This window comes from Sturnira hondurensis, unplaced genomic scaffold (assembly GCF_014824575.4).
Source record: "Sturnira hondurensis isolate 20B ecotype Veracruz unplaced genomic scaffold, ASM1482457v3 Scaffold0005329, whole genome shotgun sequence".
NCBI classification, from domain to species: domain Eukaryota; kingdom Metazoa; phylum Chordata; class Mammalia; order Chiroptera; family Phyllostomidae; genus Sturnira; species Sturnira hondurensis.
In genome coordinates, this window is record NW_028077960.1 from 2,171,366 (window position 1) to 2,238,445 (window position 67,080).

The 67,080-nt window shown below is 53.6% G+C and overlaps 5 protein-coding genes across 10 annotated transcripts in view; 2 read left to right on the forward strand and 3 right to left on the reverse strand.

The window, feature by feature from the left end:
* Positions 1–145, reverse strand: part of MPI (mannose phosphate isomerase) — an 8,675-nt gene extending 8,530 nt beyond the window's left edge. Inside the window, exon 1 of one of the 2 annotated variants that reach the window (XM_037047017.1) lies at positions 92–145. In XM_037047017.1, the coding sequence (XP_036902912.1) occupies positions 92–107 (16 nt within the window). In that variant the 5' untranslated portion in view covers positions 108–145. Of the gene's footprint in view, positions 1–84 lie in introns of both variants that reach the window. The other variant, XM_037047018.1, reaches the window with a different exon arrangement.
* A 4,224-nt stretch (positions 146–4,369) lies between these two features.
* SCAMP2 (secretory carrier membrane protein 2) lies at positions 4,370–25,085 on the forward strand. Of its 2 annotated transcripts, XM_037047021.1 has the most exons (9): positions 4,371–4,549; positions 15,000–15,068; positions 15,495–15,593; positions 17,454–17,571; positions 18,082–18,210; positions 18,881–19,040; positions 20,389–20,490; positions 24,406–24,523; positions 24,735–25,085. In XM_037047021.1, the coding sequence occupies exons 1-9, from the start codon at positions 4,493–4,495 to the stop codon at positions 24,867–24,869; spliced, it is 987 nt and encodes a 328-aa protein (XP_036902916.1). In that variant the 5' UTR covers positions 4,371–4,492; the 3' UTR covers positions 24,870–25,085. The 2 variants fall into 2 exon arrangements, with proteins under 2 accessions (XP_036902917.1, XP_036902916.1); XM_037047022.1 differs by lacking the exon at positions 20,389–20,490 and having other exon boundaries at positions 4,370–4,549.
* Positions 25,086–27,022: 1,937 nt separating this feature from the next.
* Positions 27,023–33,856, forward strand: ULK3 (unc-51 like kinase 3). 3 transcript variants are annotated; one of them, XM_037047024.1, is made up of 16 exons: positions 27,023–27,240; positions 27,828–27,968; positions 28,053–28,173; positions 28,707–28,813; positions 29,562–29,705; positions 29,935–30,000; positions 30,424–30,579; positions 30,759–30,864; positions 31,059–31,099; positions 31,317–31,419; positions 31,559–31,623; positions 31,706–31,784; positions 31,859–31,899; positions 32,266–32,313; positions 32,540–32,606; positions 32,738–33,856. In XM_037047024.1, exons 1-16 carry the CDS (start codon positions 27,139–27,141, stop codon positions 32,752–32,754), a joined length of 1,404 nt encoding a protein of 467 aa, XP_036902919.1. In that variant the 5' UTR covers positions 27,023–27,138; the 3' UTR covers positions 32,755–33,856. The 3 variants fall into 3 exon arrangements, with proteins under 3 accessions (XP_036902919.1, XP_036902918.1, XP_036902920.1); XM_037047023.1 differs by having other exon boundaries at positions 27,024–27,240; positions 28,707–28,811; positions 29,918–30,000; XM_037047025.1 differs by having other exon boundaries at positions 27,159–27,240; positions 27,775–27,968; positions 28,707–28,811; positions 29,918–30,000.
* Positions 33,857–39,436: 5,580 nt separating this feature from the next.
* Positions 39,437–43,948, reverse strand: CPLX3 (complexin 3). Its single transcript, XM_037047026.1, has 3 exons — positions 43,575–43,948; positions 42,355–42,442; positions 39,437–40,680 (listed from the first exon to the last, which is right to left on the reverse strand). Exons 1-3 carry the CDS (start codon positions 43,856–43,858, stop codon positions 40,459–40,461), a joined length of 594 nt encoding a protein of 197 aa, XP_036902921.1. The 5' UTR covers positions 43,859–43,948; the 3' UTR covers positions 39,437–40,458.
* A 17,088-nt stretch (positions 43,949–61,036) lies between these two features.
* The window catches only part of CSK (C-terminal Src kinase), a 17,028-nt gene continuing 10,984 nt past the window's right edge, over positions 61,037–67,080 (reverse strand). The window contains exons 2-13 of one of the 2 annotated variants that reach the window (XM_037047029.1): positions 65,763–65,842; positions 65,403–65,516; positions 65,177–65,289; positions 64,660–64,879; positions 63,716–63,809; positions 63,463–63,528; positions 63,281–63,380; positions 63,098–63,188; positions 62,570–62,643; positions 62,288–62,483; positions 62,095–62,181; positions 61,037–61,883 (exon numbers count right to left, since the gene is read on the reverse strand). In XM_037047029.1, coding sequence (XP_036902924.1) covers positions 61,701–61,883; positions 62,095–62,181; positions 62,288–62,483; positions 62,570–62,643; positions 63,098–63,188; positions 63,281–63,380; positions 63,463–63,528; positions 63,716–63,809; positions 64,660–64,879; positions 65,177–65,289; positions 65,403–65,516; positions 65,763–65,777 — 1,353 coding nt within the window. In that variant the 5' untranslated portion in view covers positions 65,778–65,842 and the 3' untranslated portion in view covers positions 61,037–61,700. Of the gene's footprint in view, positions 61,884–62,094; positions 62,182–62,287; positions 62,484–62,569; positions 62,644–63,097; positions 63,189–63,280; positions 63,381–63,462; positions 63,529–63,715; positions 63,810–64,659; positions 64,880–65,176; positions 65,290–65,402; positions 65,529–65,762; positions 65,843–67,080 lie in introns of both variants that reach the window. The other variant, XM_037047028.1, reaches the window with a different exon arrangement.

The following is a 67,080-nucleotide window of genomic DNA, read 5'->3' on the forward strand; positions in this document are numbered from 1 at the left end:
AGGGTGGGTTCTACCTAGCATATCAAGTCGGAAAGTTTCCCCAGGGCGTGACCCACCCCCTCCATGGACTGCATGCTGATGTACAGCCCACCTCGCTGAGCGGCCATCCCTGCAGCACCGGACGTGGCTTCTCGCACGTTACTCTTCCCGGTAGCACCCGCGGTCCCTCTGCGCCCAGAGCTCTATGGGATACGTAGTTCCTTAGGCGCCGCCTGGGAGGCCTGGGAACCCCGGGAGCCCCCCTGAGGGCTCCCCGCCCACCCCCCGCCCCACCCCCCGCCGCACTCTTGATTCCCTCTGCCATCCTCTAGTAACCAGGAAAATCCCCTACCAGCTCAGAGGATTCCAGCCTGCAATCTTAGATCACAGCATTCATTCATTTCCTCACCAGACATATTTATTGAAAATCTTTTTTAAAGATTTTATTTTTAAAGAGAAGGGAAGGGGGAGAGAGAGAAACATCAATGTGAGGTTGCCTCTCACACGCCCCCTACTGAAGTTCTGGCCTGTAACCCAAGCTTACGCCCTGACAGGAAATCCAACTGGACCGCCTTTGGTTCTCAGGCCAGCACTAAATCCACTGAGCCACACCAACCAGGGCTAAGGCTTACACTATGTTGGAAAAGTAGTGCTACAAAAAGGGGGTGGCTCAGTGGCTCTTCCCTCCCACTGTGACCACCACTGAAGCCAGGTAGCGTTACTTCCTTGTAGTATCTCCGCACAGGGAGGGAAGAACACAGATTGATGGCACAGAGCCTCCACCTCATGCCACCCTCCTTACCAACAGAAAAGTACATCTGTAAAGGAAACTAGGATGTTTAGAGAACTAGAACTTTTCACCCTTACCTCTTGCTTGTCTATCTCTAGTAGAACTGACCATACTTTATTATCCAGTGATGATTTGCTTTCCTCTCTCCCTTCTCTACTGGACTTTGTGTCTCGTTCAGCATCATGTTTCTGCCATTGCCCAGCTGAAGGCTCAAGCTGTAACAGCAACTAACTTCTATTGTTTCTTTTGTTACTAAATCCTGTGCTAAGCCCTTTTCAAGACTTCTCTCACTTAATTTTCAAGACAACCCTATGGGATAGGTACTGTCAGCCTCTTTTTAGAGATGAGAAAAATGGGTGTCGGAGAGAGGAAGTAACTAGTGCAAGAGCATAGAGTTCCAGTCTGCTATACCTCCTCCCTTGTTGAATATGTGACTGAGTAAATAAATGTCTCTTTCACAGGGAAGTGGACAAATCTTGGGAGTCTTCAGAGACAGATGGGTGGGTCAGCTCTATACTGGTAATAAGTTCCACTCTTTCTTCAGCAGTCCACCCTTATACCAGGTTCGGCAGGCAAGGAGGCAGGGCAGCCCCATGTTGGGTAGACTGTTTTCTCACACTGTAGACAGCAACGATCTCTGTATGCTGCCTGTGATATTGTGATATAATAACCAGCTCCTGGCCAGAACTCCTATAATCTTTGTAATTTCCTAAGTAATAAAGGTGCTAGGGGCATCTTTTGTTCTAATACTTGTCTTTGATCATGGTTTCTAATGCAGAGCTCCTAAATCCCCTGGAATTTCCTAGGTAATCAGAGCACTTTCTGTCCTAATGAGGCAACTCTGGGTGGGCTCCTGGAGAGCCTCAAGCTGTGACTGGTCACCAAAAAGACCAAGCCTTGATTGAAGCTTGTAACTTTCAGCCCCACCTTCCATTTTCCAGGGAGGAATGAGGGGAGAGATTGGGTTAACTATCAATCATGATCATATGTACATAATGAAGTCTCTCTTTGGAGAGCAACCAGGTTGGTGAATATATCCATGGGCCAAAAAGGTGTTGCACCCCAATTCCACAGCAAAGAAGCTCCTTCACTCAGGATGCAGACCTCGCCCTATGTATCTCTTTAATTAGCTGTTCATCTGTACCCTTTATCACATCCTTTATTATATAAGAAACCAGTAAACCCTGGCTGGTGTGACTCAGTGGATTGAGTGCCCACTTGTGAACCAAACAGTTATCGGTTCCATTCCCAGTCGGGGCACATGTCTGGGTTGTGGGCCAGGTCCCCAGTAGGGGGCGCATGAGAGACAACCACACATTGATGTTTCCATCTCTTTCTCCTTCCCTTCCCCTCTCTTTAAAAAATATTTTGAAACCAGTTAATGTGTTTCCCTGAGTTCTGAAAGCTATTCTAGCAAATTATTGAACCTGATGAGGGGATTGTAGGAACTGTGATTTATAGTGCAGGTGATAGTCTGACACTTGTGATTGCCATCTGAAGTGGAAGCACTCTTGTGGGAGTGAGACATTAACTTGTGGGAACTGATGCTAACTCCAGGTAGATCAGAACTCAATTGAATGACACCCAGCTGGTGTCAGAGAATTGGTTAGTTTGGCAAAAAAACAAACCAAACCTGTGTCTGGTGACAGAAGTGTTCTGTGTGAGTAATAAAGGAGAATTTAAAAAGTCTTTCCTTACACTGCCCTTGGAGGGGTGGCTGTGAGGGGTTAGAGGTAGGTCGTTTCTAAGGGGACTGGACACAAATGTGGACCCCTTCCCATTCTTCCACTTGAAGACATTTCTTGGAGAAAGTTGAGCTGGACCCTAAAGGGTAGTTGGGATTTAGACAGGAGAGAGGAAGGTAAGAGAAGTGGATGGTGGAAATAATATTTACTAAATGTCTATAATGTACTGGCAATATGTTAGTGCCAGAAATACAATAGTGAGCAGAACAAACCCTACTCTTGCTCCTGTGGAACTTACAATCTAGTAGGAGAGAGACATAGTAAATAACCAGCTATACACATGTGTACTTACAACCTGAAATAGGTATTACAAAGTAAAAGTGTAGGGTAATAACAAGTTATGTGTTGGTTAGGGAGCTGATCTAGCCTATAGAGTGAAGACAAGCCACTCCTAAGGGGCATCTGAGCTTGAATTTGAAGGATACTAGGAGTTAACTAGGTGATGATGAAAACACCAGGATTAAGAGTATACCAGGAAAAGGGAATATTAGGTGTGAAGACTCCGAGGCAGGAGGGAGCAAAGGAAGTTTGAGGAACTGAAAAGCCATGAGGAGGGCTGGAATCCATGGAGGCAGGCACAAGAAGGGGTGAAAGGATAGATAGGGGGGCGGTACATACTGCAGAATCAAGAGGCCAAATAAGGGACCTGGGCCTTTCTATTAAATAATTGAAGGTTTTAAAAAATATATTTTATTTACTTTTAGAGAGTGGGGAAAAGAGGGAGAAAGAGAGGGAAACACCAATATGTGGTTGCCTCTCATGCGCCCCCTACTGGGAACCTGGTCTGCAACCCAGGCAAGTGCCTTGACTGGAAACTGAACCTGAGACCTTTTAGTTAGCAGGCTCAATTCACTGAGCCACACCAGCCAGGACAAATAATTGAAGGAATTTAAACAGAGTTCTATAATAATTTTGTCCCCTTTAAATAGATCTCTGGTTGCAAAATGAACAAGAGACCAATTAGCAGCCCTAAACTAATCCAGGGTAAGGAAGGCAGTGGCTGGATTTGGTGGTAGCAGAGATGAACAAAGCCAGAGTGAGTGGTGAATGAATAAGGTAGTTTATGGAGAGTGCAGTCATTTCCTCCGTGGCTGATGGCTGTATTGCTGAACTCCTTCATTCATTTAACAAATGCTTGACACTCAGATTCAAATCCCAGCTTAGGCCCTAAACCTGTCTGGGCATCATGGGTCAAGGCCTAAAAGAAGCAAAGCTCAGCTAGTCTGGGCACAGCAGCCCAGTCAGTTCTTCAGTGAACTCCTCTGCTCCTCCCCTACCACTGGGACACACCTACGCAGAGGTAGGCTCACATTCCTGTCCTCTGCCTGTACCAGTCGTGCTTCCCTTCAGAAAAAAAAGAAGGGGCTAACTTTCCAGCCCGTCTGGAGAGTTTACTGGGAAAGTTTTCTTTGGGGAACTTCCAACACAAGTTTGGACGTTGTCAGACCTTGAGGCAGTGGGTCCAGATCTAACTCTGCCTCTGACCTGCTATCAGGGGTGTCCAACCTTCTGGCGTCTCTGCCACACTGGAAGAAGAGTTGTCTTGGGCCACACATAAAACACACTGCGACAAATAATCAACAACAATAAAATCTCCTCATGTTTTAAGTAAATTTATGCTTTTGTGCTGGGCTGCATTCATAGCCATCCTGGGCTTCATGCAGGCGGAAAGCCACAGGTTGAACACCCTTGTCCAGTCTATCCATTGACTGGGGGTCCGCCCGGACCCCCCAGAAGCACAGGTATAAGGAAGGAGCTAATGAAAGAGGAGAACGCAAGGAGACTCTTTAGCGTGGTGGTGAGGGGGGCGTGGCGGACCTCTGTGACGTATAGGATCACGCTTCTTGGGAAAGGCTCAGCGCCTGCGCCAGAACAGCGGCTCGCTCCCGGAAGTAGAGGGTCCACCCGGACAGCCGCTGGGTCTCTGTGCCCGGAGGCAGAAGCGCTCGAGGAGCTCGCCAGTCGGCCCCCGACCGTTATGTCGGCCTTCGAAACCAACCCCTTCGCGGACCCAATGGACGTAAACCCCTTCCAGGTAGAGCTTTCAACTCACAGCTCTCTCTAGTGCCAAAGGCCTCCACCCGGGCCTCTTTCGCTAGAGCCGGGAGACGTGGCGTAGGAGGGACGGGCTGACTGCCCAATGGGAAAGCTGGCTCTGAGAGCTGGCCTATCATAGTGCCGTGGGGGCGGGACTAGCAGCAGGTGGCCCGAAGGGGCTTGGCGCTGTAGCCTGGGAAGAGATGGTACCTTCTAACTCCGCAGACTAATTTTCTTTGACCGGGTATTGCTGGGGAAGGGAACTGGAGCCGACTGGGGATTCCCCCAGCGTCAGGGACAGACGTGACTTCACCAGAAAGAGAAGTGTAGCTACCACAATCTTGCAGTCTTGGCTTGAGGCACGTTAGAAAGGGGGTGACAGCAGCATAGTGGGATGAAGAAATGTGGAGATCTGAAGACAACCCAGTTCTCCCTCCCCCAACAACCAAACTAGCGTATAAGGTATAGGAGGGCCCCTGGGATTTGTCAGGAAAGGAAGGCTGAGGAGTGGGTGAGAAGCTGAAATATGGCTTTGATAAGAATCCCACACTTTGGCCATGGGGTTACTTTGGACTAGGTTGACTTGATAGGAGGGCCCAGGTTAGCGAGGGAGACGTGAAGGGGCTGAGGGTCTTGAAACAGAAGGAATGTTGGCCTGATGGACCTGTATGCCTTGGCAAAGTAGTTGAGACGTGCTGACCTATAAAGCTGGCTTCACCTTTTGAACAAATGATGAAGGAAGAAAGAGTTTTCCTACTTAAAGCCAAAACATTTCTGCCTTTGAGCTAAGGGCACAGGGGTATTATTTTTCTATGATGAATGACTGGGACTCCTGTTAATGCCCAAACTCCTCTGCCTCTTGTTTAATGTATGCTCAAAACCAGTTCTGCTCAAAACTAGCTTGTGCTGACTTGTGATTTATGAGTCCCAGGGTTTCTGCTGTCAGGATGTCACCAACTCATCCTGCTTGGACTTTGGCAGCTTCAAATTTCCTGCACATGGTGGGGATGTCCTTGGAGGGGTCCTTTCCTGCAACTCACAGCCTGTGCTTTTCCACCTTGAATCTCCTCAAGGGTCAAAGTCAAGATTAATGAAACTAGAACAGAATTACTCTATGTTGTCAGGAGAGTGAAAATTTTATGCTGCTTTCTTGGTCTCAAGATGCCTTAGCCAAGAGCTCTCAAGGCAAATTTTGGGCACTTGTTCTTTGTAACATCAGGGAATTCTTGTAGCTTAATGCTCCTTGACAGGACCTTTGCAGGGACTTTTTTTTAAAAATGTAATTCAGTCATCTCTGTTAGTTGAATAAGAAAGAACATTTGCATTTTCACTGCTATTGTCTTCTGGTAACCGTTTTTGCTGTATAATAGTGGAGTTGAGTTTTAGTAAGGATCTGGTAGCCTTTTGGTTGTGTGTGCCGGGTAATCATTTGCTTTGCTTTTTCCTGTCAGAATTAGGAATAAAATGTCTGCTATCTGACAGAAGTGGTTAGCTGTCCAAAGATGCAGAGAACTTGTCCCAAATGCCAGCTGTAGTCAGCCTGAGTTCAGCCCTGTATTAACAGTAGCTTGGAAGTCTTAAACTACATCTCCGGCCCCAGAAATGATTGTGCAAACTGTGGTAGGAATAGCTTCTGCATTCAAGCAAGACAGCTTGTGCATCAGGCAGTCCCAGGATGTGACAGGACAGGAAGCAGCTGTGGGCCTGTGAAGGGCAACATCTGGTGGGGAATCGCGTGTAGGAAGAAGAGAGCTGGCTGGCTGCAATTCTTTTTATTCTAGGCTGGGTTTTTCTTCTTGGCACACAGTTTGTGGAGAGAAGGAGCTTTGGAAGTGAGGCCTCTGAGCTCCTGGAGAGCTGCCCTCCCTCTCCTTGTGATGGTAGTGTCAGGTTCCGACTGCCAGGGTTGGAACATTGGGAGGGTGCAGCCTTAGGGTGACTGGGTATGAGCCCAGCTTCATTTACCCAGGGTGTTGGCGCAGAGCTCAGGAGAGAGGTGATAGGCTCAGAATCTGTCACACTAAGCCAGCCTGCAGAACAGTCCTTTTTTCCATCACTCAGTGGTGGGTTATGAAAATAAACTTAGTGTTCAGAGTCCATGATGGACTACTGTAGTTAGGAATATCCTCAGAAATCTATCCTAACCCCTTCAGTTTAGAATGAGAAAACCAAGAATCCCGAGAGGATGTAACATGCCAGAGTCACTGGCTAATTTGCAGCAGGAAGGGGCCCAAACCTCCAGGCTCATTCCCAGAACAGCTCTGTTTAACAGATTTTTGAAGCTCTGCCTTGGGGTTATTTAGTTATTTAGGCCAGCTAAGGAAACAATGTTACGTCATCACTACTGCCACCATTCTTAAAATGAGAGTACTGGTGGGGGTGAAAGTAACAAATTAGTATTAGCTAAGCTATTTGCTCCCTAGTGTGTGGGGTTGGAATAATACAGATGGCACTGTTTTTAAGTCTACTTTAAATGGTATTGTTTTTTAAGACATTACTTTAGAGCTGTGTGTTCTGAGTAATACCAGTCTTAAAGGCGCTCAGGGTTCTGTGGTCAAATAAGTTTGGGAATCACTACTTATTCCGTTTTTCTTGAAGATGGATAAGGCTTGTTAACTTATTATAGGCTCTGAGAAATCCTACAGTAAAGACATTTACTCAACTTTATTTGACCTAACATTTCTCAAAGTTATTAAACCATGGAATCCTTTTTCTACCGACCTCAGTAATATCCCATGAAACTCCCAGTACGCCTTTAAATTGACTTCCTTACCCACTCCCCACACCCACCCACACCCCACAGTTTGGGTGTGGGCTTTTGTGACCTTCCTTGCATATAGTTATAATTGGGATTATTAGAAAACTTCCTGTTGGCGGGGGGTGGGGGGTGTGGGGGGTGGGGGTGGGCTGGGATGGGAGTAAAAGAGAAAACTGTACTTGAACAACAATTAAAATAAATAAATTTTTTAAAAAAGAAAGAAAACTTCCTGCAAAGTAAGAGCTGTGTGAGGAAAGTTGTCACGAGTGCAGCAGAAGTTTTATCAAACTTGTAGGAGGAAGCAGGAAACTGTTTCGATTTCACAAGGCTGGCACTCCCTCAATTCATCATGTTAGTGCATCTGCCCTGTATTTTCTGGGGATGTGGGTCCTGGTTCGGGCTGATTCCAGGGTTTGCTCCTAAAAGTTTCTCAGTCTTGTTTGGTAATGAAGAGGTAGAGTGCTAAAACGGCAGGCATTGCATTGTTCATTTGATTCTTCAGCAGTCCACTACCAGGCAGATCACTCAGGCAAACATCAGTGTTGCTGTCCTCCTCAACATTTCTGTCCGTTCAGCCCTGCGGCCAGCATTGAGTCCAAGGAGAGGAATGGACCAGCTGGTGGTGCTGAACAGAGAAAGCCTTTCAGGGGTGTCCAGCCTTTTAGGTGTCTCTGGGCCACACTGGAAGAAGAGTTGGCCCAAGAGTTGTCTTGGGCCAATACACACACATTAACAAAAACTGATGAGCAAAAGAAAAGGTTTTAAGTACATTTACGGTTTTGTGTTGGGCCGCATTCATAGCCATCTTGAGCCACATGCAGCCCACAGGGTTGGATACTTCTACTTAGGTCTTCATGAGTTCTTCAAATCACACCATATCACTTTCACATGTTGCCTGTTTGCAATTAAAAGGTAATCTGCAAACACATTGCTTCCCTATGTTCATACCAGTGCTGTGGCTGCTTTCCAAAGATTTAAAACATTTCTCTCTTATGGGAAGAGAAAGCAGTGGTAGATCTTGCTTTGGGTGTGAACAAAATTACATGAGGTTCCCTGCACAGACACTGATGGCTTTGCCACTTCCCCGGAGAGGCCAGGCTCCAGCTTGACTCTAACCTTGGGAATTCTCAGAACCACCAGGTGGACCCGGTAGAACTTTCCTGTGGAACAAGGGCATTGTCTCAAGAAATTTGTCTCGTGTATTTAGGGGTGCTCTGGAGTTCTGTCCTTCAGTAATTTCTTCCACTTACATGGTTTCAGAATAGCATTCACAAAACAGTGGTCACAGATCTAGAACACTTGCCTTCACCTTTCTTCTGAGTATCAAGCCAGTATTCAGCTCTCACCATAGTCAACCATTCCACCCAGATGTATTCTACATGGATCTCCAGGCTCACCCAGTGTCTTCTCAGATCTCTTCCCTGCCCCCGCACACCCACTCCTGAAAACACTGTTCCTCCTGTTCCATGATCACTTATTGGGCTCACTGGTGGCCCTCTTCCCCAGTTCCCCAAGCTGGCAACTCAACTCCTTCCTTTCCTCCCCCTGCCACACCCCCGCTTGCCTTGTAGCATTGCCATACCCCCACGAATCCAGAATGGTTGAGCCTGTGGCATCTACCTGAGAAGGGTCATTGGAGTCTATCCTCTCTTCTTTATCCCCAGCCGTCATACCTTAGTTCGGTCCTCACCATCACCCACTGAACTGTTGGGTCCCAGCCAGTCTTCACAGCATCCTTCCCCTGGCATTGCATTTTCCCCTCTGCTGGCCGAGACGATCGCAGCAATTGATCCCTGCTCACAATCTCTAGTTGTCTTCCGTTGTCCATAGGGTAAAGTGTAAACTACACTCCGGCCCTACCCCTTCTTCAGGTTGGTTTCCTGGTACTCCTGGCTACTCTTTGTACAGCGTCCGCTCCACAGCCCCCAGAACCTTTTCCTGTTCCCTGAACACATGCAAGCTGTTTATTGAAGTTGTGGAGTCTTTGCATGGCTAGTTGTGTCTTCCCCTTTAGTGCCTGCTGAATTTCTTTCATCTCTCAAGATTCAGCTGAGATGCCACTTCAGTAAAGCCTTTCTTGACCCTCCCAGATAGCTTAATCCCTCCTTCCTTTGTGATCCCCTTGCATCTGCCCTCACCTGTTAAACACTGTCCATATGCTGTCTCTGTTTGCCTTGACTTTTTAAAAAATATTTTATTTATTTTCAGAGAGAGGGGAAGGGAAGGAGAGAGGCAAAGAAATATCAGTGTATGCTTGTCTCCCACCGGGAACTGGCCTGCAACCCAGGCATGTGCCCTGACTGGGAATCAAACTTCGATCCTTTGCTTCACAGGCCCGCGCTCAATCCACTGAGCTACACCAGCCAGGGCTGTTTGCTTTATCTTTTGTTTCATGCTCTGTACTGTTTGCTTCCTGAGGGCAGGAACCAGTGCTTTTCTTGGTGCCCTTGCCCTGTGCTTCATGTGGAGTGGTTTGCCCAGGAGTCAGCAGACTGAGATGAAAGGCAGTGGTGAGCGACTCAGTATGAGAAACGACTGTGTTGAGAGGGGTGCTGTGTCACGTCGTGGGGGCCTCGAGGCCAGCCTGATGCCTCAGACTTGCTGTCTGGGTGATCTGTGTGTCACCACTGTGGCGTTTGCTCCAGCCTCCCTCCTTGTCATTCGGACTCATTTGGTGGGTATTGAAGCTCTTTTTAAAAATACGTGTTTTAAAGTAAAAATAATAATCACGTTATAGGAAATTTGGAAAACAAAATAAATCATCCACATTTCTACCAAGCTTTTGAAACTATTGTAATTTTGATACTTTTCCCGGTCTCTTTTCATGAGTACTTGGAATGAAACGTATTCATGTAACAAAGCCTTTTCTGTATTGCTGCCCTATGTTCATGCCGGCACTTTTAGTGGCTATTGAGGCCGTTGAGGAAATGTGCACCGTTGAGGGAATGGGTGCTTACAGTCACTGGGTATTTAAATTGTTTTCTGCTTTTTTTCTCCTCTTGTAAATACTGGTGCAATAAATGTCTGCAGGTACAGATTTTTATGTGTTTTTTGTCATATTTTCTTAGGATGGATTCTTAGGTTCTGAGTCAGAGAAGACCAAGGTTAACTGTGGGAACCTTGGGACCCAGCCAGCCTGTTTGGGGATGATGGTTCTCTCTTGTTCTGTGATACACAGCCTCCAAAGCAGATAGGACTTCACCGAGCTGTTCAAGTGTTGGTGACTCCTTGTCTCCCAGAGAGAATGGCCGAGTTTTTTTAGCACCTGAGGTATTTATTTAATGTTTATTTGGAGCCAGAAGTAAACCCTACCCTGGGAGTTTGGGTGGATGTAGGATGGGAAAGCAAGGGAAAGTGCTAGAGAGCTAGTGCACAGCAGGACCTGTGAGCCTCGCAGAGACATTGCCAAACTAGTGAAAGCCCGGTGTTTCAAGACTCCTTCCCGACAGAGCTCACGCCTAACTCTGCCTCTTTTCTCATGGGTCCCTCACACCCCAGTGACATGAAAGTGTTCCCTTGCCCCAGAGCTCCAGTGGGATTTACTCACTGGGCCTTTCTTACCTCCCCCCCCCATTGGAACCCTGCCTTCCTCAAAGCCCTGCCTGGACCTCCCTGCTTCTCCCTTCTTATTAGCAGCCCCCTGGGTTCTTGTGTGCATGTCTCAGCCACTATATTGTGGGCTCTAGAAGGCTAAGAGCTGTTGTCTTGTTTGCCTTGGTGTGTCCCTCACACTGTTTGTGACTGTTAAGTGAATGAAAAAAACTGAGTTCAGGAGCATTTTATTTATTATGAATTCAGGAAAAGGCATTAGCCAGTCTGCGGCCTTTGGCACTGAGGGGATTTTAGGTTACTTCTTTGTAGATGAAACTTAGCTCTCATGATCTTTTTAAATAACGCTTGACCCCCTTGTGAATCAGCTGATGTTCGGTGAGTGGGAAGGAAGATTGCTGCTGTTGACTTCTTATCTGTGACTCAGAGTGGAAGCTGAGAGTCCTCGTTCAGGTGGTCAGTGTGGGCCTCAGTTGTGACGCCCTCTGCTTGTGTCCTACCAAGGGTGTTCCCCAAGAAGGAAGGAATCAAGGCCCAGGAATAAAGAAATGAGCAGAAGCAGTTGTCCCAGTCACTCATGGTGCCCTCATCAGTGTCCTTCCAGAGTAGGGTTCACTTACTCAACCACACATTAATAGAGCACTTCCATTTGCCAGGCGCTGTACCAGGCTTTGCAGTGCACTGCTGAGCAAGGTGGACCTGGGCCTTTCCCTCTCAGGTTTACCACTCACGTCTTTGGAGACACACAGACTTAGATTCAGGGTTGGGTTCATTCACCACTCCTGAGAACTCAGATGAGCTGCTTCCCCTCTGAGTGGAGGCTTTGTCCGGCTGCACATTGCAAATACTCCTCCCTCACAGGGTGGTTGTGAGGTGCAGTGAGGAGGAGGGGTATAGGTTTTCTTAGCCAGGACCCTTCAACAGGTCACCGAAAACTGATTGAAGTGACCATTTTCTCCATTCTCTCAAGGCTGGAATATAAGCAGGATGGTTCAGTTCCATCTGCACAGGAGAGAAGTCAAATCATTGCACACAGTGGATACCTTAGGGTAATGGGGCTTTATTTTCTCAAAGAACCAGGTTGAAAAGGCTGGTGGAACCTTCTTTTCAGGTGTCTTGATACAGTGGCCAGGTCTGGGGTGACCACAGTCCCACAGTAGCATCCTGGTGTGGTAAGCCTGGCATGTAGTAGACAGTAAGTGTCAGCTCCCTTTCTCAGTCCCTCTCCCCCCACGTCTGTCCCCAGGCTTCAGCTTCTCTTGGGGCCGCTCACATCTTTCAGAAAGAGCCCAGGTCTCCTCAGATGAGAAGTATCCCTGTCCTCCAGAGCGGGGCAGGCTCTTCTTCCCAAGCCAGATGCTTCTGCGGCCTGAGGCCCTGAGGCTGCCGCTGTGTTGCTGATGCCTCCTTCTCTAAGCCCTAGCATTTGGGCAGTGCCTCCTAGAGACAGCAGAAGCCCTAGAGCGTGCAGCATTTATTCTTAGACATTACCTGAGCTTCTGCTCCCCACAGGCCCATCACCAAGCACTAGGAAGCCAAAGTATGAACTGCACACCTGGCTGAAGGGTTTACAGCCTGCTAGTGGAGACAGGTTTGGTTTAGGGTGCGCCTGGGGTCTATAAGTTTTTAGAAAAAGGAAGAGGGATCAGTGTGTATAGTTCAGTCAGCCCCCAGCCCCGCAGAAGAGCCGTCTTCTGGTAAACATGTGCCTCTGACGGTCGTGTATGCCAGTACCTGAAACTGCAACCGGAGCCACCCCTCTGTCCTCTGCCCTGTAGTGAGTCAGACTTGAGTAACCAGTTCCTTGGATGGTGGATCTGATTTCAGTGACTTCAGCTCCCTCACTCTGCCCTGGCCTGGTGTCTGCTGACTGTGAAAGGGGAACAGATGCTGAGACCGAATAGTTCTTGCAGGAAGCAGGCCCATTAATTCTGAGAGACATCTGGTGGTCATTCAGCCAAAAAAATAACCTCAAGGCCAGTTTCTCCAGCTTCTTGTGACCTCCTGAACCTCACCTTGCCACTTTGTCCAAGTTGTAGGAGCCACCAGGCAGCGATGGTGTCCAGCAAAAAGGACAGAGCCACCTTGAGTCTTTGCAGAGGATTCCAGTGGAAGTGTGAGAATGAGGCCCAACCAGAGACAAGAGCTGTGTGCCCAGCTCTGGGTTAGTTCCTGGGGCAGCTCGGACAGAGTGTTGCCCTCGAGGAACCAGTGGCTCAGGTGGGAAGAGGAGAGTTGTTATGTGTGAACAGGTTAGCAAACACCTTGGGTGTGACCCTGAGCTCTATAAATGTTTAGAATATGGAGCCAGCTCCCATCTTGAGACCTAGGACAAGTACTACACCATGGTGACTGTCCGTTTCCATGTAGAAAATTGAGGGGGGTCTATTTAATGTTACAACTGTGTTTAAAAATCCAGCCTATGGAGGCTTCCTGGTAGAGGTGAGGCTGGGCCAGAAGGACAGGAGCATCTGGGTAAATAGTGAGGGACAGTGAGGCGTGGAGACAGGGAAGCCTAGGTGAGGCCTTTAACAGGGGCCTTGGCAGAATCCAGTGGCAGTCTTCTTACCCTTCACAGCTGTTTCTCCCAGAACATAAGCATTGCTGTTGAGCTGGACCTGAGCCTCTACCTGTGTGCGTGGGGATGGGGGAGTGTATAAGGAGCTCTGCTTGGTAGGGGGAAGGTGAAGACAGACTGGCCTCAGGCCAACATGGAGGCTGCTTGGGCGAAGAAGGAGGCAGGGAGCCCTGTGCAGGGTCTAGGCCAGAAGGGTTGGCTTTGGCAGAGATCAGATGGGAAAAGAGAAATTAAAAACTTAGGACAAGCTGTGTTCTGAGGACATTTTTAATTTATTTTTTAAAAGAATTTAGAAACAAAGCCCTGATCCGTGTGGCTCAGTTAGTTGGACATTGTCCTGCAGAGTGAAAGGTTGCCGGGCACATGCCTGGGTTGTAGGTTCAGTCCCAGGTCGGAGCCTGTACGAGAAGCAACTGATTGATGTTCCTCTCACGATGATGTTTGTCCCTCCCTTAAACCCTTCCTTCTCTCTCTAAAAGTAAATAAATATTTTTTAAAAAAAGAATCTAGGGCCCTGGCTGGTATAGCTCAGTGGATTGAGCACTGGCCTGTGAACCACACAATTGCCGTTTGATTCCCAGTCAGGGCACATGCCTGGGTTGCAGGCCAGTTCCCAGCAGGGGACACACCAGAAGCAACCATACATTGATATTTCTCTCCCTCTCTCCTTCCCTTCCCCTCTAAAAATAAATAAATAAAATCTTTTAAAAAAAAAGAATCTAGGGAAAATACAACCAAAAACATTTTCCTGCCTTTTTATCTGAGTCCCTTATATTTTTTTTATTCCTAGTAAGAGCGCTTGATTTAATCAAATTAGGCACCCAGTAGTATGTTTTTGTTCTACAACCTTTCGTAGAGGTTGTAGAACAAAAGCTGTCTGTTAAAAAAATAAGAGAAGTAAAATAATAAATAATAAAATAAAAGGGTAAAGAGCCCTGGCCAGTGTGGCTCAGTTGGTTGCAATGTTGTTTGGAAACCAAAAGGTCACAGGTTTCAACTCCTAGTCAGGGCACATGCCTCAGTTGTGGGTTTGATCCATGGTTGGGGTGCATATGAGAGGTAATCAGTGTTTCTCTTCCTTCCCCTCTCCCTAAAAATCAATAAGCATGTCCTTGGTTGAGGATTTAAAAAAAAGAAAAGAAAAGAAAAACAGTACAGAAAGGCTACAAAGTGAAAAGTCTCCACCCATTCACCACCACCCTGGTGAAAAAACCCCACTCCCTGGAGTTAAATACTGTGAACTGTTACAAATCTATAAAGGATACTGACTGACAAGAACACACGTGGGTGGTGGTAGTATCGGTTTCCAGGCTTCAAAGTATAAAACTTGCTTTGTGTCTTCTCTGGGAAGTCATCTGGGCTGAACTCCTCCTTCCCCAGAAAAGTAAAGGATTGTAGCTCTGTGTGGCAGGGGCTGGGCACAGGCGCCTTCGGAAGAGGCTCTTCAGGAAAAGCCGTCAGCAGCTTCACTTCAGCCAGGCATCCCAAGACTGCTGGCTGGCCGTCCCTTATCAAGGTTCTTTCTTTTCCTCAGCATCTAATGGCTCGTTTTCACCTTCTCAGGATCCCTCTGTGACCCAGCTGACCAATGCATCACAAGGTGGCCTGGCGGAATTCAACCCCTTCTCAGAGGTTGGTGAGCATCTCTTCTTTCTGCCCAGATCCGCTGGCTGGTGCTGGGTCTCTGGAGCAAGGAGCCTTAGCAAAACACAGTTCTCTGAGAAGCTACAGTCCTCAAAAGGATAGTCTCAAAGTGAACTTGGGGGTTGGGGGTAAGATGACGTAGCCACCAAATCTCCCCTTGGGGTCCATGGTCTGGGCTCCTCCCTGAAGAGGGCAGGGCAGTGTCAGGAGCTGTGGGTCCAAAAAGGCCAGGAATGCCTGGTTAGGCCTCACAGAGCCTAGGGTCTGAGGCTTTTGGCCAAGAAGCTACAGAGGGAGGCCCAAAGGGAGTACTCGTCACAGCTAGGGGCACATCACTCACCCTGCTGGGGGTTTGCTCCCACATGGCTGACCGGTGAGTCCCACTCTCCTCACCCCTTTGACTCTCCCACTCAGGCAAATGCTGCAACAACAGTTCCTGTCACCCAGCCCCCTGGGCCCTCGCAGCCGGCAGTTCTCCAGCCCTCAGTGGAGCCAGCCCAGCCAACACCCCAGGTACTGTCGATGAAGATCCCCTTTGCCTCTCCTTGCCACAAAGGGCAGCACCTCACCCCACTGAGTCCTGAGATGGAAGGGTGGGCAGAGGGCCTTTTTCCCTGGCTTCCCTTCAAGGGCCCTCAGAATAATCTCTTTGGAGCTCGTCACTTGCACATGGAGGGTCTGCTCAGCTATACCCTCACTCCCACTGCCAGCACCAAAGAATAAGCCCCACCCACCAGGCTGAGCATCTTCAGACAAGTGCATTGCTTGTCATGCCATTCCAGATCTTCCTGGGGCCTTTGGTGGTTGTTTCTCTGTTACTCCCAGAATCTATGTTTTTATTTCTAACCTCATGTACTCCTGCCTTTGTCCCTTTACCAAATACTGTGAATTTGTCTTCGTGGTACCCAACTCTCCACCCCCTTGCCTCACTGCTCTCCCCCACGCTCCACACTGCCCCTGGTGAGCGTGACCCACAGTGGAGTTGTGTGTTGCAGCTCCTGCTTAGACAGGCCAGCAAGTTCCTGCCTACCAGATTCCTGGCAGGGAGCGAGCTCTCAGAGAGGCAGATGCTACTAGGAGGAGATAGTATTCTCAGAGACAGCTACATACGAACACTTCCAAAGGTAGGCAAAGTATAGGTGAGCATGAGTGAGGGCAAGGTGCCTGGGCCCTGCCCAAGCTGGGCTTTAGACTCTAGGGGTCTCAGGCTACTCCCCTCATCTGGACAGATTTCCTCTGGAAGTGCTGCCCCTGCATGGGACCCTGGAACCTTGGGACTCTGGGTCCCACACATGGCTCTAGAGTCCTGTGAGGCAGAGAGAACGTGCTTGTTCAGCTGGGTGATGTCATCCTCAGTCCTGCAGAATTGAAGTCAGAGGCTTGGAGGAATAGGCTGAGACCTTCAGCAAGGTCAATTCTGGTCCTGCTTCTGCCCCTAGTGCCTGAAATTTACCCCCTGAAGGCAGCCTTAGCTCTTTGGAGAACTCATTTTTGGAGAGAGAGAGAACACACATATGTATGTACACATATGCCTGACTTACTGTCCTGTGAGATGAGCAGTCTGGCATTTGCTCCCTGTAAAGGACTGTAGCCTTCGGGAGGAACTGGGCCCCAACAGCTGGAGTCCCAGCAGGGACAGGGCGTGGACTGGGACTCTGGGCCCAGCTCTGCTCAGCCTCACATAGAGTCCCCTGGGTGCTTCACCCAAAGGCCCTCCTCTGTCTGGAGAGGGGACATAGCTTAGACTCTGCTTGCCATGAAAGCCAGGCAGAGCAGGGCCAGCCCTAGGGGCTGTGCAAGGGTATAACCAGGTATAGCTCAGGTGGACCTCAGGTGAGGAGCAGGGGAGGTGCTTGAATGTACATCCCTCAGGCTCCAGGTACACACAGTGTGGCCTCAGGTGCCTCTCCTCCCCACTAACTCTAGCAGGTTTGCACTGTCTCCCTTCACACACACCCCTTCTAGGCTCTTTAATCGAGGCTTGGGTCTCTGGGTTTCTGGCTATTGGATAGTCTCTTGTGAGGCCTTTTGCCCTTTGGTGATACCCCAAAGGTCAGTATAACTGACTTGGCCTGGACTACAGTATTGGGGGTGGGGGGGTGGTTCTCCTATCTCAAGCTTCCGAATGAAGGGGAGAGGAGAGCCCTGGTAGTGGTGAAGGGGGCAGAGGTGTTATAAGGGCAGTAGGGGACAGGTCACCTTGGCCTCTCTGTGATGGTCTCAGGTACCTAAGACACTGGGGGTGGGTACTGCCTCTGGAACTCCCAGCTGGCTCTCCCTGTGTGGGGCACAGGCCCTGTGACTTCCTGTCAGACCAGCACTGTCCCTCTGTCTCTCATGTTCACTGCCTCCCACTTCCCCTTTTCGCTCCAGGCTGTGGCCTCTGCGGCCCAGGCAAGCCTGCTCCGGCAGCAGGAAGAACTGGACAGGAAAGCAGCTGAGCTGGAACGCAAGGAGCGGGAGTTGCAGAACTCTGTGGCCAACTTACATGGTAAGGCTGCATGGGGCCCTGGATTGCCTGGCCTAGTACAGGAGGGTTCCCTCAGTCTGCTTGTCAGCCTGAGGCAGCCTCCGGTCTTTGCTGAGCTCTTGGTCATCTTAGAACAGTGCTGGCCCTGGGGAGAGCAGTAAGGTGGAAGCCAGGAGACCTGTCGTGTAATCTCTCTGGGTATAGATTATTTCTGTGCTCCTTTTCAGCACTAAATTTTTTTGATAGAGTAGGGTCACTGCTCCCACAATTCCTTGGTTATAGACTATTCAAAAAATAATCACTTAAGTAGTTTAGCTTTGTGTTTAATGCATCTGGAGTCCATTATTTTGGACTGAGCGTGTGTGCATTTATGTCCTATCGTTCTTTTCCCTTCCCACTCAATACCCATGAAGACCCTGCTTGCTGGTGCCCCTCTGGGACACCTGGTTTGGCCCATACACTGGGCCAGTATGTGCACTGTGCTGTACTGCTGCTGAATCTGGGCCTTGTCTCTCATCTCTTTGTACACAGTGAGAGAGAACAATTGGCCACCCCTACCCTTGTGGTGCCCTGTCAAGCCCTGCTTCTATCAGGACTTCTCCACGGAGATCCCTGCCGACTACCAGCGCATATGCAAGATGCTCTACTACCTTTGGATGTGTGAGTCCAGCTCCTGTCCCTCTGGGCTCAAGGCTAAAAATGGGCCATATCTTGAGAGCCCTATCTATGTTCTGGCTGCTCCTCCCTCGCAGACCCCAGCCTTCCTCAGTGCTAGTCGGGCTGGGGTGATGGACCTTCTGCACACATTATTGGCCCTCTGAAGTCTGTCCCCTGTCCTGGGAACCTCCCCTCAAGGACCAGCCCAGAACAGACCATGCATCTAGGAGGATGGGATGAGCTCATTGCCCTAAAAGGTCTTCCTTAGGTGGAGGCCTGCCCTCCCTACAGACCCCTGGGCTCCTAGGAGTAAGGACAAAAGACTCCCTGTTGCGCCCCTGCGGGCCATCAAGGGCCAGGGAAAAGAGCTGCTAAGAGAAAGACTCTGTTTCCCACAGGTCAGTTCTTGGGTCTGCACCTCTTCCACCACCACCCCTCAGATACCTGGGCTGTTTTATCACCTCTTAGGAGCTTGGTGTGGTCCTTGATTTTGAGGTCCCAGAAGAGCAAGGATGGGAACTAGCCCTGCCTATGTATAGATAGAGGTCCTTGACTCTTGCTGCAGCTGCCCTGACAGCATGGACCTCGTCTCCTCTCCAGGGGGTGGTTTACCGTGTCCAGGAGCCCTTAAGCCACTTTGGCACCAGCCCACGTCTGTCTTCCCCCTCCACAGTGCATTCAGTGACCCTGTTTCTGAACCTACTTGCCTGCCTGTCCTGGTTCTTAGTTGACAGCAGCAAGGGAGTGGACTTTGGCCTCTCAATCCTATGGTTTGTGATCTTCACCCCCTGTGCCTTCCTTTGTTGGTACCGACCCATCTATAAGGCCTTCAGGTGAGTGGGGCTGGGGCGAGGGGGAAGTGTATGGCTGGCATTCTAGCTAGCAGGTCTAGGGCCATGACCCCTAAGGCCCCATTCTGGTCTAAGCAGAATAGAATTATGGGAAATTCACTTCCCATTCCCACCCACAGCCAGAGTTGGCAGGCATCAGGAGCCATTTTCTTCAGTTGTACCAGAGGTCTGTCCTGGGCCCTGCCCCTTGACCAGGACAAGAGATCCAGAGAGGGAGGGGGAACCTTACTTGCTTTTCCACGACCCAGTCTGTTTGGTGCAGGAGGACTTTAGTCACTCACGGGGAAGAGGGAAGGGACTTCCTTAGCTCCCTGTCAAGGCTCTAGGGAAGCAATTTTCAACCGGTGTGCTGCAAGAATTCTTAAAGCATGCAATACCCGACTACTTAGTCAGGGAAGCTCACCTCGTTTTCCTTAAATTGTCAAAAAATTAGCAACAGCCAACACAACAGTAACTGGTGTGAATGAGTGAAAATTATACTTATTTTTTGTCAGATTGACAAATAATATATTTTTTGGCATGCCACAGAATTTTAGTAATTAGTTTACCTGTGCCATGAGATGAAAAAGGTTGAAAGTTGCCTCTCTAGCTTCTATGATAGTCAGACTCAGAATGGCTTATCTTTGCGTGCTTCCTTATGTCCCTGCCCCTGCCTCCGAAGTAACTGTGGGCCATTGCTGAGTGCCAGTATTTGACCTGGTGACCTAGAGTAGATACTGTGGACTTGAATGGATCCTAGGGTTTTGGAATTGTGCCTCAGAGCTGATGCTTTCAGCGCTGGGAGCCCAGTAGGCCTCAGGAAGAGGGAGCAGGGCAGTGGCTGAACCTGCCCCACCCCTACTCCTTGGCACTCAGCAGGTGGGACCTGAACCCTCGCTATAACCTAGCCCTCAAGGACATGGAAGTGGGGCTACTCAAAACACCAGTTTGGTCTAGGTCTACTCCCCAAACACCTTTTCTGCCACTCAGGCCTACAGTTTTATTATTAAAGTTTATACCTTTGACTTAGATTTTCTTTCCTATTATGAAATACTCTTAAGCCCTTTATACTGTCCTTTGGGTAAGCAACTTTAACTGCTCTTTGAGAAAGGGGCCAAGCATTGACCCCTTAAATTGGAAGGCAGTGAAAAAGGCAAACCCTTTTTGTTTATAGTGGGGGTGTCTCTGGGTGTGTCCTTGCAGACAGTGAGCCTAGTCCTCTGGTGCCCTGTCTGCTCTCCAGTCCTGCCTTCTGGCTTCTGGTGAGGAGGAACGCCATACCATGTGAAGAATGCTGAGGAATGCGTTCCAGACCCTCACGTGACTCCTGGTTTTCCTCCTCTATCCACAGGTCCGACAACTCTTTCAGCTTCTTCGTGTTCTTCTTTGTATTTTTTTGTCAAATAGGGATCTATGTCATCCAGTTGATCGGCATCCCTAACCTGGGGGACAGGTGAGACCTGGGGCAATACAGTGGGAATTAGGCTTTTCAGGCTTGGCCAGCCTCTCTCACCCTGTTTGCCAGCCTCCGAGAGCCCCACAGATGGCCCTGTTCCACCATGGCGGAGAGAGTGGTAACTGGGCCAGCTTGGATCTACCTTCAGTTCTTCACCAGTAGCCACTCACTGTCTTGTGTTGCTTATCACTTTCTGGGGTGCTGTGGGTGAACTTGGCCTGAATCCTTAGGCTACCTGGGCTGTGTCCTGCACTGGGTTGTAGGCTCTCCATTTTCCTCTGCCACACCCTCTGAGAAGCTGGTGCTACTTCCACAGGTGCCAGGCAAGCCCTTGGGTTTGGGCATCTGCTGATAGATGCCTTGGTCTTTGCAGCTCTGGCTGCTCTCTTGGAACGTGGTGATGGCTGATGTTTTCCTTTCTGTCTCAGTGCACAGGGAACATTACAGAAAGGTCAGGCTGGCACTTGGCTAAAAGCCTGAGCCTGGAAGGGCTGTACTATTTTGGTCCTATCTCTCCAGGGGAGCTGGCAAGTCCAGAGTGGTGGGGAGGGGCTGGCTCACCTCTAACTCAGAGCCAAGTGCACACTGCCCTCCACTGCTACTCTTCCTCTCATCTTGTTCTTTATCATCTGGCCCCTTTTCTCTTGGGCAACCCACTTTCATTACTCATTACTGTAAGTGAGATCTTGGTAAAAAGGCCATGCTTAACAACTGCTCTTTGCTCCCTGGGCAGGAAGTCAGAAGGCTTGATTTTTGATCCTGGCTTCACCCCTTGCTGCCCTGCCTCAGCCTACCCGGATGAGCTCTACCGCCTCTAGCCTCCCAATGCCTTCCTCATCTCACCTCATAACACTCCCTTTGATTATAAAATGCACATAACATAAAATATATCATTTTGCCCTGGCTGGTGTAGCTCAGTGGATTGAGCACAGGCCTGCGAACCAAAGAATCGTGGTTCGATTCCCAATCAGGGCACATGCCTGAGTTGCAGGCCAGTTCCCAGCAGGGGACACTTGAGAAGCAGCCATACATTGATATTTCTCTCGCTCTCTCTTTCCCTTCCTTTCTAAAGATAAATAAAATCTATAAATAAATAAATAAATAAATAAATAAATAAATAAAAGCCTTGGCTGGTGTAGCTCAGTGGATTGAGCGTGGGCCTGCGAACCAGACGATTGCGGTTCGATTCCCAGTCAGGGCACATTCCTGGATTGCAGGCCAGTTCCTGGCAGGGACCAGTTCCTAGCAGGGGATGCACAAGAAGCAACCATACATTGATGTTTCTCTTCCTCTCTTCTTCCTTTCCCCGTTAAAGATAAATAAATAAAATATTTTAAAAATTAAAAAAATATATCATTTTATGTACCGCTTAAACCATTTTAAATATACAGTTCAATGGCACTGAGTGTATTCTCAGTGTTGTGCAATCACTATCTAGTTCCAGGTTTTTAAAAAATATATTTATTTATTTTTAGAGGGAGGGAAAGGGGGGGAGAAAGAGAGAGAGAAACATCGATGTGAAAGAGAAACAACAATCAGTTGCCTCGTACACACTCTGACCGGGGACCGAACCCACAACCCAGGCGTGTGCCCTGACTGGGAATCAAGCTAGAGACCTTTTGCCTTACAAGATGATGCCCAACCAACTGAACCACTCTGGTCAGGGCAAATTCCAGGACATTTTTATCACCCCAAATGGAAACTCCATATTTAGTAAGGAGTTACTCCTTATACCTTCCTCTCCTGAGCCCCTGGCAACCATTAAACTGCTTTCTGTCCCACTGGATTTGTCTGGCTTCTTTAACTAAGCATGATGTTTTCAAGGGTCATGTTGTAGCACGGATCAGTACATTGTTTCTTTTTGTAGCTGAGTGGTGTTCCATTGTTTGACTCTATTGCATTTTGTTCACTTACTGTTGATGGGGATTTGTTTTGTGTTTTGTTTGTTTAAAGATTTTATTTATTTAGAGCCCTAGCTAGTGTAGCTCAGTGGATTGAGCGCGGGCCTGCAAACCAAAGGATTGCAGTTTGATTCCCAGTCAGGGCACATGCCTGGGTTGCAGGCCAGTTGCTGGCAGGGGACCCACGAGAGGCAACCATACATTGATATTTCTCGTCCTCTCTCCTTCCCTTCCCCTCTCTCTAAAAATAAATAAATAAATAAATACAATCTTTTTAAAAGATTGTATTTATTTATCTTTAGAGAGAGGGGAAGGGAAGGAGAGAAGCATCAATGTGTGGTTGCCTCTTGTGCCCTCCATTGGGGACCTGGCCCACAACCCAGGCCATGTGCCCCTACTAGGAATCAAACCAATGACCTTCAGATTTGCAGGCTGGTGCTCAGTCCACTGAACCACACCAGCCAGGGCTGTTGACGGGGATTTGGATTGTTTCCACCTTTTTGCTGTTGTGAGTAGTGCTGTTACAAACATTTCTGCACACATTTTTGAGTACCTGTTTTTGATTCTTTGGGGTTTGTGCCTTGAGTGGAATTGCTGGATCACATGGTAATTCTATGTGTAATTTATTGAGGAATTGCCAAATTGTTTCCCACAGTGGCTAGTTTACATTCCCAACAGCAGTGTATGAGAGTTCCAGCCCTCCACATCCTTGCCAACATTTGGTATTTTCCACTGTTTTCTTTTTCTATTATAGCCAACCTAGAGGCGTGGTATCTCACTGTGGTTTTTGACTGGCATTTCCTGATTGGTCATCCTTATGTGTTTGTTGGCCATTTGTGTATCTTATTTGGAGAAATGTCTATTTAAGTCTGTTGCTAATTGGATGATCTGTTTGTTGTTTAGTTCTTTATGTATTTTGGATACTGGCTTCTTATCACATATGTAATTTATGACTTTTTCTATTTTGTTTTTTCATTCTTGATAGTGTCCTTTGATGTACTAGACCTTTTATTTTTTTATAGATTTATTTATTTTTATAGAGAGGGGAAGGAGGGAAAAGAAGAGGGAGAGAAACATTGACTGTTCACCTCTCACACGCCCCCAACTGGAACCTGGCCAACAACCCAGGCATGTGCCCTGACTGGGAATCGAACCAGAAACCTTTTGGTTTGCAGGCCAATTCTCAGTCCATTGAACCACACCAGCCACGGCTCGGGTTTTTCATTTTGATGGGGTCCAATCGATCTTTCTTTTTTGTTGTGCTTTGGGTATCATATTTAAGAAGAACCATCAACAATCCAAGGTCATGAAGAGCTGCCTTTGTTTTCTTCTAAGAGTTTTATTGTTTATTATTAGGTAATTTATGTATTTTGAATTAATTTTTGTGTATGGTTGAAGTAAGGGTCTAACTTAATTGTTTTGCATGTGGATATCCAGCTGTCCCATCACCGTTTGTTGAAGAGACCATCCTTTCCCCACTCAATGCTCTTGGCACCCTTGTGAAAAACAGTTAACGACAGATGTGTTTGTTTCTGGACTTTTAACCCTGTTCCATCAATCTATATATTATATATGTCTGTCCTCATGCCAGAACCACACTATTTTGATAACTAACTTTGTAGTAAGTTTTTAACTCAGGAAGTGTGAGGATATCTCCTTTTATAGATGAAGAAACTGGGGCGCAGGAAGTAGACATGACTGCCTGGTCCCCAGTGGGAGGGGCTGAGGTGACAGGATGAATACAGTGGATTGGCCAGTAGTTCTTTCCAGAGGGTGGGCCCAGGAGTGAAGAGCCAGGCTTTCCATGTCTTCCCACCCCCTCTCCTGATTGAGGGCAGCAGCCACATCCCTTCCAGACCTCACGTGGCCCAGAGACTTCATGTGGGCTGTGGGGGGCCTGTGGGCCTAGGTGGTGGGCAGCATACAGCAGCCACTTAGAGAAGAGCCCCTCACGGGGAGCTCTGGGACCCACTCCCACTACACACACTCTGGCTTCCTCCTCCCGTTGTAGTGGTTGGATTGCAGCCCTGTCTGCAGTGAAGCAGAACTTGGCTGTGTCGATCATCATGATGGTGGTGGCTGGCTTCTTCACCTTCTGTGCGGTGCTCGCACTCTTCCTCCTGAAGCGGGTGAGTGGTGGGTGCTGGGCCAACAGCAGACCTCAGAAAGCAGGCACCTCTCCCCTGCTTTCACCTTGGGGGTGTTCACCACAGCAGTTGGGCCTCTTGAATCCCCAAAGGCCCAGTGGCTTCTCCAAGGCTCTAGGAGGGAGGTCAGACAGGCTTGGGTTCCCTGTGGGCCCACAGGGTGGGCCTCTCTCACCACAGCATTTTCCCCTAGGTGCACTCCCTGTACCGCCGGACGGGGGCCAGCTTCCAGCAGGCCCAAGAGGAATTTTCCCAGGGCATCTTCAGCAACAGGACCTTCCGAAGCGCTGCCTCGTCTGCTGCTCGAGGGGCCTTCCAGGGGAATTAGTTCTCCTGACCCTCCTCCCTCTGCCCTGCCTTCTCTCTTGCCTGCCTTCTGAACTGCACTTTCCGTGGGTGCCTTAAACAGTGCTTATGCCCAGCACAGACCCAGGGCGGGTCTTGCCGTGGCTCTTCCCCCTTCCTCATCAACCAGGTCTCCCTTCCACCTAAGGGAGAGGGAGGGAGAGACAGGAACTTTTTTACACAAGAGAAAAGAAAAAAATCAAAACTGTCTTTTCTTCTCTGGTGGTGGTTCAGTAGGATTCTTTTGTCTCTTTGGAAGCACTGGGACCAAAGTTCTCTTCCCCCTACATGTACACACACACACACACACATGCACAGATGTGCATACATGCAGAAACATGCACATGTGTGTGCATACACGAGATCACTGGCCAACATGGGCCCACGCCAGCTGTAGTTGTTCTGCCAGGGCCTGAGCTGCCACTCCTCCCCTAGCAGCCTGGCCTGCATCTGAATCCGCACACAGCTTGTGGCTTCCACAGTCCTGCCCTCCCTTCCTGCTAGCATGGGATGAACTCTCAAGGGCTCCCCTTTTTTAAAAAAATTATTTTTTAATCCTCACCAGAGGACATGCTTCTAGATTTTAGAGAGAGGGGGAGAAAGGAGAGTGAGGGAAAGAAACATTGATGTGAGAGAGAAACGTCAATTGGTTGCCTCTTGCATATACCCTTACCAGGGACTGAACCTGTAACCTAGGCATGTGCCCTGACTGGGAATCGAACCCAAGACCCCTTTTGTTTTATGGGACAACACTAACCAACTGAGCCACACTGGCCAGGGCTCAAGGGCTCCCCTTTATATGAGCTGTGATCTGGGCTGATGGCCAGCTCCCGAGATCCCTCTGGACGGGTCTCTGGCCTCCTTTCCTCAGCCCTATGTTTCTCACAGATTTGTAGGCCTTTTCGCCCCCTGCACTTTTCTGCGTGGGCAGCATCCTGTGCCATCTGGGGCTCTCCGTGAGCCCTTCCCTTTTTAGACTTACTGAATGTGCATTGGGGCTGGTTGGGATTTGGGGATGGGAGGAACGGAGGGCAACCCCAAGTTGTCCTGCACAGCCTTTAGCAGTCTTCTAGGGTTGGGTGGTCCAACTGTCCTGGTGTGCATTGTGTCTCTGCTTACTTTGATTTCCTTTTCTAGGGGACAGCTGTGCTCGGCCTTGGCCTGTGATTCTGCCCACTCTGCCCCCTACATCAGCAGTATCTAGTTGTGTGGCTCGCAGGAAGGGCTGGGGGAATCCGCTCAGACTCATCCTCTAGTGTTCTCCCATTCCTTGAGTAGGACTAGAGTCTAGGTCACCTTCCACTGATCCTGGGGATTCCCTAGGGCGAGAGTCACTGTGATGGGCACCTAGGAGTCCACAGTTAACACCTGCACCATATCCTCCAGAGGCTGTAGGAATGGGTTTGTGGACTGGGGACTTCTCAAAAAGCTGGCCAACCAGGAGGCTGCCCGCCAACTCCACTCCAGAGCCGCTGAATGATAATTTAATGACAGTGACCAAGGTTTTGTAAATTCCTTTCTAGTATTTTTTTTTCTCCGTGTACAAATGTATATGTTGTGTTTCAATTTTGTGCTTAAATAAAAAGACATTTTCAGACAACACTGATCCTAACGTGTGCTGGATTTGGGAGGATGAGGATGACCTACAAGGAGTAGAGGCAGAGGCCCTCTGTCTATACGTGTGAGGGGTCAGTCAAGATGCTCGCTGGCTGGCCTGTGACAGGCCAATGCCTTCGGCCCTGGGGGCGAACCCCTGCTGAGATGATAACTGTCTTCTTCCCTGGTACTTTCTTGTCCCAGTAATTGTACTTTCAGAGCTGCTGGTGTTGTGGGGAGGGACCTCTTTGAATCGCTCCACCCTGCCCCCTCTCTTCTCGCTCCTCACGTGGGTGCTCTCTCGGATGCTATACAAGCCCCTGAAAGGATTCCCCGTGACCTCGTCTGCAAGTCTCTAGTTCATTCGTCGGGCCCGCTGTGGCCTTGGCATCTCCAGATGAATCTTGCAAACCGTGATTTCTCCAGGGAGTGGAGGCCGAGCAGGTGTGGACAGCACTCAAGAGGAGCCGGAAGGGGCGGGGAGTGTGGGCGGGGGAACCACCCGCCCCGCCCCCCGCAACGCTGCACTTCTGGCGGTCGCCGCTAGGGGCAGCGTGGAGTCGGGCCCGCCGCCCAACGCTGCTCCCTTTCGGTTCCCGGCCGGAACCCGTGTGGAGAAGCAGGAAGCGCCTGGTGGCCGGCTCCGGGCGGTCAGGATGGCTGCGTCCGGCTGGGCACCCCCGCGGTTGGACGGCTTCATTCTCACCGAACGCCTGGGCAGTGGCACGTACGCCACGGTGTACAAGGCCTACGCCAAGGTGGGTGCGGGGCGGGGCCGGAATGGGGGCTCGAGAACTTTGAGGGCCTAGCCCCGTGCCCCCCAGAGCCTGAGCGCGCCCAGGCGGGTGCCAGGCTGGGAAACTAGGGGAGGTTAGAGACTGCATGAGACCAGTTATGTGCCCGCGGCCTGCCACGTCCCGATCTGACCTTCGGAGATGCCTGTGGAGACCTGTGTGGAGCCTTGTGTCAGTGGCTGAAGAATGGGCTCAAAACAGGGAGGATACCTGGTGGGCTGGGAGAAGTCTTGGACAGGGTTCTGGGAGGCTGGACCCACTTAGGAAACAGAGTGGGCACTTCTAGAACCCTGAATGACATGCCTTACTTAGGGCATTCTAGAAAGGCTTATGGAACAGAAGGTTGGAGAGCACCAGGCTGGGTGAAGAGGTCAGGATTACAGAATCAGGGGACCTCATTGCCGGAGAATGGGAAGCTGGGAAGCCTGGATGTTGGTGTGGGTGGGTAGGCCCAGTGAGGGAGAGAAGGGCAGAGGGAACCAGAGCCTTTCTGGCCAGGCGTGGGCCCTGGCTCCCTCAAGGCAGAGCCCTCAAATCTCCTGCCCTGGCAGAAGGACACTCGAGAAGTGGTAGCCATAAAGTGTGTGGCCAAGAAGAGTCTAAACAAGGCATCCGTGGAAAACCTCCTGACAGAAATTGAGATCCTCAAGGGTATTCGACACCCCCACATCGTGCAGCTGAAAGACTTCCAGGTGCAGGCCTGTGGTGGGGCCACCCCCAGAGGAGGCTGGAGAAGAGACACTCTCTTCAAGCTGCCTCTCTGCCTCTAACCACAGTGGGACAGTGACAACATCTACCTCATCATGGAGTTCTGTGCAGGGGGTGACCTGTCTCGCTTCATTCATACCCGCCGAATTCTGCCTGAGAAGGTGGCTCGTGTCTTCATGCAGCAGTTGGGTAAAAGCCTCTGACCCAGACTTCCCGTGGTCTGTCGTCCCACCACACCCTTCCCCAGGCTCAGAGCCCCTGCACTCTTGGCAGGTGCCTCTTTCCCATCTTGGATTTATAGGGCCCATCTTGGATTTATAGGGCCCATCTGGGGCCCTATCCTTGCCATGTGCCAATCCCAGCCTTAAGAGAGAGACAGAGGCAGAAGCCCTGATCTGGGAGAAGTCCACGGCCCAGTGGGTAGTTTCCAAGTGCTTTGCCAAGAGAAAGAGCAAAAGAGCCTAAAAGGCTGGAGTATCCAGGGAGGCTTCTAGAAGGAGTGGAGACTTGTGAAGGGGCCCAAGGGAGGAAAGAGGGGTGGGAGTGGGGGGTTCTTAGAAGGGGTCAGGACCTGGTACTTGTATGTAAAGCATTCAGTAGACCAACCAGGCCAGAACTGGGGTCATGCGGGCTTGAGGGAGCATATGTAAGCCAGGGGAAGCAAGAGGCAGGTGGGACATGGCTCCTCTGACTGGTTGCTCTGCGTGTGTCCTGCTCCCTAGCTAGTGCCCTGCATTTTCTGCACGAACAGAACATATCTCACCTGGATCTCAAGCCACAGAACATTCTGCTGAGCTCCTTGGAGAAGCCCCACCTTAAGCTGGCAGGTGTGAGTCTGGAACAGCAGGGGAAGTGTGGGCCTGGGCTTGCACAACAATCTCTGGACTGATCTGGGTGGAACTGAGTGGAGCTTCAAGGTTTGAAGGGTGGGTGTGCATGCAACAACGCTGGTTCTTATGGAGCCCTCTGTAGAGTTCAAACAGAGACAGGCTGGAGATGCAGAGACAGGCCCCGTCACTAAAAGACAGGACCTTTCTTGGGCTACCCACACTGGACTCCAGCAGTGCATGGTTGGAATCAGGGTCAAGACTCATCGTGTGACCAGGGTCAGAACTTGGTGTGTCACCAGGATTGGGGCTCAAACTGTGATGCAGCCTACGGCAGTGTTGGAGGGTTTGAGGAAGGGGAGGTGTGGTTGTGGTCCCCGATAGGATTTGGAGAAGAGTTGACTTGAGACTGGAGTCTAGAGAGTGAGCTGTAACCTGAGCTTGGTGGGACAGTACGGGAGAGGGCTCCAGCGCCTCGTAGGTTATTATCCTTAGAGCTGCTGTGAACACGTGGGCTTCCTGGAGACAGGTGCCTGGGGGGCCATGTGGGACAGGTAGGACTTATGCTCCCTAGGAAGATGTAGGAGGGTGTTGGAGGTTACTGATGAGCAGAGGCTGGGAAGTAGGACTGATCCTGGTGAGTCTGAAAGGTGGAGAGGAGTCCTGTGCTGGAGCTCAGGGCGAGGCTTCAAAGTCCAAGAGTAGAGGCAGCTGGAACTTGAGCCCTGCTGCCTGGCCTCTTGCCTGCAGACTTCGGCTTTGCACAGCACATGTCCCCATGGGATGAGAAGCATGTGCTCCGTGGCTCCCCTCTCTACATGGCCCCTGAGATGGTGTGTCAGCGGCAGTATGATGCCCGTGTGGACCTCTGGTCCGTGGGAGTCATCCTGTACGGTAAGAGCTCTGTCCCCTGCCCCTACCCTGTGAGGCCTGCACTGTGTGTCCTCAGACAAGCCCTCTCTGTCCACTCCTGAAGGGCTTTAATGAGAAGGATGACTCTAATGACCCGGGGCCCCTGCTCTGAGGAGTGTCAGGCCCTTCCAGGAATGGGCCAGACCAGGATGGACCCTGTTCCCTCCCAGCCTGCCCTCTGCCTCCCTCCACAGAAGCCCTCTTCGGGCAGCCTCCCTTTGCCTCCAGGTCGTTCACAGAGCTGGAAGAGAAGATCCGGAGTAACCGAGTTATCGAGGTGGGTCCCACAGGGCCTCAGCAACCTGTTGGGGGCAGAGGGAGTCAGAGTCCTCAGGTTGGAGACGTAACTGTCCCTGTATTGACTGGGGTATCTGCGCTAGGCTGCTTTGTGGTGCTGGGCATGCTTACAGCTTCCTCCAGTTCTTAGGACCCAGATTAGCCCAAAGATTGTTGTGTAGACACAGCTCCCACCTTCCCAAGAGTGTACGCCAGGGAGGCTGTGCAACAACTCAGGGTTCCGGGAGGGCGTGGGCAGGAACCTGGGTAGGAGGCTTGCCTCTCCACTGCCTCCATCACCCAGACTTGCCCCTCCTGGCTCTCATTTTCTTCACCTGTCAAACATGTGGCTTTGGGACATACCAGGACAGGGTGGGGGAGGTTCTGGAGTCCAGTGTGACCTATCCCCCCGCTCTCCCCTCAGCTTCCCCTTCGGCCCCCTCTCTCCCGAGACTGCCGGGACCTGCTGCAGCGGCTCCTGGAGCGGGACCCTGGACGTCGCATCTCCTTCCAGGACTTCTTTGCCCACCCCTGGGTGGACCTGGAGCACATGCCCAGTGGGGAGAGCCTGGCACGAGCGGTGAGCAGGCCTTCAGGGGTGGGCTGGGGCAAGCTCAGGTTGGGGGTCTCACCTACCCTTTTAGTGGTAAACAGGTGTCCTGCCCCATGGGGGGGGCAGAGGGAGGGCTCAGGGAACCTGCTCTTCCCACTTCATGGTGAGCAGAGGGTGGGCATGACTCCTGATCTGCATGCCCCCAGAGCTCCCTGGTGGTGCAGGCTGTGAAGAAGGATCAGGAGGGGGATGCCACAGCCGCCTTGTCTCTCTACTGCAAAGCTCTGGACTTCTTCGTGCCTGCCCTGCACTGTGAGTGCCTGGAGCCCCTGGGTGCAGCAGGGGTGGGTCAGCCGTAGCTGCTGTGGGGGGGGTTCCAGAAGCAGCTCCTATCCAGAATTTTTTGGGAGACAAGGCCGAGGGTAAATCTGGAACTTAGAGTTTGGGGGGATTCTAGAGGGTTTGGTGTGGGGCAAGGTCCTCATATACACCACCACTGTTTGCAGACGAAGTGGATGCCCAGCGGAAGGATGCAATTAAGGCAAAGGTGGGCGACTGAGTCTCCTGAAGGAAACGGGTGAGGGGATCAGGGGGCCACTGGGGACTGCCTCTCTTAGAACTGGAACTTCCTGTCCCAGGAAGGGGTCAGGCCAGCCCCTGACATTACAGCTTGGGACAGTCGCTGAGGATCTAGAGGGAGAGCTGGGAGTTAGGTGCCAGTGAGGGAGGCGGGGTGGGCAGCCCTGCGTGCTGTGCTGATGCAGGTGCAGCAGTACGTGTCCAGGGCCGAGGAGCTCAAGGCCATCGTGTCCTCTTCCAATCGGGCCCTGCTGAGGCAGGGGGCCTCTGCCCGAGACCTGCTCAGAGGTGAGCCTGGCTCCTGACTGACCACCTGATCCCCAGCCACTTCCCTCCAGCTTGAGAGGGAGAAAGATTGGGGGTCGGCTCCCTGAGGCAAAAAACACAGGCTGCTTCCCTCACCTTGAGCCTATGTCCCTCATCCCAGAGATGGCCCGGGACAAGCCACGCCTCCTCGCTGCCCTGGAAATGGCTTCAGCTGCCATGGCCAAGGTTTGTGCCCAATGGGAAGGGTCCAGGTGGGGCAGGGAGGAATTTGGGTCATGACTCTAAATGACCTGGTGTCTGGCTGCAGGAGGAAGAAGGTGGTGGGGAGCAGGACGCCCTGGACCTGTACCAGCACAGCCTGGGGGAGCTGCTGCTGCTGCTGGCGGGTAAGGCTGCTGTGACCACACTCCCCGGGGCCCTGCTGACTTGCCCTTACTGAGCGCCTTCCCTCTCTTTGCAGGGGAGCCCCCAGGCCGGAGGCGGGAGCTGCTTCATACTGAGGTGCCCGCTAGGGTTGGGAGAGGGGGGGGGCTTCATCTTCTTTTTTGACCCTCCTTCCATCAGGGAGGACCTGCTGGGTTCCCTCATGGTGCTTCAAGTCTGGGAACCAGATCGCAGACTTGATAAGTTGGTGGCTCCATGCACTCCATAGGGGCTCGGGGCCCAGCTCAGGCAGTGGGGCGGGCAGGGTCTAGAGCCCGGCAACGGAAAGTTGGCTGGGCTGCTTCGTCAGGTAGGCTTTCCGGAAGAGGGAGCAGATAAAGAACTCAGGAGAGTTATGTTCTGGTGCTCGGAGGCTTCTGGCCAGCAGCAGGAGCGAGGAGGCTCTGCCTCACTCTGACGGCTCTTCCCTCACACCCTTGGCAGGTTCAGAATCTCATGGCTCGAGCTGAATACCTGAAAGAACAGGTCAAGGTGGGCACATGGGGGGCTCCCACTGGGACGAGGCTATGTGGGTTCTACTTTGGCTGTCTTGTCCCCTGCTCCCTGACCAACCCACCAGCACGTGTCTCCTTTTCTGGGTCTCTCTCTGACGGCACTTTCTTTGTCTTTCACTCCCGGTTGCTCAGAGGCCGTTGAGGCGGCTCCTGTGCCTGCCTCTGGTGTGTCTCACCCCTTGTGCTACCTTTATGTTCCGTAGATGAGGGAGTCTCGCTGGGAAGCTGAGACCCTGGACAAGGAGGGGCTATCGGAATCTGTTCGCAGCTGTGAGTCCTGCCCTGGGGTTTCACGCTCTGCCCAAGGAGGGGTGAGGGCTGAGGGCAGCCTAGGGCAGCCTAGGATTCTGCCTCTTTTGCCAGAAACCTGACACTGACCCTCTTCCCTTACCCCTCCACAGCTTGCACCCTGCAGTGACCCCAAAAGAATGACTGGATAGACCACAGGCCACCTGGAGTTGGGGGACACACTCACACAGACCGATGCCCAGAATTCTGTGGCCTGTGCCCCCTGGCGAAGCACCCTTCTTGAATGGGCAGCTCACTGTGACCATCACATTTCAGGGTCCCCAGCACCCCTCAAGATATTCTACCCCACAAAGGCTCTGACAGCCCGGCCCTTGTATGTGCTGGCAACATTGGGCCTGGCCTGGGCTGGGGGCGGGGTGCAGGAGCAGGCCTCTGGGAGAAGAGTGTTTCATGTGACTCTGGTTAACTGGTGGCTCCTGGACACTGAGCCTGTCAGTTTGGGCTCTGTTTTTGCTCTGAGAAGAGGGCAAGGGCCATCCGTGTTCTGTGCCTGCCCCTGTCATTCTTGGGAGCCCTTATTTCAACTCACCTCTGTCCTTGCACTGGGCCAGGATACTCTACGACCCCTCAGGGACCACCTACCCCACGGTCTGCACTCAGCCCCACAGAACTCACTGGTCTTGGAAGCCGATTCTTGCCCACCCTCTCATTATTTTAAATTAATCCTTCAAGCCATGAAAATAATACACTTTGTAGGGTGGGGCAAACTGGAGAAATTCATACCTTGTTCCTGCTCTGGCCCAGGGAGTCTCAGGGGAGGGTTCCTTCATCCTCATCCCTCCCACCTCCATTCCATTTTGGGGAGCCCCTGCTTGCCACAGAGCTGGTACTGGCCTGGGAGCAGGAGGAATGGGGCTGCCTGACCCCTTGGATTTGGGGGACCCAATAGGCCAGGAGGCTGCTACCGCAGCAGGTGCCCGGGGCATACACCTTCCCCTTTCTTGATCTGGGTCTCCCCGTCTCTCCCATGGTGTTGCTAATAGCTCCTTACCCCCACCTGGGCTTTTAGGCGGACAAAGGGACTTTAATCTGGAGAAGAGTGTACACACCTAGAGTTATTGGTTTTGTGTTTGAAATCTGAAAGGCTGTTGGTGATTTCTAACCCTTTCACCCTTCAGTGCCTCCTTGGGGCATAAGTTGTCTCTCTTCCCTGCCAGAGAACAGTGTGAAGAGTGTCATTCATTGTTTCTCTATTAAATTATTTTCTGAAATTGTGATTCTCTTCTTGTCCTAGAAGAAGAGAAGGAGCAGGTCAAGGTGGGCAACCCTTTTTCTAGGCTGGTGCAATAGAGGCCTCAGGAAAACCTGGTAACCTGAGGCGGGGGCTAGGGGAGCCCACAGGGTGGTGCGGGGAGTGACAGCCACATCTGCCTCCTGTCCTCAGGCCCCGCGGGAGTCAGGCTGACCAGCTGCCATTCCTGCCCACCACCTAAAGGGCTAAAGGGGCCCTGGCTGGTGTGGCTCAGTGGCTTGAGTGCTGGACTGTGAACTAAAAAGTTGCTTGTTAGATTCCTATTCTGGGGCACATGCCTGGGTTGCAGGCCAGGTCCCCAGTAGGGGATGCTCACAAGGCAACCACACATTGATGTTTCCCTCTCTCCTTCCCCCTCTCTAAAAATAAATGAATAAAAATCTTTTAAAAATAATAAAGGGCTAGTGAGGAGGGGACAGGCATAGGCCTGGGTGCCAGGCAAGGCCCTTCTCTGCAGCTGGAGAAGGGCAGCTCCCATGGTAGATGGTCTCGTCAAACCTGTGCTCTGCCCTTCACACTCCCTTGTCCTAGACTTGACCCCCAGCCTCCCACCCCTCTTCCCTTGGGCCATTGAGTGAGCAGGGAGCTGGATTGGGGCAGAGTGCAGCCTCTAGGGTGTCTCACGCTCATACTCAGCCCTCCAGGATCCCTTAAAGCTGGGATAATTTCCAGCAGTCTCTTACCCCTGACCCCAAGATTTGGGGCTGAATGGCACTTGGAAGCATCTTTGGGGACTTTAAGGGATAGGAAGCTCTCCCCGCCTGGGAAGCACCAAGGCAGCTGTTCATAGATACATCAGACACCAGCCACCAAGATGGTCTTTCAGCCAATACTAAAGGGAGGGAACTATTTCCCCTGAAGTCCTCCTCCTGGCCATCAGAGGGCAGTGTGGACAGTGGTCCAGGGGGCAGGAGGCGGAGCTAAAACCCTAGTTCTGCCATTTGGCCAAAAAGCCCCTTGACTAGCCCAGCAACTTTCAAACCTTTTCCTCTGACGGCACACATAAACTGATTACTAAAACTTAAGCAGCACACCAAAAACTATTTTTTGCCGACTCAGTGGATTGGGTGTCCCACAGATCAAAAGGTGGCCAGATCAACTCCCAGTCAGAGCATGTGCCTGGGTTGCAGGCCAGGTCCCCGGTTGGGGGTGTGTGAGAGGCAACCAGTCAGTGTTTCTCTTCCTCCCTTTCCCTCTCTAAAAATAAAATCTTTAAAATGTGTGTGTGTGTGCATGCATATGTATATTTATATATATTTATATATATATAAAATGTTTTTTGCTGATCTGACAAAAGGTATAATTCTGACTCATTCACACTAAGTGGGTGTTGTGTTGTTTGTCACTTTTATTTGACAGTCTAGGGCACAGGTCCCCAACCCCTGGGGCTGTGGACTGGTGCTGGTCCGGGTGGGGCTGCACCGCAGGTGCCAATCACCACCTGAGCTCCGCCTCCTGTTCCCTCCACCTCCCCAGCCCTCTGGTCCATGGACAAATTGTCTCCCACAAACCCGGTCCCTGGTGCCAAAAGGTTGGGGGCCTCCTAAGGGAAGAAAGGTCAGTGCCCCTGACTAAATAGGTACTGCATGTTGTAAAAATTCTCATGGCTCATGGTTGAAAACTGCTGGGTTAGCCCATTTCTTTCTTAGTAGAACCGGGACGAAGTGAAGTCCCCTGTGGAAATATGTACGGGTGTAATGAACAACTGTACCAGAACCTGGCACACAGTGAATTCAATAAAATGTTTCAGGTGTAGGAGAGAAACATACTTCAGATTATTTTTGGGGAATGAGCTGGACAAAAAAGCCTCAGTAAATAAAAGGAGAGTACGGGAGGAGGGAAATGAATGGAATTGGTCTGGGTGAATGGAGAAGACCGGGTGGGAAGGAGGGCCTGACTGACTAGGATGACGGGATGGAGGGTGGGCCCACAGACCCCCATAGTTTACCGCCTGCACTGGCTACTGGCCAGCAGAGGGCTGGGTAAGTGGGACCGTGGGCAGCTAGGGCCCTCTCTGGGCAGAGTAATTAGACTGCCTCTAGGCTGGGTTTGAGCCGCCTGCCAAGGAGGGAGGTAGCCCAGCTGGAGTGCTGGGGTCGGGAGGAGGTGGGGTTCTCTCTCTAGGGCTCCTTTCAAGTGGCAGAGTCCTACGGAAAATAAGCTAATTTGCTTTTTTAAAAAATATTTTTCGCCCTGGCTGGTGTAGCTCAGTGGATTGAGTGTGGGCCTGCGAACCACACGATCTCGGTTTGATTCCCAGTCAGGGCACATGCCTGGGTTGCGGGCCAGTTCCCAGCAGGGGACTCACGGGAGGCAACCATACATTGATATTTCTCTCCTTCTCTCCTTCCCTTCCCCTCTAAAGATAAATAAAATCTTTAAATTTTTTTTCTTCCTAGGAATAAGAGTTGTTTCTGCCTCTCACCTTAATACTTTGAAAGTGCCTATAGCAAGGCAGACACCTCCCCAGCATCAGGGTGGCTTGCCCTACCCTGTCCTCCCACCTCTGCTCAGTCCCCAAGCAGCACTGAGCCAAGCTGAGGAGCACCTGGGCCTGGGACCCTCTGTCTCCCAGGGGGCCAGCCCTGGGGACAGCAAGTAGGCCTCTGGAGCAGGTTGAGTGCCCCAGGTGTCCTTGTGCCCAGCCCACCCCTTTGGTTAACTGGGGAAATTCGGAAGGTTGTTGAACCTTGGTTCCTGCAGGTCATCTAGGAAGGCTGTTGTCGAGGAGACAACTGTCACCCAACCCTCTCTGAGAGGGAGATGGCCCAACCCTGAGGCTGGGGCACGGGGGAGGGGGCATGCCAGTCACTGTTTTCCCCCGAGTAAGTCACACTCCCACCTATCCATTTGAAATCCCTAGGGGGGATTTTACAGGCCTCAGATACGTACAAAACACTGAAAGCCATGTCCAAGTTCACAGACCCATGCGCATCTCATGCAGACTTCTACTCATCCTCAGGCAGGCAGGCAGGCACAGTCCCTGCTGAGTGAGGCTGAGGCAGCCTCAACGTCGCTGCTCCCGACCAAGCCCACCCTGGCCTCCTCGCTCTCTCAGAGCCTCACATGGATTCTAGGAACAGCTCTGCCTGGCGGGTACTGGGCTGGAGGCCGGCTGGCAGGTTTTGTGGCTCCCTTCCAGTCCCCTCACATGTGTCTCCTCACCCCAGGCAGCCTCAGGCGTCAGCTGGGTCAATGGGCACTGCCAGCAGCTCAGCAAACGTCTCCCCAGATGTTCCAGCTCGCCTGCTGGAGCCTCCAGTGTCTGGGGAGGGACTGGCTGGCCAGTGGGGGAAGCGGGGAGACTCCCAGCTCCAAACCTTGGAGACCAACTGGCCTCTGGAGAGTCACTTAAGGTCTGCACCCCTCTCCCTCTGGGAACTAGGCCTGGGCTGTCTGGACAGGTGGGAGGAGATTTGAGTAGAGCAGGGGCCAGTACTCATGCGATCTCCCTGAACACTGCCCCACCTTCCCGCATATTGTGGGGCTAACGGTAGGGGTGAGGGGCAGCAGGCCAGCTGTCTGTGCTGTCCCTCTCTTCCTGAAAGAGCAGTAGGCAGGCTGTCTCATCACCTTGCAGCATCTCCAAGCCCTCAGACGGCCTGCAAGTGTGAGAAGGACAGTGAGAGGACAGAGGCAGGAGGAAAAGAGAACAGGAGGGAGACCGAGGGACTGGGGAGATAAATGCCTTGCCCTGAACTAAAGGGCCTTAATGGTGGGATTTTAATTACTGTGAAAAGGGAAGTTCTGACAGGAAGTGGCTTTCTTTCTTGCCCTCCCACAATAGCAGGTGGGTGGACTAGTCATGGAGCAAGTGATTATCTAAACAAATGGGAGTAGGAATGGGATGTGCAGAGAGCAGTCTTCCTCAGAGAGGCCCCAAGGGCCTAGGGATGGGACAGGGAGCCCCCAGCTGAGGGCGTGGGTGTAGGATGAGTGTGAGCTAGGCACAAGTGGGGTTGGGGCGGGGATGTGAATGAGAGAGGTACGAACTGACAGAGAAGCCAGTGAGCAAGGGCAGGAAGAGGGGAAGCAGGATGAGGTCTGCAGAGCCTGGGGACCCTCAGTCTGCCTGCCTTGCCCATTTCTGCTGAGCACAGGAGCTGCCTCCTGCTACCCCGAGCCGCCTCCTCCAATTCCAAGAACATGCAGACAGGTCAGGGCTTCTTGGGGTTCCCCGGCTGTGAGGAGTGTGAGAGCTCAGCCCCTTCCCACTCTCTGACTCCAGGCCCCCGCCATTCTGTTTTGTGAGGGTTCAGCGAGTGCTAACCCTGGCCTCCCCACAGCCCGGTCTTTCTGCCTCCTTCGCTCTTGGTCCTGTAAGTCCTTGAGGGTAAAGCGGTCTGTCCGATCCCATTAGGCAGGATGCCCCTGGAAGGCGGAGTGCTGCCATGGGCCTGGCTGCCCACACTGGGAGGAGGGCCGTGCTCCCTCCTCCCACACACACGGCCCAGGGCCTGGACTCAGGTCTGCTCCAGCTCCAGGAAGGTCAGCAGAGGGTTTTGTCCAGTGACAACCAGAGGACAGCCTAGGGGATGCTCAGGAAGGACCCAGCTTGACAGCCGCAACAGCACTGCCCAGTCCTGGGCCTGCGTCCTTCCCTGCCCTCACCTTCCTGCTTCCTCATCCTTTCTTCTCTCTTCCATGCCACGCTGCCCACATCACCCACTGTACAGGTTTTATGTGCTTTGTTCTTATTTTGCAAAGGAGGCCTAATGGAAACTGCCCTTGAAACCAAACCCTCCGACGGCCATTCTGCCTGTAAATCGTCTCCACAAGCCAGTGCCAGGGTGGGGGTGAGGGGTGGTGTTGACACCCTGCTTCGGCCTCAGCGGGTGGCCTATTTGTGGAGCCTCCTGGTGGTCTCCCTGGACACCCCACAGCTAAGCAGGATGAGATCTGTGCTCTTCAGTTTTTTTAAAGAACGAGTTACCATTTGTTGACATGGCCTATCACGTGCCAGGGGCTTTAAAGTGGTCACCCTTTGAAACATGGATTGTTACTTTTTGATGGTGGGGGTGGGGGCGCTCTTCATTGCACAGTAGAGGAGACAGGCTCAGAGAGGAAAGCCAACCTGTTCAGAGTCGCACAGCAATGCCAGGCCTGGAATGAAGTTGCCCTGTCCTCTGTTGTCCCATCTTCCATCTCCAAGGTGAGGAGGGGGTAGGGGCACAGGTGCCAGAGACAGCCATGACTGAGCTGTGGTACCCCGTGAGGTCTCGGGTGGCACCCCAGAGGCCCTGCCCATCCAGCTGGATGCCACATTCTCCTTAAAGCCCAGAGGCTGGACTTAGTGCTTGGTTGCCCCTAGTGCTGGGGGACCCCACCCTTGTCCAGAGGGTGGACATTGTGTAGGACCTGGTGCTCTTATGAAGCTGCGGTGAAGAGGCAGAAGACACCCCCTCCAAAGAAGGATTAAGGAGGCTGTGAACCCCCAAGACCTTTGGAGATCAGTAAGAAGTGGGAAGATAAACAGGTCATTTGGAATCTTTATTTTTATTTTTAAAGAGGTTTTATTTATTTACTTTTAGAGGGGGGAGGGAGGGAGGAAGGGAGGGAGAGAAACATCAATCAGTTGCCTCTTGCACGCGCCTCAACTGGGGACGGAACCTGCAGCTCAGACACGTGTCCTGACCAGGAATCGAACTGGTAACCTTGGTTTGCAAGGAAAATGCCCAACTAAGACACACATGTCAGGGCTGGAATTTTTCTTTTCACTAAACCGAGAGAGGAAATCCAGCTATGGAATCCAGAGAGTTCTACAGAAACAAAATAGAAATTGGCTGGGCCCTGGGCCCTCAGCTCAGAGAAGTCCTGGAGCCTCCTGAGCTACTGGCTGGTTGGTGCCAGCTTCATCCTTGGTACTTGTTCCTTGCACAGCACCACTCAGTTCCCAAGGGCCAGAGCCCACAGTGGCAGCGCCTGCCCAGCCCAAGGAGGGACGTGGGGTTGACTATGAGGGTCCTGGGAGGCCAAGCTGGAAAGATCTTAAAAATCACCCAGTTCATCCCTGTTTTATAGATGATGAAATGAGAGCAGTGCTTTTCAAGGAGAATAAATGTGCAGACTCACACTCAGGCCTCCCATCCGCTGAGGGTGCCTGCCTAAAGCCCTCTCTAAGCATATCTTAGTGTTGGTGTCTAGAGGGGCTAGGCACCAGGGGGCTGGCCCATGTGTGTGTCCGTGTGTGCCAGGATGCATCTGTGATGTACAACTCTGCACATGCCAAGGTCTCTGCCCCTCTTTCTGGGTATTTGTATGGGTGCATGTATGTGCAGGAATTTTGGTCCATGGCCTATTCCTACAATCTTGGGAGGCTTCTCCAGGCTGAGTAGGGAGGGTGAGTCCCAAGGAGGTAGGGGGAGGAATGGGGACTTTGCTCCTAGAGGAGAGAGAGAAGCCAGAAGATAGGCTGGGTGAGAGAAGGGTCCTAGGTCTAGCCTGGTACAGCGGAAACAAAGCCAAGGTGGAGTATGGGTCCATGGAGGTTGAGACAGGCTTTTCAAGCTCACATTGCCCCAGCCCTCTGGTCACACCCATAAGCACCCCCAGGGGAAGTAGTCACATGATGTAGCACTTCTCAGCTGACTGCTTGAGGTCTCCCAGTGTGGCCTGGGCCTTGTCCTTGAGGGAGCCAAGGTCTAAGCCAGGAAGGCTGGCCAGCTGCCCGAGGACTGAGGCCCTCTCTTCCTCCTCTGTGTCCTCCTCAATCATCTTGGCCAGCTCACGGGGCAACTCCATGTCTCCACCTGCCATCTGGATCTGGCTCTCATCTGTCTCGTTCTGAAGAGAAGGGAGAGTTGGGCTGCGGTGGGAGGTGTATGGGGACCCAAGCCAAAGGGCTGGGGAGGAGGCCTGGACTGGGTTCCAAGGTCCTAGATGCTCAGACCCATGCTCCTGTGAGCTCAGACCCCACCCACACACCCCAGGATCAAGCTTTCAACATTCAGACTTTTATGCCACCTTACTTCACTCTGAAATACTGAAGGTAAGATATTAACCGAATGAGTAAGGGCAAAATGGAAACACCTAGGAGTTGAACGGTTATGGTCAGTCATATATTGACTATTGTTAACTACATTGAGGACATTACCAGTGATAGTGATAGGTACCATTCATCAAACACCTATTATATGGCTGCCATTGAGCTGAGTGCCCTTCATTCTCACAATTATTGCTTTTCCCGTTTTACAAATAAGGAAATTGAGGCTCAGACAATTTAAGTAAGTAACTTTCCCATGGTTGTCCAATTTTGACTGGGAGAGCTAGATTTAAACCTATGTCACTGACCCCAACATTTGCGGTCTATTTGCAAGGTGTCTGCTGCTTGTTGTTACGCTTTCCTGCCCTTCAGGGCCACTTTACGTCCCACTCAGTTACAGCCCAGTCTTCCCGCTGCTGCTGGACTCGGAGTTCCCTCATAGCAGCAGTTGTATCTCTTATATGCTTAACGCAGACGTTTGAGGAATGACTCCATTCCCAGCTATGTTTAACTCGGTTACCCCCCAGAAAGGCAGGCTTTCTGGACCTGTTCCCCCTTTGAGAGACTTCCAAAAGACTTGTGTCCTGTGGGGAGTCAGAGGCAGCCAAGGGCTCAGGAAATATTTGTTGGATGAGTGGTCGTGATATTTACCTATCTGGCCTTCCACTTCAAGTGGAAGATCAAGGTCGGTATACTATATAGCACTGTATTTCTGTTTCTCTTCAGGGTCTATTGTAGTAGTTCTGGGCACGGAAAGTGGCTCGTGGCCCAGTTCTCTTCTTAGGCGACAGGAATCGAACACTTACAGCACATCCGGTGCTGCAGTGCCTAGGGGAAACATCCTTCTGGCTGCCTGGCCAACCAAGGAGTTACTTTGCTCTCTGCCGACAGATGCATGCCCTGGAAAGCAGCCAGGGGTCTTGGAGTAGGCTCAGCATTCACACGTTTAAGTTTCATTACTCACTGGCTTTATGATCTTAGCCAAGTCCATCAATCTATCTGAGTCTCGGTTTTCTTATTTGTAGATGTGGGTGACAGCTGCCCCAGCAGAATTACTGAGGGGTTAGGTAGGTAAGATACGTCAAGTGCCTGACACACAGAGGGCGCTGCCTTCTTCTGCCCACCCTGCCCTCCCCGAGAGCCCTCACTCCTATGGAAAAATGTGTTGCCTTCCAACTCTTCCTCTGTCTGGGCCTAACTGGTATTGGGATAGTGTGGGCTGGAGAACAGAAGGGGCCTGGAGTGGCTCCAGAAACACAAACCTTTCAGTTTTCGTGGACTGGGCTACCCCTCCTCACCAAGCCCTAGTCCTAGGTGAGCTCCAGTGAACCATGAATGAGTGAAAGAACAAACGGTCTAACCAAGCTCTCCATCAGTCTTAGGAGCTGAGAGTTCTGACTCAGAATGGGACAAAGGAGTCCAGGCTTGAGGCTCAGGGGCCAGATATACCTTATAGCCCTGGCTCCTGAGCTTACCTTGGGCAGTCGGTATTTGTCTCGGAAGTGGCTCCGCAGGGTGGCCCGCTCTGCCTTCCTCTGCATGAACTGTGCATCCCTCTCCATCCTGTGGGGGCACCGGGATGGAGTCATTGCCAGCACTAAGGGGACGGGCACCTGTGGGCCTGTGTCAGGAAGGTGCTGGGACCTAGCAGATGCTGTTGGTCTTTGCGTTCTGTCCCCCAATCACAGCACCCTTTCTAGTCCCCACATCTGCCTCTGGGCTGAGCTATGGGGAGAGAGGGTCAGTCTGCCTGACTGCGGAGCATAGGGCCCTCTCCACCTCAGACTCAGTCTGTCTTTCTCCTCCCAGACGGGTTGTTTGGAGTGGGGGTAAAGCACTGAAACAGACTTGGGTTCATGTATGGCTCCATTACTACTTCGGGGATGTCTTTGGGTAAGTCCCTTATCTTTTGTAGAACGAGGATGATATTTCGCAACTCACAAAAATGTTATAAAGATTAAATGAAATAATTATAGCTACCATTTAATGGTTTACAATGTGTCAGGGGCTGTGCTAAGCAGTTTACTTGCATTGAGTAATTTAATCCTCATAAATATATGAAGCATGTCTTATAATTACCACTCTCCTTTTACAGGAGAGGAAACCAAGGCATAGAAAAGTTAAGTAACTTGCCTAAAATCACCCAGCTAAAAAGAAGCACAGCCAGAATCTGGCCCAAGGAGCTCTGGAGTCCAGCCCCTAACTCCACTCCAGGTGCCTGTCTGCCCTAGCATGCCCACTGCGTGCAAGTGGCCTCAATATCTCTGATGCCCCCATCTCAGGATCTGTCTCTCTGACTCTGAGCCCCCCTGAGCTGCACCATTTTTCTCAGAGCCTCGGGCTCAGAGGAGCTCCATTTGGAAGACACAGATGTTGCGACCAGATCGGATTAAAGGATTACTTGTTTCCGCAGAAATGCACGTGCCCCCGGCGGGTCCCAGGCCCCTTCCGCGCCCCCCACCCCCGCCCCCACTTCCTTAGGCCGAATATGAAGCTGGGGCGGGGTCCTGGGATTGAAATGTTGTGGCTGGGAGAGGGGAGGGCAGCCTAGAAGTCACACCCCAGCCTCGTACCCGTCTAGAAAAGTAGGGGCGGGGACAGGGCTTGGGGTCTGAGGCTGCCCTAGAGGTGGGCCGGGGGCTTAGGGGTGGAGTGGGGAAGAGGGCCACTGGAGCCGGGAAAGGGTTCCACTCACTTCTCTTCCACAAGTTGCTTCTGATATTCCTCATACTCCTCTCGGCTCATGCCCTGCGCTTGGGCTGCTGACTTGTCCCCGTCCCCCTTGTCTTCGCCGCCCCCTAGGCTCCCGGTGAGATCCTTCAGCTGGCCTCCCACTATGGTCTTCACCATGAACGCCATGGTCTTCGCTGCCCCGGAACCGAGCGCCGGGCACCTCCTCGCCCACTTCAGAACTAGGGCTCGCGGACAGCTCCCGCCGCCGCCGGCCGCTCGCTCTCCAACCCCAGGCCCCGCCCCCATCTGGCAAACCCCTGGGCACAGGGCGGGGGGCGTGCACGGGGCTGAGGAGGCCGGACACACGTGCCCGCCTGGAGCTCCCGCCTCTCCCACGTGCCTCCTTCAACGCCCAGCTCTGCCCCGACCGCTGACCACAGATTAGGGCTTTGGGAGGTGGGGTAGCTTCTAGGGGGACGGGCTGTGCTAATACGTGTCCCAGGAACCCTGCTCCCTACTCTGCCCAGAGAGTAGCGGTGAGGGGCAAAAATCCAGCCCTGGGCCTTACCCCATCCTTCTCCCCAACCTGCTGCCCAGCAGCTGCTTGAAGAGCTTCACACCGGGAAGGGGAGGGAGATCAGAGAATGGAGAATGTCAGTGATGGCTCCGTGGGTTGCCTCAAAGAGTTCTCCATGACATGCCTGCCCCTATGACCCCTGGAGATGAAGGGAGTTGGGAGAGACCGTTGTTCATGGTGTGACTGGCTGGGTCAACCCAAGAGGGGCACCTAGAGACACCTCTCTTTGTTCTGATGAATGCGGGGACAGTTATCCGGGGCTCAAGGTCTGTGGGGTATCCAGTCTTTCTGCAGTCAAGCCAGGCCTTGGCCTCCTTGCCTGCCTGAAGCCCACTCCCAGCTACCTCTCCAGAGGAGGTAGAAGCCTTCAGAGAGATGAAGGCAATCAAAGAAGGTAGATAAGTGTATAAAAGCATGGGGAGAGGGAGATCACCTTTGACAAGGTTGCAGCTTCCCCCAAAGCTGGGGTGTGGGTGGAAGCTGGGCACCAAGAGGGAAGTGGCTTCACCCCCCCCCCCCCACCTCCCGGACACGGTGCACTTCCCAGGGATGAGAAGTGGGCGTTCCTCCAAGGAAAGCAGTGCCTCCTCAGAACCCCCAGGCCCCAAGGATGCACGGTGCAGGGCTAACGGGGAGGCTGCCTGTGGCCAGACAGTCCTAAAGGCTCTTGTCTAGGTCCAGCCTGCTCCTAGGGCTCAAAGAACGTTACCTGGGCTTCTCCCTTCTGGGCTTCTGAGAACAGGCTTGCTACACTTACTACACTCCCTGCACTGCAGCACCTTCTGCTCTGGGACCTTCTGTGGCTCCTCTGGCCTGCCGTCTCGGGACCACGCTTTCCCCCTGGCGCTCAAGGTCTGTCCAGGCGGCCCCAGCCTATGGCCACCATTATATTCCATGTGACACATAAGCCTGTCATCTTTTCCCCTCATGTGTTGGCTGTTCTCCTCACCTGGATGTTGTCCCCTCTTCAACTCTGCTTTTTAAAAAGGTCAGCACACTTCCCTGCTCCCCCCAGGACATCCTTGCCTATCTGATTATTCTTGTTTTGAAATTCCACCAAGAGCTATCCATCTCATTTCTGAGCTCTCTAGCACACCCTACATCTCTAACGGTTTCATTCATTCAACAAACGTCCCCCAAGTAGAAACAGTGACCTCCCCCCAATCTTTGTGATTCTTTTTTGACCATTTTCGCAAACTGATCCCACTCTTTGCTCTGACAGTACTGAACTTGCCAGTTTTTCTCCAAAATATTGTGTTTCTTTTATGCTTCCATGCCTTTTCTCGTGCTGTTTTCTCTGTTTTCATGCCTTTATTTATCAGGTTGGAAAACTAGTTGCCTCGATGACTGGTGTCAAATGTCCCTTCTAGGTTGATTCTCTGATCTCTCCAAGCTGAGTCAAGTGTTTTTTTTTCGTGTACTGTTACAGCCCCTGAGCTTCCCGCCATCACGGCACCGACCACACAGGGTGTGAGTAGCATGTGCTCGTCAGTTTCTCACATTAGAGAGCGGTTTCTGTGAGGGCACATGGCTGGTAGCACTTACTGAAACCATGGGCCCTGCTCACTGCCAGCTGGCAGACCAGGCAGGTGGGCCTGGGCCGTCACTCTCCTTCTCACAAATCAAATGACTACACCCCAGAACCAGCCAGGTAGGTGTGGAAAGTCCTGCCCATTAGGGAAGGCCTACCTGATGTGCATGTAGCAGAAGAGACCTACGAGTCAGACGAGGAGGAAGAACAGGAAGGTGCTAGGCTGCAGGCACAAGGAGCCCTCTGGGGCCTGGCCAGGTGGGTAGAGGCCCTTGGCCGCACTTTCTGAAGGGAAGGTTCTAAGGTCCTGGGTGAGCTTCTCACTCAGAGGGAGGGAGGGACCTGGAATCTGGGCCACTGTGGGCTCCGTTTTCCTATCTCAGGCTTTGGGGTGCTCTGGTTTTCATCCAGGGCCCCTGGAGAGAGGGCAGAGAACAAAGCTGCCTCCCCTGCCGCGGCTTGCATGTCCCTATCTGTGGGAACATCTGGGAAGCCCTGGAGCCTAGGATCATCAGGGGGCCAAAGTTCCTTGAGATGAGAGGGAAAAAGAAATAGAGAGCAAAAAATAGGCTGGTGGTAAAGGCAAGAAAAAGAGCCAGATGGAGCAGGGGTATGGAGAAGGGCAGGCTGCTCTGAGTGACTCTGGGCACAGCCCACCCCATGTCTCTTCTCGTCACTGGAGGAATCCCCCAGGTGGTCTCCAGGGCTTTGCTGGCACTGAGAGTTTGTGGGAGTCTCCAGAAAGCAGAGAGGGCAGAGAGAAGATGAGATGTCTCCCTGTGTCCACGTGTGTACGCTCACCCAAATATAGACACAGGTGTGCCTTCCAGGGTCCCAGGAGAGGAGGGCTAACACAGGGACTGTGGTAAGAGGCTGCAGAAGCATTGGAAAAAGGGGCTGAGCCCAGATCTCAAAGGCGGACCGCCCCCCCTCTGTGGCACTGCTTCTTCCCCCCTACCACTGGGCCCCAAAGGTTTTTCTGCAGGAGGCTCAGGTCTGAGCTGGCTCTGAGAAAGGGTGCTTGATGCCCAAAGGTGGATAGAAGACCTGGGCTCTCGAAGCCACGGGAGTTGCTGCATCCCTGGTAGGAAGTGGAAGCCAAGGGAGAGGATTCATTCCTTTTTTTCCGGTTGCACCCAAACTGCCTAACCATTTCTCAAAATTCCCAGAGATAGCACCTGGGTGGGGAACAGGCACCATCCATAGGGTCCCTTCTTAGGGACTGTTCTTAGCCCAAACCTCTTCCCTGGATCCTGAGACAGCTTTAGCTCAAAGATCTCCCTGAAGATTTCTGTCTCAACCTCAGGCTCCCCGGGCTCTGCCTTTCACTCCCAGCTCCCAGGGGATTTAGCTCTTCTCCCTCATCCCATCCTCCCACTCCCAGTCTAGATGTGGGGACAGGGGTTGGTCTGTAGCCACAACATTCACACTGAAGCTTCCCTCCTTCCTGCCCCCAGAGGGTAGCTCCAGACACCTGTCCTAGAGCGGGATGCTGGGAGACTGGAGGGGGCAAAGGAAGTCAGAGACCCCCTACCACAACTAGGTCTTGGTTGAGCTCCTTCCAAGAACCCCACCAAAATGCCCCCTCCTTCCAGGAGCTCAGATTTACTAACCCTCTCTGGGTGGGAATGTTGAGTGGGCGGCCCTCATGCTTTTAAATGAGCACTTTCAAAACTTTAAAGTTGATTCAGCTAAATTCAGGTCAACTCAATAACCTTAACTCTGGCCCCAGCTCTTCTCTGTGTGCCAGGCTTTGGGCTGGGTGCTCAGGAAAGGATGGAAGGGGTCACGGGCTGACAGATGAACTTCAGACAGAGAAGCAAGTGGTGGAGTGGGGCTTCTTTTCCCTCCACCCACGTGACCCCTCCTGGCTCTGTGCCCTCACCTCGTCTCTTGCAGGTCTTGCAGCAAGTCCACTGTCCACAGCTCAGGGTGCTTGGCGGAGTCCTGCAGGAAAGCAAACCCCTTCTCTGGGGCCCGGGGCACAGCCCCTGTCTTGTCAGAGTCCACCTTCCCCAGGGCACTGCATGCCTCTTCCTTCTAGAGGCCTTACCTGATTATTCCCTTATTATGGACACATTGAGTTTATCTGACCCCTGTCCATTTTGGCTCCTGGATTCCCCCGGCTCTCAAACTCCTTTCCCTGAGGTTGGTCCCTGCCCCCCCACAGAGTGGCCACTGCTGTGGTTTCTGAGAACCCCCACTTTCCAGAAGTGGTTCTGCCCCTGAAGGAGGCAGAGGCCCAGTTCAGTCCTCTCCTCTCCACTTTCCCCAGGGCACGGGCCAAGCTGCGGCCAGTAACAGCTAACTCCCAGTGCTTGGGCCCCTGCCTCACTGCTCAGCCTGGAGAAGCGTCCTCTTTGGGGTAAATAGAATCTGGCAGGAAGTAGGATTAGAGAGACCCAGCCTTCGAGTGTGGTGCCTCACCGTTCCCCACTCCAGTAGACCAACCTCAGCTGCTCTGGCCTGAGGATACAAGATTCCAACGTCAAGCTACCAGAGCTCAGCAAATACCACAAGAGTTGCTGGCCTCTTCTGCCCAGCATCTAACATCGTGGCTGAATTCAACTCTCAGGCCCCACACTGGGTATGCCATGGGGCACGATTCCCTAGGGAGAAGCCAGATGGCAAAGGAGGAGATGAAACGAGGACTCAGGTGCGTCTGAGCATTAAGCAAGCCGTGCGAGAATCAAGTCACATGGGGAGCTACATGCAAATGGCACCCAGTCTATTTTTGTCCCTTGTCTACAGACCCACGTCAAAATACCTGGCATCTCCTCGCTCTAGCCCCAGCTGTGAGGCTCCTCGGGCATTTGCTTGTGCAGAGCTACCCCCCAGCACAATCCCCTGCCTGGCAGGTCCACCCTCTCCTGTGACCTGCAGCATTTCACCCTTGCCCTTCTTTTCCTCCAGACTTTGGGGGGCAGTCGTTCCCAAGTGCAGTGCTTGCTCTTCTTTCAGGACGCAGGGAGCCTACTGGTGCCTGGGATCCAGTGTGCAGGGAGCTCAGCTTCTCCAGGCTGCACGGCTGTTCCAGGGGCCAATCACCCAGGCTCCCTGGGGCCTGGCCTGGCCTGGGAACCCCAGCTGCTCCTCCAGTTGCCTGGGCCAACTGCTCAGAGACATCATGCAGGATCAGATTGTGTCTGATCCGTGTCTCCTCCAGGTCAAAAATTCTTTCCCCTGGGGATTGGTGCAGGGCTGGGACAGGCCGCTGGCTGGGGTGAGGCAGTAGATCCTATCTATTGTGGGCTTCTTGGAGTGGGCCAGGCAGAAAGGCGTGCCTTCTGCCTCCAAGGCTGCCCTGGAAAGATGTGTCTGGGAGGTGAGGTGGGGAGAAGAGAGAGCACCTGGGGCCCAGAGACGGCTTGGACATAGCCCCCATCTCCCCATTGGTTAGAGGACTCCTGATGTGAAGAAAAGAGGACATTATGATACTCAAATCCGCCCTTGCCCCATCCACCTGCTCTCTGGGCCCCTACCCTCTTTGGGGCTCAGGTTTGGAATCATGTCTTCTCCGGTGCCTGGGGCCGGCAGCCCTTCCAGCCGCCTCACCAGGCAAAGCTGCTTTATCTCCTGGAAGGGCTTCATGGAGCCTGGAGGAGACAGACAAAAACTTGGGCCTGAAACCTATGGGAGGTCTGGGGATGAGGGGAGCCTTCTCATGGGGTTTCCCACAAACCAGTCCCCCTCCCTGACCAGACGTTCACCTCAGCCAGGGAAGAGCCCTGGTTCTCTCTCAGCTCAGCCATAGGCCCTGCCCTGCAGTCCCCAGGCCTCTGAGCAGCACAGCTCCCTCAGGCCGCAGGCCTTTGTCTACGCTACTCCTCCCTGCTCCCTGGCTGGCTCAGACCTCTTCTCTGTGCTCCACAGCCTCCAGCCAGCCTAGAAGGTCTCTGAGGACAAGGCCTGGCTCTGGGTCACCTCTGTCCCCAGCACAGCCCAGCACAGCCCAGCACAGGGCCTGGCAAAGCTCAAAGAGCAGGTAGAGATGATGGAGTGGCAGGTCTGCTGGCACCCAGGAGAGAAGGGGTCCCCAGGGTTCCTGTCCCCTAGCCTTCCCCCAGGGCAGGCCCGGGGGTGACATCATCTCCGGACCTGGCTGGCTCAAATTGAAGGTCAGAAAGGATAAGACACCATGGTCACCTGGAAAGGGGGATAGAGAAGGGAAGGTAAGACCTGCCCCCGCCCAGCAGCGCACTCACTCAGCCCTCATCCCCCAGACTCCATTATATTTCAGACAGGCAAGAGATCTGCTTGGCCTTAGGCAGCTTTGACCCTTATCTTACTTACTTCATAAGAAAGGTGTTAGGATCAGATAAGCAGATGGGTGGACTATGGGAGCTGCCTCCCTTAAGCCAGAGGTGGGCCCCCAGTGAGTAGGAAAATTGGACAACCTTGAACTAGAGGCCTGGGGGCAGACTGAGCAACACCCTTGGGCTAGGATGTGTTGCTCTGAGTGCTACTGATGTGAGTGACCACAAGGTGGCCTTCTCTTGAGTATGGGTCTGACCACGTAGTGCCTTGCAGGGCCGTGCGGCAGGCTCTCCTCAGAAACCTTCCATGATGCCCCAGTGCCCAGAGTCCAAAGATGGAAGTCTTGGCATTCACAAACTCCCACTGTCTGCACCAGCTGTGGGTCCCTCCATGACTCTCCATTACATCTTTTGCTCTGTTTCCTGAAAGGTCCCTCGTCACTGTCCCTCTTCTACCTGTCCCACAGTTCTGGCCAAGGGCACTTAGGGGTCTAACACTGGAGTAAAAGCTTCTCATGCTTCATCCTATTTAAGAATTTCCATGATTCTTCAAGGCAGACAGGAGAGGACTTGTGACTTGCCCAGGTCACGCAGTGAGGAAATGGCTGGCCCCACAACCAGTGCTTCATAGAAGGTGGGTGCGCTCAGGATGCTTCATGAGGTACCGTTCCTCTGCTCTTACCTGCCCGTAAGGCCCTCACCTGCCAGGGTTCTGGTGGCTGCTGAGATCCCAAAGAAACTTCCAGGGACAAAAAGCAGGGACCCCACATTGACGCAGACCAAATCCGGGCCTCTGGGAAAGAGGCCGCTGTCCAAGGACACTGGAGGTGCACGGAGCGAGGGAGCACCTTGGAGACGGAGCCCCCTCCTCTATCCCGCCCCATCAGGGGAAACTGTCCCCAACTCTGAGTCTTGGGCTCCCCTGGCCCCAGAAGGGGGTGGGCATGGTGTCAGAATGGCATGGAAGGGCTTGCGTCCTTGTCTCCTGGGAGACCTCACAGGCGTGTGCTTTGAGCCACTTAGGATTCTGTGTAGAGAGGACGATCCTGTGTTTGTGCTGCCCATATGTTCCAAGGATCCTTTGTGCTGTGACAGGCATGAGTCTCCTAAGGCCACAGATAACAGACCACACAGAACTCGTGTGGCTCTGAGCCCTGTAACCTGCACACCCGCTCACCTGTGTGACCTGCAAAAACAAAAGAGGCCGTGCGTGAGTGGGGCTTGCTCACAGGCGGACTTCGCCCCAGGAGGTGATCTGCGCTCTGAAGCCCGTTCCGGAAGTCCCGGTAACCAGAGCCCAGCACCCGGCTGGCTCCGTCTTCATGGAGACCTGGAGTCCAACAGGGCACAGTGACCCCAGGCCCGGACGGTGAGGGTGGCCCCAGAAGCCATTCTGCCCAGGCTTCCAGCGCCACTTCCCGACCTGCTGTGGGCCCTGTCCCTGGGGCCTAGCTTGAACCTCCCTTGCTACCGTCTTCTCCCTGGGCAGAAGAGAGGGGCGGGAGAACAAGCCTGCCTGGCAGAGGGCTGGTACTTGGAGTTTACGGAAGAGGGCAAGGGTCCTTGCAGGACTCTTCCCAGGTGGGACCAAGGCTGGACCCAAAGTGGGGTTTTGCCTTGAACCCCCCAGCGCTAACACCCCTTCCCACTTGTCTTCTCTCCTTCCCTTTCCTTGAACTCCAAGTTCCCCTGTGCTGCTGGGTCGGCCATCTCTTTCCTGTCCCTCCTGTCTCTTTCCAGTCTGGCAAGCCTGGACTGTGGCAGGACCAACTCAGGACAGACGACACGAGATGTGTCCCAGTGGACAAGGACAATATGACCAGCCCCCCCTGCCTTGCAGGGCTGTGCAACAGGCTCTGGGGAGTTAGGAGAAGGGCGCTGAACTTGAGAGTTCCTGAGTTTCTCTGAGCACATAGACACTGCTCATAGCAGAGCGCCTGTCACCGCCCCCTTCAGACCAGAGGGTGGCAGCGCAGAGCAGGGAGACGCCAGCTCCTGAACTCCCACATCTCCATTTTTCAAACGAGGGTAATAATTGAAACTACCTCGTAACACTGTTCCAAGGATTAAGTAAGACAATGAATGTGGACTGCTTGACGCTGCCTGGCACACAGAAAGCTCCACTCCATAAATGTCAGCAATTATCCTAATTGTTATGAGCTAAGGGATGTTTGCCAGAGACACTGAGGAACGGGCCCAGCTCGTAAGGAGGCAGTGGGTGGGGAGGGAGAGGCAGGCACATCACCTGGAGAAAGGGAAGGGCGTGGCAGGAAGCTGGCTGGGGGATGGGCATGGACCCTATGCTGGCAGGCCTGGCCCCAAATCTCCAGCAGGTACGAAGCTGTGGAACCTCGGGCAAGTCACTTCCCCTCTCTGGAACTCAGTATCCACCTGTACTTGGGAACTAATATTCCCCACTCCTCTGCTGGGCATGAAAGAGCGGTGTGAATGAAAAAAAAGCACTGACCACAGGCCTCACCTGCGGCATCTCACCACCCCCGCTGATCTGCAGCTGATGGGGTGGCTCCCACAGGAGGCACAGCTGGGACTGAGCGGGAGGGAGTCCAGGGAGGCACTGTCTCTGATGAGCAAGGAGGGCACAGCCCTGGGAGAGGTGGGCTCCTTGTCGGAGGCTGGGGCAGGGGCACGGGTGGGCTGTGTGTATGCAGTGCAGGAGTTGGGGAGGCTTAGGTCCTTCCCGAAGCAGCTCCGAGAGGCGTGCTCTTCACTGGCTGGCGCGTGGCGGCAGGGCTGTCTCCATGGGAAGTGACAAGCAGCCTGAGCTGCAGACACAAGTAGAAGGGTGTGGGTGTGGGCAGGGGGAGGCCGGAGACGCTACTCACCTGGGTGCCCTGGGTCGAGGAGTCAAGGAGGATCCCGATGCCTTCCCTTCAGACAGGCCCCTCCAGGACACAGCCAGCTTGGCCCTGCCCGGGGTGGACCACACGGCCTATGGGGCGCAGCTGCTCAACTGCCCCGTGGGACACTCGGGCCCTGGACTCCCCACCCCACTCCCTGACCCATCTTCTCTGCTGGGCCTTGGTGGGAGCCACTCACCACGCCCTGGGCTCCCTGGTGCCCCAGCCTGGTCACCCTCACCTGTGTGTCCACCTCCCAGCCAGAGGAGAAGATGGGACCCCTGCTCCACACCCCACGGCTTCAGCTCCTCAAGGCGTGGGCCAGCACTCCCTGCAAGCCTGGGATGCGCCAGTGGGTCAGGGCCACCCAGGGCCTGGGTCCCACCTTCCTCCCCACCCCATTATTCTCTCTCATTGGCCTGGCTGGGCTCTGGGAGGAGGAAGCAGGCACCATCCAAGCCTGCCATCAAATACGGGACTGGCTGCTCAGACACAGGAAGGAGCCCACTGGAGAAGTGGCCACTGGAGTCCGACGCGGGACGCCAATGGAGCGCACCGCACCTACTGTCTCACTCAAGCCTCACCACAAGTCCGTGCGCTCTGTTTTTATCACACCCCATTTTACAGATGAGGAAACAGGCTCAGAAAAACTGAAGGAAATAAGTGGATTGGAACTCAGTTCCATCTAAGTCCAAAGTCCAACCTTCTTCCACCAGGAGAGAGCTAGTGTCCAACCCTTTCTGTTTCTCAGATGAGGAAGCCGAGGCTCTATGAGGGACAAGGACATGCCTGAGACCATAGAACAGCAGAGAGCACTTTGAGAGAACAGCCAGGTGGGGACTCCAGTGTGCCCAGATGCGGGTGCGGCTGGGGGCTTCCCGGTGGAGGGTATAGGGGAGCACTCCAGATGAGGAAGGAAAGCAAAGCTGGAGCTGGCCTGGAGAACGAAGAGGAAAGAGTGAAGGGTGGGGTGTGAGAGAGGGAGAGAGTTACTGGGGGACGTGGGGGTCCAAAGGAGAAAGGAAAGTAGAGAGTAGGATTGGCAGGAGCCAGGGGAAGGGAGATCAGAGGCCCTGCCCCCGCTGGCTCCCCACCTCTCCATCCTGCCAGCTTGGCACCTGGCCCAGAGCAGGTCCCTGCCAGGACTTCCCAGAGAGGCCATCCCGGCCTGCTTGCTCGGCAGAGGTCGGGGCTGGAGGTGGGGAGACTCAGAGGCTGCAAGGCCAGAATTTCTGGGGGCCCTCGGCAGCCACCACCGCCTCTGAGGCGACTTGCGAGAGGCAAAGATTGCCCACTGTCTACTACACTTATGCCTTCAACCTTACGTGGACTGTTCACCGGACCTTGCCCCAGCCTGCGAGCGCCTTTGAGCCTGATGCAGCCCCTGTCTCAGAGCTGGACACAGAGGGACACGGGGGAAGGAGTCCAGTGAAAAGGTCAATGAGTGGATGAAGGGACAGCGAACATACACTGGGGGATCTGCTCCCCCACAGGGTCTGTGACACCCCTGACTCGGCAAGGCCCACGGGAGTGAGTGTGGTGCAGGCCCTGCCACCCCGGCCCGGAGGCAGAGCCCGGCTTGGCGCTGGGAGGAACAGGCCCTCCTTCGTCTGCTTCTTCGTGCCTCTGTGGGCAGGACTGGGCCAAGACCTCAAGACAGCGCCTGTCACCTTAAAGCGATAATTGTTTTGATCCTGATCAGGAACAGTGTTGTTTTTCAGAACTTACATCTCACAGACACAGAAATACATGGTGGACCTGCTTCTTCTCTTGCTTTGCCTGCTAGGGACCTCTCAACCAGATCCACAGCCCAACTCTGAGGACAGGCAGGCCTGTGTTTAGGCAAAATTTCCTGGAATCATTCAAAAAAATTTTTTTTGTTTAAATTGATTTTAGATAGGGGAAGGGGGAGAGAAAAACATCAATTTGTTGCTGCACTTATTCATGCATTCACTGGTTGATTCTTGTAGGTGCCATGACCAGGGATCGAACTTGCAACCTTGGCAAGGTGGGGCAATGCTCTAATCCACTCACCTACCCTTCCTCCTGGACTCATTTTATGCCTCAACCCTAACCCTAAGCCTCATTCTTATTATTTTATTTCTTAAAATATTTTATTTAATTTTAGAGAGGGAGGAAGGGAGGGAGAAAGAGAGAAACATTAATCAGTTGCCCCTCACACACACCTCAGCAGGAGGCAGGCCCACAACCCAGGCCTGTGCCCTAACTGAGAACCGAACCTGTGACCTTCAGGTTTGCAGGATGATACCCTACCCACTGAGCCACACCAGTCAGGGCTAGCTTCATTCTTACTCATTCCTACTTTAAGCTCTTTTCTATTGCATAGGTCCTTGTAAGTCCTCAAAAATCTTCTTGAACAAGATTTTGTAGAAGACAGACTCTCTGTAGGTCTGGGTTTGGAAGGCCCTGATCACAGACCTGTGGGCTAAGATGCTCTCGTACCTGCACAGCTGGTGTCTCTCAGCAGAACAGCTGGCTGTGAGAGCACCCCACTCTTGGCTGCACCCCAGTTCTCATAGTCAGTCAGGCCCGATGGTGTGAAGCCAGGAGGCTAGGGGTTTGTACTGGTCCAAGTTGCCTTGTGTCTCTGTGTCAGGGACTCAGCATGAGTGTGTGTGTTTATGGGTCCAGGATGCAGGGTAGGAGATGTGGGAAGCCCCCCCAAGGAGAGGCAGGAGGAGTAGATAAGAGAAACCCTAGGGCAGAGAAGGAAAAAGGCAGAGGAGAGAAACTGAGGCTGGTGGATAGAGGTGTGGTGTGGTGGGAGGAGCAGAAGACAAGCCTGGGAGGGGTGCTGGCCCCTGGCACTGCCTGCCCCAGCCCTGAACCCATCTCGGGCAAAGGCTGGTACTGGCAGGCCCGCTCCTCACTGGTCTAGGCCACCCCAGTAGTCATCCTCACTAGCAAGCTGAGGAACCCTGAACATGCCTGGTCCCCACCCCACCCCTAACCTCCATTATGGCTCCAGGATGGTATTGCAGATCCAGGCAGTGCCAGCCTTGAAGCTGGGGAGGACAGTCCCCCTCAGGGCTGTGGGGGGGCCAGAAGCAAGAGGAGGAGAAGGTGGAGCTAGGGGTCAGGGCCACTGACCACAAGCACTGTAAAAAGATCTGGTGTCTGGGCCCAGAGTGGATTGTAGCTGGGAGGCCAAGGAGAGGCTCTGGGGAAGGACCAGGAGGGAAGGAGCTGGGCACTGACTAATAGCTGGGTTTTGGCACGGAACTCCCCCTCCCCCTACACAGACATCAGGCCCTGACCCTCCCTCACTTCCAGTGTGCCAGGGAGCAGCCTCTGGCCCTTGGCTGGTCTGAGCTCTGCCCCTGCTCCTCAGTTCAGGCCATCTTCCCTCTTTGCCTTGGCTCCCCCAGCTGAGGGGCCTCGGGGGTCACAGGGACAGTCCCACCCTTCAGTAGCCTTGGGCTCTCCTTTTGGCTCCAGAGGGGCCTCCATTGGCTGCCTGCTGCCTCGGTCACGCAGGTGGGCGTCCTGACTGGGTGGCCAGCACCCACCTCGCCCTTGCCTGTCCTGTTCTCTCCACCGTCATGCTCTCTACCAGATTCCCACAGGCTCATGCCTCCAAGTAGCCTCGTCTCCTCAGCAAATAAACTCTGTGAAAAATAGAAAGAGACAGAGAAAACAAATGCAGTGTGTGAACCCCGTTTGAAGCCCAATTTTAACCGGCCAACTAGGGGAAAATGAGACAATTGGGGAAATTTAAGCAATGGATGTGTGATTGAATTAAGGAATTATTAATTTCTCTGGAGTAATAACAGTATTGTGGTTACATTTTAAAAAAGCCTTTTGTCTTTTGGAGAAATGTACTAAAGTTTTCTGGAGAAATCGGTACAATGGGTAGAATCTGCTTCCGAGCACCCCAGAGTTTGGGGCGTGTGGACGGCACAGCGAGCGGCCTCCAATTGGTAACTGCTCGGGTTAGGCAGGGCGTCTTCCCGCTACTTTTTTACATGATTGATAATTTTCATAATAAACACATTTTTACAAAGTAAGTAATCCTATACTTTAAGTATTTTCATCCAAGTAAATGCTGGTTTTCCGGAGTGGCTCATTTGCCAAGAATTCTAGATAGCTGAAATTTACTGTACTTTGCAAGTTCCTGGTAGGATTCAATTATTGAAGCGCTGCAAATTAATGAAAACCAAGGCTGTAAATGTAAAATGTTAGGACATGCTGAGAGGAAAACTTCATTTCTAAGCCCTCAGTCACCTGCACCCGCTTTGTCCTGCCCCTTCACAGGCACGTTGTGGGCCCCCCCTTCCCCCGGCCCTGCTCACCCACCTCCCACTTGTCTTCCCAGCTCCCGCCCCTGCTGCCCCCCAGCCCGCCCACTAGCTGAAAACTCCTCGAGAAGGCCTGGCAGTGCCCCTTGTTCTCTGTGTCTGGTGGGCACTTCCTTAACCTGGTCTCTGCAGTATGAAATGCTATGGATACCCATCCCCCATCCCCCAACCCCTGCCCCGTGTGTTCTGAGACTCCCTACCCCCACCCCAGGGCCCCCGGCAGCCCCAGAGTTCCTTTGCCACTGCTCTGCCTCAGCAGCCCTTCCCCTGGGGCAGCTCCCCTCATCCACCACGTGCTCCCTGGACCAGCTCACCCGTGCCCGTGGCTTTAATCACTGCGGCTGCGCCACGGCCCTCAGATCTCTACTTTCAGCCCATCTTTTCCCCAGAGCCTCAGCTCTGGACGTCCAGCTCTGCAGGCCACAGCTCTGCTTTGATGTCACATGGGCCCCAGATGACGTGTTGAAACCAAACCTCCCCCTAACCTCTGGCTCACCCTCTTCCACGGCTGGGGCTGGTGAGTGGCGCTCTCACCTGACGGAACTGGAGGCTGCCCCGCCCCCATCCCCCCCAATGCCTTCTGCTTCCTCCCGTGTCAGCAGCAGACCTTCACTCTGCTCTTGCCCTCTCGTCCTAAGGTCCCGAGCCTCTCCAAGCCTCAGCTCCTCACTTGTAAAATGGAGAACATAACAGTGTATCTTCAAGAGCTGTTCACAGGGTTACACGAGGTGATACACTCACCTGCGGTGCTTAGAACAGGGCCTGGCAGACGGTGAAGGCTCGGGGCAGCGAAATTCCAGGTGTGTTCTTCTCCCTCTCCACCTCTCACTGGCTTCCCCAGCCCAGGACACCATCAACCACTTTCCCAGGTGACTGCAGCCTCCCACCCCTGCCCTGTCTCCACTCGATGCCCACCCCCTGCAGACTGCAGTCAGAGGATCTTTCTAAAATGCAGATCTGACTGCCTCCCTCCTCTGTCCTAAACTCTTTAATTGCTCCTGGTCATCTCTGCACAAAGTGGAACTCCTGTGGGGCCTGGGAAACCCGGCGGGTCTGGGCCCTGCCTTCCCTTCAGCTTTACTTGCTCCAAAGCACAGCCCCAGCACCCCTGTCCCCCAGGCCCTTGGGCACCTCGCCATCTTTACCAGGGCACTCGTGCTCCCTGCTCCTGCTTGTCCGCCAAGTATCTGAGAAGCGGCCTTGCACCTCCCATTTCCCCGACCTCGAGGGCTTGGTGTGGGCTGCAGGCAACCCCCACCAGATCCTGGACACTAAGCTGAGTCTTCAGTGGGGCCCCCGCCAGTCCATGAGCTCCTACAGGGTGACAGTTTTTTCTTGCTCATTTGTGATGAGCCAGTGGCCAGCCCAGAGCAGAAGGGAAGGATGAGAGAAAAGGGGAAAACAAAACACTATAAACTGAGTGAGAGAAAAAGGGAGTCACGAAGGGGTTCCCATGATGCCAGGTGGAAAGGACAGGAACGCCGGGCCACCGGTGCTCCTCCCTCCCAATGTCACCCAGGGCCCAGTTGTCATGGTGCCTGCCTGCCCCCTCTCATGACCCATGGCTACTGACCCCGTTGCCTGTTTCTGAACCAAGCCAGGTTGGATCCACTAGTGAGAGCCCATTGTCAGCGTCCCCACGACCCTGGCCTTGGGTGAAGGGCAGCTCCCCACCGGCTGCCGCGCCAGCTGCGTGACTCCCCCTCCAGGAAAGTCCCTGTGGCCTTACAGGCCGGCAGGCCCCTCCAGGCGCACCCTTCCCTGCTCTGAGGAGGGGTCCCCCTTCCATCACTGCCATCCCCTCTATTTTCTGCCCTCCTCTTAGTACGCAGAATGAAAGGAAAGGTCCTTCTCTTTGGCGGTCAGATTTGTTCAAACCTCTGTGGTCTCAAAAATCTCATACTTCCCATTCTCTTCACCACAGCTAAACTTCTCCAGATTGTCAACCTCCCACGACTGCCTGCACCCACCCCCAGCCGTTGTGACCTAGAGCCTGCCTCCGCCCAGCTCAGGGCTTGCTGAGGTAACCAGCAACATCCAGAGGACACCGTCTCCTTCTCCTGTGTCTCCTGGGAGGCGGGGACCTGCCGGCTCTCCCTCCCAGCCCTCCCCTTGGCCCCTATGACGAGACAGTCCCCTGTCCCCTTTACGTCTGGCCCAGTCAGTCTCCTCTTCTTGATCTGAGTGTTAAGGGGACCCCCGGGGCTTGGTGCTGGGCCCTCTTCTGCATGTCTTCCTGAAAGTGACCTTGGCACGCTTCAGGGTGCTGAAAACTCACATCGCCCTGCCCAGCCCCCAGATTCCAATTTGCTCAACACCTCTTGGCAGTGTCGAAGGCCACTCAAAACTCAACGTGGCCTGGACAGAACTTAGGATGTGCCCTTGTGCAGAGGGCGCCCCTGCCTGCCCACAGCCATCCTGCTAGAATCAGGCACTGCCATGGCTCCCTTCTCCTTCACCTTTATACAAGTCCATTACCAAGTTCAGGCAGCGTTACCTGTGAAGTCCATCCACATCCCTGTGGACTCCATTCCACTCCAACTGTCCTCTCACCCAGGTTACTCCTCACTGCTTCCTTCAGACCTCCACCAGCCACCAGGGCGATCGCGTCACTCACCACTGTGCTGGGGGCCTGTCACCGGCTCGGCGGGGTGCTCAGTGAGGTGGACGCCATGTCCCTGCCCGAGCCCAGTTCACACACCTCCAGGCTCGTGGAGTACCCTCAGCCATCTGCTCAGAGGCCCTGGAACAGGCAGCCTCCCTCCAGTCTCAGCGCCTGTCCCCCGAGTGCACCCTGCCCTTTGTGCTTCCATGTGTCTTCCTGATTCAGCTTACATGCTCCCTCTTCCTAAAGCCACCCAGCCCCCTCCGATCTACAGCCAAGAGCTGATTCCCATCACATACATGTTTCTTTCCTAGCACTTACCAGTTTTGTAATTATCTTTGTGATTGCCTCAACTGTGAACTTCACACGGTCTACTTTGCTCACTACTGAACCCGAGTCCTAGCACACAGCAGGTTTTCAAGTATTTGTGTTGGTCTGGTTCTAGCACAGTGGGTGTTGTGGTGGTGTGCCGAGGACAGACTGGGAGAGGCAAGGGGGCGCTGCGCTGGGCAAGGGCGGGGCGTGGTACTGGCCGCACTGCCCTGCCGGCACAGGCACCCTGCAGTCAGGATGCCCCATTGCAGGCCCTGCTGATCAGGGCAGGGTCAGAGCCCCAACTGGACCAGGAGACCCTCAGCTGCCTCAGTGCACGAGGTGAGTCTCTCCCGACCCTGACTTTCTGCACTGACGAATGCCCCGAGGAGCCTGAGGGGAGAAAATGCCAGGGCTGGTCCTCATTCTCCACCTGCGGCACCCAGACGCCCTTTGCGTCCTCAGGCACAGGGCTGGACCTGAGGCAGGCCGGGGGAGGGCAGTGCTCTTCCGTCTCGGGGGAGTGGTGAGAACCACCAGCAGCTCGGAGCCTCCCTCCCCTCTCCCTCCAGGGTTATCTTCTCTGGAGATATTTACTTCACCTCCTGCCTCCTACCCGTCTCCATCGCTTGCATCAGGCCTGGATTCCCCCCACCCCTTCCTTGGCTTCCACCCTCCTTGTGCTGCCAGCGTGAACCACACACAGTAGGAGAGGCGACCAGAAGCCCGGGCATTCCCCTGCGGACAGGGCCCTAGCACCCAGGGGTGCCGGGGCCAAGGCTGGACCAGCACAGAATGGTGGGGGAGGGCGGGTGGTAAGAGCTCCCACGGCAGACACAGGACACTTGCTGGTGCAGCTGACACAAAGCGGCAGCCACCTCTCCCGGCCGTGCTCCCCACCCCGTTCCACTCACAGGGCAAGCACAGCCCCACTCACAGAGACAGGGGAATGGACAAGATGGCACAGGGATGGGGGATGGGAGACAGGCGGGCTCGGCGGAGGAAGTGCCGAGGCCGGGCAGCAGTGTGTCCTCATGGAGTGGTTTATTATGATTCCATCTCACAAGGCAGGTGGTGGCAGCACACACGAGCTCCAAGCCCCTGACAGACATCTGCCTCGGGCGCATGCAAACAGTGCAACGTGGTCAAGCGCAAACATGGGGCGACCGAGGAGACACGGGACACGGAACATGGAACGGGGAATGAGGCTGGGCAAAGGGTCCCTGGAGAGGGGCCTGGTTTTCCCAACCCTCACGGGGAGCACAGGAAAAATAAGATTCGTACTTCTTGTAAAATGCCCATTTTCTGGGTACTTTCTTTCTTCTTATCTTGAAAAATAATAAAAAATAAGCACATGGGAAAAAATCCTCAAAAAAGGAAAGGAATAAAACTCTAGGAAGGTGAGAGATAGGAGGCCAGGGGAAGCCTGACCATGGTGGGGTGTCTGCCTCCGGCTCCTCAGCCTCCTCGCTTCTTGGCCTTTCAGTGGGGCTCCCCAAGCCCCACAGGTGGGTCCTTGAGAGAAGCTGCCAGGCCTAGGTGGGGTCCCCAGATGGGCCGGAGGGGGCACAGGCTGGGACAGAGGAAAAGGCCCACCGGGCTCAGTTCAGGCCAGGGCCCACTGAGTGGGGGCACGAGGACCGTCTCTCCAAGTTCGGCCCCCGAGGCCCATGACCTGGGTGCTTGGCCATCACAGGTGCAGCTCTCGGGCTTTGATGTGCTGAAGCTGCTCCCGCAGCTGCAGAAAGGAGGGCCTTGAGGCGGCATCCAGCTGCCAGCAATTCTTCATTACCTCGTAGACCGCGGGTGGGCAGCCGTCGGGGGCGTCCATCTTGTAGCCCTTCTCCACCCGAGGGACGACATCCTTCAGGGGCTGAGGGCAGGTGGGTGGCATGAGTCTGTGCGGGGCCTGACCCAGGAGGGGATCCCCTTCAGCTCTGCCTCAGACTCAAGCCAAGAAGGTCCTGAGGGCAAGCCTACAGCTTCTAGGCCTCAGACCAGGGAGACAGGGCCCAGAGAGGCCCTGCCCCCTGCCCACCCCTCCCACAGCCCCAGCCGTGCTCCACCCCAGCGCCCACACTCACAATTCTTGGATAAGGCACTCGCCCAAAGGAGTAGATTTCCCAGAGAAGAATTCCAAAACTCCATACGTCAGACTTGGTGGAGAATTTCTACCACGTAGAAGGGAAAAGCTGGGTCAGACGCCGGGAATCTGGGGGTGGGGTAACCCAGGACCCTTGTCCACCACTGCTCAGAACACGGGGGAGGCCCACCCACCTTCTCTCTCAGGGCCTCGGGGGCTGTCCACTTGACTGGCAGCTTGCCTGTGTCTTGGGTGCTGGAGGCCTCCTTGGTGAGGCCAAAGTCGCTGACCTTGGCCACGTTGTCCTCAGACACCAGCACGTTTCGGGCAGCCAGGTCCCGGTGCACAAAGTTGTTGCCTTCCAGGTATTCCATAGCCTCACAGACGTCTCTGGGAGAGAGCCAGCCACATGCCCCCTGAGATTAGGCCTCCCAGGGCAGGGTGGGGCGCCCTTCCCCAGGGGCTGCTGCACTCACAGTGAGAACTTGAGGAGACAGTCTCCGCCCAGCACCGACCGACCCCGTGATCGAAGATAGTCCACCAGGCTCCCCTGGGACAAGACAGACATACCACGGCCCACAGGTCAGACTTGCCCTCCAGCCCTTGGGAGCAGTGGACCTGGGGCTGGGTCAAGGGTGACACCCAAGGGAGGCATGAGGAATGGAGAGGAGCATGGGAGCAGTCAGCAGGAATACTAGGGTCTATATCCTGGACACTGCTCAGCCACTGTCATGCATTCTCTCTTAATTCTCATCAATCTCTGAGTCAACTTTGTTAGTATCTCCATTTCACAGCTGAGGAAACAGGCTTAGAGAGGTGACACAACTTGTCCAAGGCCACAGTGAATAAATGATGAGCCAGGACGAAAACTGAGCCCTGGGGACTTCAAAGCTCGGGTGGAGGGAGGGGACTGACAGCAGGGCCCAGGGCGCAGTCTGGGCTGGAGGCAGCCGCACAGCCCGGCGCGCAGCCCCCACACAGGGACAGGTCTCAGGGCCGCACACCTTGGCCATGTACTCCGTGACGATGTAGAGCCCGCCCTTCTCTTCCAGGATCACACCCAGCAGCTGTACCAGGTTGCTGTGCCGAAGTTGCCTGGGGCAAGACAACGCGATCAGAGCCCACCAAGCCTCCTCATCCCCTTCCTGTGAGGGGCAACCTTCCCACCCACCCCCTGCCCTACTCACGTCATGACTGAAGCCTCAGCTAGGAAGGCCTGGGCAGTGGCGTCATTCTTAATACACTTGACGGCGACTTTGTTCCCTCGGTAGTCGCCTAGCATCACGTCTGTGGGGAGAGAGTGGGTGATTGTCCCCAGACTCCCCCAGTGCCTTGGCCCCTTGAAGGGCTCCCAGACCTTCCTGCTCACCTCCAAACTCCCCCTTCCCAATGGTCTGCAGCAGCTTCAGGTCCTTCATATTCAGTGCCCAGCCACCTGGTGAAAGAGAAGGGGGTCCAGTGAGGGTTGGAGACGCTGGAGCGGAGTTTACAAAGGCTGACTGGAGTGTAATGTGTGGGGTTCCCTGGAGGTCTCCAGAGCCTCTGGGATTGGGCAGTGCCAAGAAGCCTGGGTAGCAAGAGGTGAGTAAGCAAGTGAAGACTGGGGTGGGGGTGGCACTCACTGCGGAAGAACTCATCCTGGGCTGCCACTGTGCCCTCCATGACCTTTGGCTTGATTAGCCGTGTGCAGAGTCCATCCGCATCCGAGGTGTAGTGCTGCAGGGGGACAGGGCAGATCACCAGCCGCTCACATGCACCACCCCGGTCTGACCACCAGAGGGCGGCAGAAGCTCATCCCATTACACACACACACACACACACACACACCCCACCCCGACTTGCTTTGGCAGGGCAGGGATCCCTATTTCCGGCAGGGCATGCATTATGGAGGCCCCAGACTTCAACAGATGGCCCATTGCCCATGCCACTCCACACCCAATTGCTGGACAGATTCTCCACTGCTGCTACCACTCAGGTCCTCACCAGCATTCCCAGGCAGAGGGCAAGTGCTGACTCAGTCCAGACACTAGCCTGGATTCAGACATGTCCGGGACCCTCCCCTGCCAGAGGCTAAGCCAGACCAACCGAAGAAAGGAGATAAGAGTGAATTCAGGAGGTATCTGGGAGGCTGCCTGGGACTACAGGAGTGACCTGGCCAGGGCTGGCAGAGCCGGCCTCAGGAGCTGCGTGCGGGGACTTGTGGACACACTGTTGCAGGTGCGTGCGCCCAGGGAAACCCTGACCATTAAGGTGCAGCTCTATGAGGACATTCTGACACATACACACTTGGCCATACAGATCCGTAAGTGGCTGGAAAGAAGTGGTTCCAGGGTCAGAGAGACTCAGATTCGAGGCCTGGCACCTCCAACTTACAGCTGTATGATCTCAGGCAAGTCTCGTAGCTGCTCCCGACCTTCGTTCCCCGGCTTACGAAATGGGGACAGTGTCACTTTCCCATGGTGCTACTGTGGGATCGGAGGCCCACCCTGGCACATAGCAGGTGCCACTGAGTTTGCATGACTGACCCGAGGTCAAACAGCCAGAAGCCGTGGGTGCAGCAGCTCACCTCCACCAGCTGCATGAGGTTCTCGAAGTACACCTCCTCGTCAATGCTGAGCTTGCTGGCGTGGTACATGATGCGGTAGTGCTCCACCTTGCCGTCGCAGCTCACACACAGCGTGTAGTCACCTGGGTAGTTGGTGCTCTCCCGCACCAGGAACAAGCCTGTCTCTGGCGGGCACAGAAGCCGTTCTGCCTGCTCCCGTGTGATCTTGCCATGGAACCAGCTGGGGGACGCCAGGCCAGGGTCACGGTGGCGCAAAGGTGTGAAGTCTAGCGCCCCCGCCAGCCTCCACTTTCTGAAGGGCCTCCCTCTGCCCCGACCCTTCCCTCTTCAGTCCTGGACCAGTCCTCCCCTCCCAGGTTCAGCGCCCGTGCCCCTTCCCTTGTCTCAAGAGGCCCTCAGGACATTTCAGCCCTTTTCTGGGGCCTCCCCGTTTTCCCGACTCTCTTCTGGGGGAAGCAGGGCTCTTCATCCTCCCTCCTCCCCAGACTGCAAAAGAAGCCCCCGCAGCGGTACTCACGGCATGAGGCTAAGTTTGGTGCCCGCTTTCACGCCCTCCCGTTTTTGGACATAGTTGGCTGGGATGATGCCCTCACGGCCCACCTTGTTCTTGGCTTTGTACCAGTTGGGGTCCTGGGGAGAGGGCAGCCGACATGTTCATTCTCAGGCCCACCCTCCCCTGCAGGGAACTGGGACCCAGGGGGAATGCCCAGAGGTGGGAGAGGGTGGGTGAACTCCCCGATTACCTTGGTGACGGCCACAATGGTGAGCACATCCCCCTTGCAGAAGGGAAGGTCCTGCTCCGCTGTGCCGTGGAAGTTGTACTTGGCAATGCACTCTGTACCGGATGGCCAGGTGGCCTGCAGGATAGGCTACAGGTGGGCGGTGCAGCACCCACGTGCCCACAAACCCTCGTGGTCACAGTTCTCGGCTGGCCTCTCTGAGCCGGGTGAGGCACCGCCTCCCACAGGAGCTCGGGAACTCTGGGTTCCTCCCAGCTGACATTCCACCCCTGCCCCAGACCACCCACCCTTAGGGCCCTGTGTATGACTGTGCACTGGGGTAGTGGGGGTGCTCAACTGCTCTAGACGCCACCCCTACGGTACCTGTATTGCTGACATCTTCTCAGAAGGTCTAGCGTCCCCGTGTCACAGGAAGGCTGACCTGTCACTAGGTACCATGAGAGCTGTGGGGAGAAAAAAGGAAGATCGGGATGGATGTGCAGAGATGGCTCCCCCCAGGTTACTGAAATCCCACCCCTCCCCACAGCAATCTAAACAGGCACCCAAAACACCGGAGCTGGGCCTGGGGTGAGGGCAGTCCCCCCCAGTCTCCGCAGGCCGAGGGCACTGAAGCAGAGATGAGGCAGGAGCAGGAGGGCCAAGGACTCTCAGGAACAGAGGGGACCTCACAGACAGACAGAACAGCCACCAGCCCCAAGCCAGGCTTGTGAACCTGGGGAAGGTGCAGGTAACTTGGGAAAAAAGTCACCTGTCCTCTGTGGGTCTCTTAGTTTGTCTATAAAAACTTGCCCAGGCAGTATCTCTACAGCCAAGGCACACCAACTCCGTGGCCTGGTCACACCACTTTAGGGTATACGCCTAGGAGAAAACAGGCCAGTGTCCACTGGGGCTGGCACAAGAGCACCCTCTGCAGCAAGATCTGCAATAAACCTCAAACCGGGAGCTGCCCAGATGCCTCCCAAGAGCCAGAGGCATACACAGTGGTGCACTCACAGAATGGAGCCCTGTACCGCGGTGAGAATCAGTGAGCAACGGCTATGAAACAAAACCAATAAACTTCTACATGTCATGTTAACCAAGAAGCCAGACATGGACAAGCACATGCCTTTGACTGCATTTGAATAAAGGTGAAAATTGGGCCTAATCTATGGTGCAGGGTGGCGACTGTCCTTGGGAGGGGCTGTAACTGGAAGGAGCACGAGGGGAGTTTCTGCATGTTGGCTGTGAGACTGTCTGAGCCCAGTCAGGGGGTGGGGTCAGTCTGTGGCAATTCCCTGAGCTGGGCCTGGCACAGACCTTGCAAAGTGTAGAGGCTTCAAACACCAATGTGGGGAACCAGAGTTTACTTTTGAGGGTCATGGGGCCTGGGGCCTCGGCAGCAGAAGCACCACCACTTCCAGGCCTCACTCCTGGTTTCAGAGTCAGGCAGACTTGGCTCTGTTGAGTGTGCAACTCGGGTGAATGACTCAGTCCTTCACCCCGAAAGGCAGGGACAGGAGTTCCCTGCAGGTGGCTGTGGGAGGAGTGGAATGAAGCCCTCAACTTGGAAGTGTCTGGCATGAGCCTCTCCTCCCTTCCCCAGAGGCCAGTCCATCAACCTTTGCCATTTGTCAGGAAAACTGAAGCCCAAGGAGGATGACCCTCGTTCCCGTGCCCCAACCCACATGCATGAGCCACCTGG

What these genes read in the sequence shown, in the direction of transcription:
- SCAMP2 (XM_037047021.1), top strand. Translation starts at nt 4,493, where the DNA reads ATGTCGGCCTTCGAAACCAACCCCTTCGCGGACCCAATGGACGTAAAC. An exon ending in CTCTGTGGCCAACTTACATG is followed by an intron (nt 17,572 to 18,081) that starts GTAAGGCTGCAT and finishes CTTTGTACACAG; the next exon opens with TGAGAGAGAACAATTGGCCA. An exon ending in ATCCCTAACCTGGGGGACAG is followed by an intron (nt 20,491 to 24,405) that starts GTGAGACCTGGG and finishes CTCCCGTTGTAG; the next exon opens with TGGTTGGATTGCAGCCCTGT.
- ULK3 (XM_037047023.1), top strand. Translation starts at nt 27,139, where the DNA reads ATGGCTGCGTCCGGCTGGGCACCCCCGCGGTTGGACGGCTTCATTCTC. An exon ending in GCCCCACCTTAAGCTGGCAG is followed by an intron (nt 28,812 to 29,561) that starts GTGTGAGTCTGG and finishes TCTTGCCTGCAG; the next exon opens with ACTTCGGCTTTGCACAGCAC. An exon ending in GCTGCTGCTGCTGCTGGCGG is followed by an intron (nt 31,785 to 31,858) that starts GTAAGGCTGCTG and finishes CTCTCTTTGCAG; the next exon opens with GGGAGCCCCCAGGCCGGAGG.
- CPLX3 (XM_037047026.1), bottom strand. Translation starts at nt 43,858, where the DNA reads ATGGGGGCGGGGCCTGGGGTTGGAGAGCGAGCGGCCGGCGGCGGCGGG. An exon ending in AAGCAACTTGTGGAAGAGAA is followed by an intron (nt 42,443 to 43,574) that starts GTGAGTGGAACC and finishes GTGCCCCCACAG; the next exon opens with GATGGAGAGGGATGCACAGT. An exon ending in ACAAATACCGACTGCCCAAG is followed by an intron (nt 40,681 to 42,354) that starts GTAAGCTCAGGA and finishes CCTTCTCTTCAG; the next exon opens with AACGAGACAGATGAGAGCCA.